Source organism: Micropterus dolomieu, linkage group LG17 (assembly GCF_021292245.1).
Source record: "Micropterus dolomieu isolate WLL.071019.BEF.003 ecotype Adirondacks linkage group LG17, ASM2129224v1, whole genome shotgun sequence".
NCBI lineage: Eukaryota > Metazoa > Chordata > Actinopteri > Centrarchiformes > Centrarchidae > Micropterus > Micropterus dolomieu.
The window spans coordinates 33,812,077-33,873,585 of record NC_060166.1 but is presented as its reverse complement, the minus strand read 5'-3'; the positions used below and the strand labels follow the sequence as shown (position 1 = coordinate 33,873,585).

General features: G+C 39.5%; 1 protein-coding gene and 1 long non-coding RNA gene across 2 annotated transcripts; both read right to left on the bottom strand.

Moving 5' to 3' along the window:
- Positions 1-11,502: 11,502 nt before the first annotated feature.
- Positions 11,503-16,958, bottom strand: LOC123986488. Its single transcript, XR_006828890.1, has 3 exons — positions 16,705-16,958; positions 16,163-16,241; positions 11,503-11,703 (listed from the first exon to the last, which is right to left on the bottom strand). It is a non-coding gene; the product is annotated as an uncharacterized LOC123986488 (long non-coding RNA).
- Positions 16,959-18,080: 1,122 nt separating this feature from the next.
- pld3 (phospholipase D family, member 3) lies at positions 18,081-29,662 on the bottom strand. The gene is made up of 12 exons (XM_046074761.1): positions 29,506-29,662; positions 27,864-27,945; positions 27,242-27,292; positions 26,927-27,084; positions 25,399-25,579; positions 25,049-25,166; positions 24,368-24,495; positions 23,642-23,839; positions 22,199-22,338; positions 20,958-21,123; positions 20,711-20,810; positions 18,081-20,279 (listed from the first exon to the last, which is right to left on the bottom strand). The coding sequence occupies exons 2-12, from the start codon at positions 27,888-27,890 to the stop codon at positions 20,092-20,094; spliced, it is 1,455 nt and encodes a 484-aa protein (XP_045930717.1). The 5' UTR covers positions 27,891-27,945; positions 29,506-29,662; the 3' UTR covers positions 18,081-20,091.
- Between the last annotated feature and the right edge of the window lie 31,847 nt (positions 29,663-61,509).

The following is a 61,509-nucleotide window of genomic DNA, read 5'->3' as shown; positions in this document are numbered from 1 at the left end:
TGAGTTTCCTGGGAAGTGATGAAAGGACAGCATTGTAAGTGGGGGATAAGTGGTGGCGTAGACCCCCTCCCCTGTTCAATGACGGCTTCTCGACCCTGGTGTAGATGCTTCCTTGACACCTCTTTCAAACCATCCATCTTCTCTGTCTAAAATGTGCACCTGGTGGTCCTCAAACGAGTGTCCTCTGTCCTTCAGATGTAAGTAGACTGCAGAGTCTTGACCTGAGGAGTTGGCCCTTCTGTGTTGAGCCATGCGTTTGTGTAGTGGTTGTTTAGTCTCCCCAATATACAGGTCTGTGCATTCCTCACTGCATTGGACCGCATACACTAGATTGTTTTTCTTGTGTTTGGGTGTGCGGTCTTTGGGGTGTACCAGCATCTGTCTTAGCGTGTTCTTGGGTTTAAAAAACACAGGGATGTTGTGTTTGTTGAAAATCCTCCTGAGTTTCTCTGATACTCCAGACACGTATGGAATCACAATGTTGTTGCGTTTGACCTTCTTTTCCTCCTCCCCTGTAGTTTTGGTCCTCTTGGATCTTGTGGCTGTTTTCACAAAGGTCCATTTAGGGTATCCACAGGCTGTAAGTGCCCCCTTCAGGTGTTTCTGTTCCTTCTCTCTGGCTTGGGCGCTTGTTGGTATGTTTTCCGCTCTGTGGTGCAGTGTTCTCATGACCCCAAGCTTGTGCTCCAGTGGGTGGTGTGAATCGAAGAGTAGGTATTGGTCTGTGTGTGTGGGTTTTCTGTAAACACCAATTTGCAGGATCCTGTCCTCTTCAATGTGTACAGCGCAGTCCAAGAAGGCCAAACTGTTGTTGTGAACATCTTCTCGTGTGAACTTGATGTTTCTGTCCACAGAGTTGATGTGTTCTGTGAAGGCTTGCACTTCCTGGCTTTTAATTTTGACCCAGGTGTCATCCACATATCTGTACCAGTGGCTCGGTGCTGTTCCTCTGAGGGAGTTGAGGGCTTTGCTCTCCACTTCTTCCATGTAGATGTTTGCCACAATTGGGGATACCGGTGGTAATTTGCAGATCTGGTCAGGGCTGATGCTAGTTCTGTTGTCCAGGGTGTGGCCTTGTGTTAGCCGTTTCCTTACGGTTTCTACTGCTTCTGTGGTGAGGATGCAGGTGAACAAAGAGGTCACGTCATAGGATACCATGGTTTCATCTGGGTCCAGTTTCAGTCCTTGAACTTTGTTTACAACTCTTTATATTTGTTTTGCATCTCTTTGTTTTCATTTTCCATCTTTTTGTAGTTGTTTTTTTGCCTCTTTGTTGTCATTTTGCACGTGTTCATAGTTGTTTGCATAATTTAGTGGCTATATTCTCTTCCTCTACTATGAGGTCAGAGTTCACCTAATGGTGTTCAATGTCTTGCACATGGACAGTTCAGCATGGTGGATGCTGGACAACATGAGGGCTTGATATTCAGGTATAAAACCCATATATATCCAGGCTCATATTCAGCACCCAGAGAAAATATTCAAGGTGGCACTAATGCAAACAAAGCAAGACTGACACAACTTCATGCTCACTGAGGTGAAATGAAGTGTAGAGGCGCTCACTCTAGTGGAAGTAATTCAGCTGGATAAAAGTGGCACTGTAAATTAAATCCCAAACACAACTGTATCAAGCATAGTTTCCTGCAGAGTCGACCCCTAAATGACTTTTAAGTGGGAAAAGTGTCTACATTTATCTGACGCTATTATCCAAGGCGGCTTACATATGCTATTTATATCAGGGGTCACATGCCTCTGGAGCAGGTAGGGGTTAAGTGTCTTGCTCAGGGACATGTTGGAGTTGAACCTGAGTCTCCCACACCAAAGGAATGCATCTTATCCACTGCATTACCACCACCCCTTCTATTGCGCATTTATGAAGGCTATTGCTAACTAAAGTTTACTCTTCAAAGAAGCTGTAAGAGATGCTGGAAGTCACAACAAAATACTTTAATATTCAGCATGACACAATAAAAATAATTCTGATGAGGTGATGAAATGACAACAGATCTACTGATTTAGTCAGTAGAAATTAAAATAATTCTCTTCTCATCTCTGCATCTCTGCTTCTGCGTGCAATGGTGCAATCACAGTTTGAAAGACTGGCAGGGATTGACCTCTCATTCAGGAAATACTGGTTGCTTATATTCTTGTTTATGTAACCACATGGATAAATAACACAAGCAGCAGAGAAGGAGGGATACTGCTTGGCTGCAGTGATTTCAAGTACATTAATAGAGTTGTTTGAAGAGTTTGATGAAAGCTTTATAATTTACTACTTGTGGACTGCCCACACCTATTCTGGGCTAACAATCTTCACTATTTCCTGTCCTAGGTTCTGTCCTTGCTGCAGAAAAGGACAAATTAATTGAAAAAAATCATTGATCGATGATGAATTACAGGTCTCAGTGAAAATGGTTGTGACTATATGAATTAAAACAATTACTTATAATTGTTTTGACTTAGCTTTTTAAGTCAACTAATCAAGTTCATGAATGTTCAAATACTGCAGTTCCTGCACACCCATGGTACATCTGCACAGGTGTTTTTACTTACTTGTCCTCTTCTCTAGACCGTGGTTGTTGACAAACTGCACATGATTGACATCTCCCTCCTTTACTTTACTTTACTTTACTTTAGTTTTACCTTCAGTTAGAACTGGACGACTGACAACATTCTTATTAGTAAATGAAGTTTGGTGACCAAATTACAACCTGAAAAGTCTGATTAGCCAAAATATGTAAAAACACCTGCTTAGGTGTGCAGGTCCTTTAAGCCTCTATCTAGGCCTCAGGCAATTATAAACCACATTCAGCTGTGGACTACTGCCCCTGCCACCCAACCCATAACCCACCCATGGATCCAGTAAAGCAAGGTCTGTACACGGCCCACAGCCCTACAGATGACTGATGGACTTGTCTATTGCCAGCAAGCCGTGTAGAGGTGGGGTGGTAAGGGGGGATGCTGTCAGCACAGATCAGGCAGCCAGCGCTATGTCAGCTAACATGGTCATTGTTGCAGTCCAGCTCGCACACAAAGACAGGATTTAGATGTAAGAGAGGCCAGGGACCCTGAAACAAGGGCTGGGCTGGGCAGGGGCATGATGGAGGGTGAGAGAAATGCATATCACTTTTGTGGCAACTCATTTATTTTGGTGATTGTCATATTTTCACATTTTTCAGAGAAACATTTTGGAAGTACAAGGTTCGACAGCTAGTGACATGCTTACAGTACATAATATTATACAGTAGCTAGGCCGGTATCTGTGTTATTTGTGACGGATGAGAGTGAGGATGGTTAGGATATACGGACATGGGTGAACTAAAGCAGGACTCAGGAGGACTGAGGAGGTGATGGAGGGAGGGGTGGGGTGTGTTGACAGGTGAGGAGGAGGAGTGAGGGAGGATGGGCAGCTAAGTTGGCATGGGGCACGAGGCCCCACAGACCATAGCTATACCCCCGTCAGCGCTTAAAAGGGCCGGGAAACTGGAGCAGGCTGTGAGTGTGGGCGAGTATTATTAATGTTGTGGGGACATAAATCTGTTTACACAGTCACACTGTGGGGATTCGTCTTCAAAATTCAAGTGCCCATAACATAATTAATCGTCTTAGGGTGAAAAATTAAGTTTAAGGTTAGGGTTAGGTTTGAGCAGTTTGTGGTTATGGTTAGGTCAAGTTATCCAGGGAATGATTGCAAGTCAATGTACTGAACCCAGAAGTGATGGAAATACGACTTTGTGTGTTATGGTGAAAACATGCCTGGTCTGAGAGTGGGAGCTACCACTTCTTCAGAGGTTATTAACTTCAATTTATGCCCACAGTGGCCCAAAGGAATCCTAATTTCTGACCGGCTAGAAGGTGTTATAAATTATACATCATGATACGTCAATATTTGTTCTACTCGACTGTTTAACCTCCGTTCTAGTGAGTCAAAAGTGTATTGTATGGTGCCTTCAAATGGATCCTGTGAAGTAAAATGTTTAACTAATTCATTTAAAGTTAAGTACATGCTTGCCATTCAAGTTTTTAGGTTCGAGGTTAGGTTAGTAGGAGAGACAATTTTAATCACCTTCTCCCCTTCTCAAAAAAGGGTTTATGATTACAGACTTTTAAAAAGTAACTTGGCTTCATTCATTACTAATCATCACTGACAATAACCAAAACTTCCAAATGCTGATGTTGTACGTGATTTTCATGATTAAACACAACTTGATAGCATCATTATCTATTACGCTAAAGGTAACTGACTCAAAGAGAACGTTTGAAGAATATTGGCAGCAACACACACACACACACACACACACACACAGGAAGGAGATTGCCTCTGCTAAGCTCAAACCCATCAGCTCGAGCAGATAAACTAAACAGTAACTATAAACTTTCCAGTGACACAATGCTCACTTCCTTCGCCTTGACCTGCAACTGAACGACCTTTTCGTGTGCTGAAATGAGGGTATTTATAGAGATGAATATGAGGAGTTTTTTTTCTCCAAATGCCACTGTAAATATATATACCTGTGGTTTATTGTACAGTTTTCATAAAATATTAATGTAGTGGGGATGTATTTATTTGAGATGATGTAGATTTGTCTTGTCTCCAGTGTAAGGCATGGTGTCTAGAAGCTAGTAAATTACTTAAGAACAAAGTATGAACATTTCCAATTAAACAGCAGTAATCGTTGTTGTCATTTTTGCCACTTTAAGCATAGTTTTAAAATTATTAACATATAATTTACCCTTGAAATGCATCATTCTTTTTATCAAAACCTGATCATCAGTGGTGTCGATTTCATGTGTGATGGTGAAGAGTGAATTTACACAGCTGGCCAAATAAAATGCTTTGGGCATGTAGATGTCTGAGAGAAAATACTTCTGTTACTTGATGTCCCTGTGTTAAATCATCCAATTCTGTACAACATGTTCTGGCGCAAAAATAAGCAAAGACTAGTGTGTTGAAGTCAAGAATCAGAATTACATGAAGCAGGACAGATGTCAGCTCATCAAATTTTTTTATCTGATCATATTATCACACATGACAACATATTATTTATCATCACAATGAGTTACAATAAGCTGTGGGGCAGATTCAGGTGACCAACTATTAACCATAATATCAGCAAATACTAAACATACTAGGGCAACAAAAATGACCATCTGGTCTACTTCCTACCAAACAATAAATATTGCAGTCAGTGCATTCAGTGTAGTATCCTGACAAATGAACATAAGATGGGACTGAAACTGTTCCATTTTCATACAATATGTTATTATGAGTCTAGACGTTAAGAGACTGACTTCAGATTGAACTTCAGTCCTTCAATCAATTCAGTCCCTTACATTATCAAAACATGAAATCCCCCAAAAATATAATGAGGGTTTAAGTGGCTTCACAATATTTTGATAACCACACAACAATCGTATCATAAAAGCAACTATTCTTCTATATATTAAATCTTGTACCAAGAGTTGAGCATTGAGCCGCATCTGATGTGTTTTTCTTCAGTCTCAACCTGCTTCCTCATTAGGTCATTCCAGGTACTTGCATCAGCTAAAGACCTGGTAGTAAATGCTGCTTTACACGGTCCATCAATATTGCATGCAGTCAGCATATTTTAAAATATGTAAAAATATGACAACTATGTTGCCCACCGCAAAAGTGTTACACAAAGGAGCCACAGCAGAAAACTACAAAAGCAGTAGTTCGAGGCCGAACTAGTCAAAAGAAAAGGTCTGATCATGGTGTGGAGGATGGGTGTGGACATCTGCCTTCAGTTTTGTCAACTCATGTCAGACTGTGATTTTTACAGAAAGGGTTACTTATTTGTATGGTTACTTATTACGACTTGTGTTTTATTTTGCTGCATTTGTAACATGGATTGTAAAAAGTCCTCTATAAATAAAGATTATTATTATAATTTAATTTGGAAATAATGCATAAATCATTCAAACGTTTGAACTGCATAGCCTTAACCAACGTTTTGCTTGAATTGGAGTCTAATCTTAACCATTGGAGAAAATGGAAATGTTTTTGACATGTAATCTAATTAACAATTGTCCAATTCTTGTACCCACTAAAAATGTGACAGTGGAGTAAGACAGTTATTCAACCAGACCTGCATTGGAGGAAGGCGTCCAGGTGACTCTGAATATTCCACGCAGACACTCACACATGGTCCACAGCAGGAAGCCGAGGGAGGAAACACACCGAATGGGCAGCCCACACACGGACCGTGAGGCTGGGAGAGCTGTGCGGCAGAGCTGGGGTCGGCAGGTAGGTGTCTGAGGCAATCCGGGGGTCGGTTTGACTGTTTGGGCCCACGGGAGACCAAACTGTCCAGTGTGGATAACAGAGAAGAGGGGGAGGGGGGGGGATCAACAGAAAGATAGACAGGAAGAGAGAAAGATAGAAGAAGAGAGGGACTGTCTCATCATTACGTGTACATGTCAACATATGGACCACTGAACTTTCTTTTTCTTCCGCAAACCACCACAGAGCGAGAGATAAACATTGGGTATGTATGTGTGAGTGAGGGAGAGGCGACAGCAGCGAGACAGGACAGAATAGGGGTGTATTAGCACTAGTGGACAGTCAGCAGTTTGCTCCAGCCCTCTGTAAAGCCCTGCTCCATTGTTTGTGGTGCTGGAGGTTTAGCTGTGGCCCAGCAGGGCCTTGTTACTGGGCTTAGAGGGGCTGGACACTGGATACCAGTCAGACACAACCACAGCCAACACACCTCGAATTGGGCAACACAACCTCTGTTGATCAGAAAATGAATTTAAATGTTAAGGCTGGCTTTATTATATATTTTTTCTTATTTTCAATACATCTCAAGAAAAGACCAAAATCTGCTATTCACCAGTCTCTCAGTACTTTCCAACTTCCCTGTCCTGTCTGTGGCTCTCAGTCCCAAGCCCCTTGGCTTATACTAAAGACGTAGATCTTTGAAAACCTCTCATCAAGTTTCAAGGGCTCCGTCATTTCCTAAAACAGCTGGCCACTGTAGCTTTTAGTAAAACTTACCCAAACAAGAGTAAATAGTTCATTGTGAGGGACTATTTTCACCCGTGGATTAATCCACATTTGGTGCCTCAGTGAGTATTTATGGCTGCCGGACGGTGTATGTGAGACTGAGTCAAAGTTTTTGGACAAAAACTGAACTCTATCGCAAAGAAGAAGAAGAATTTTTAGTAGGATCAGTTCATTGTTGCTTTTATAGTGTTTTTATATTGACAATAAGAAAAATTATCTGTTTGTGTAACACTTCATGTCATGATTGCTTACACTCTATCATATATAATACAAAATGTAATTATATATACTCTTTCTAAAGTTGTATTTTATTTTGTAGTTTTTCGTACATTGATGCAATCTACACCTAAAATACTGGAACAGTTGTTAAAACAATTTAAAATTCTTCTTTACATATTACACATAAAGGCATCCTGGATTTTTTTTGTCATTGATGACTTTTCATACATGGAGTTTAAAATATACTTGTCAGTAGCTAGCTTTGGGTGGAAAATGCTCTGTGATTCTTGGAAGCATGCATGATAATGGTAGAGATGTGCGGCCCCAACAGTCATGAAGATGCAAGTTGGGGTTTAGATCCTAGATTCTTTTCAGTGGAGATCATTCATGTGAACCCGATCAGACTGCAAATTCACAAATAATTTTTACACAATCAAAGGTCTTCTGATTGTAAGATCTACTGAAATGTTGATGCTTTGGACTGAACCAGGCAGATTTCTTACACTCAACAAAAAAACCATTAACAAAACAATATAATAACCATACCCAAAATTACACAATATAAAGCAAAATAATTTAACTAAAAAAAAACTAAAACTTACATAAGTACAACAGTTTGTGCAAATTTATACTACATTCACTGATATTTGTAGTTATTTGACTAAAAATAAGATTATGTGATAATATTATGTGAACACATGCTTAATTTGCTTAATGTGTTTGTAATAATCAGTAAGTTGATTTCTCAACATTTAAATATTTATTTTGGATCATTATCATCATATCTGATTATTTTAACATGTCCAAAGACATCAAAGGGTGGAATGTGGGAAATCATTGGTGCCTCAGTAGCCTCAGTGAGTGGCATGTAAGTCACCCACCTCCCTAAAGTTGATGTCATGTTTGCAGTGGAAAATGACAGGACCTTTGTGTGCTTCCATAGCGGCCATCTCTAGCTACAGGAGATGTGATGATTTGACCTGTGAGACTGATGGTGATGATGTAACTCTTGCGAGAAACCGGAAGCTATGGGTATGTCTGTGATGGCTGCCTATCTTAGTCCACCACCGTTTCTAGGACAAGTCATTACCTCTGTCTCCATCCCCTGTCGTGTCTCCTGCTTATGTCACAGTCCTTTCCACTGCCTCTGTCTAATCAGAGGAGACCAGACCAGCACTCATCCTGAGCCCTCTTCATCACTCAAGGTACAGTTCTGTCACACAGCATGTATCATCCTGTTACAGGGTATTTCATGGTGATGCTGCATCATGAGCTCAAGAGTTAAACAATCATTTGTTCCCAGTAAAATCAGACTCATTTCTATATATATATATATATATATGTTGCACAGTTGCTACAAGCTACAGACGCTTGTGCTGCATTTTCAGCCTATTATGATATAACATATGATTCCAATCCTAATCTTAAGTAAGTAATTTTTCGAGCCCCAACTTAACCACACTGCGGATGCCAAGTGATGGATATTTATTTATTTTTTATATTTACTATTTTATTTTGACATTTTGCCCTTTTGTTGGATAGGAGTAGAAGAGACAGACAGGAACATCAATAATGGATGATGCTGCAGAACCCTGGAATATCTTCAGCCCCAACATTTCCAGTGTGTAACAGGACACAAACTCTTGTCTCCTGCCATACTTCATGCCTGACGTCCACCCCGACGTCCACACCGTTATCGTTGCATAAAGGGCACGTTACCTTCTTCATGGCGCTGAAATTTGGCATTGGACATAAATTGAGATTGTGGAATTGTCCACTATATATATGATTCTAAGGAGCACTGAACATAATATGCATGTATATTAGCATGCTAAATTAATTTCAGAATAGAGCTGAAGCTGATGGGAATTCCACCATTAGTGTCGGTGGTATCCTATCATGAGCTACATTGTTGGACAAGGAAAAATTTTGCAACTCGGTTTCCAAATTAAACAACTGAACAATTCACTTTCAGTTATATTTATAAAGCTCCAATTCATTATAAAAGTCATCTCATTGTACTTTTTTATTAAAGAGCAGGTCTAGCAGGTCTAGTCTAAAGACCCAACAATTCCCACCATGGGCAAGCACTTGGTGACAGAGGCAGGGAAAAACTTCCTCTTAAGGCAGAAACCTCGAGCAGAAACATGGCTCAGGGTGAACGGCTAACTGAAACACCTGCAGAAAGTGTTTCAAATTTTGACCTGCTTTGACCTGGTGATTACCAAATTTGTTAGGATTCATACTACAAAATTTTATCCCAATTGCTATCCAGTAGTTGGTGAAATATTAAGACACATTGCCATTTCAAGTGCTGCTAATCTGTCTAAAAAATCATTTGATATCTCCAAAATGTCAAGGCAACTTCTATAACAGTTTTTTTTAAGTGAATAATTAAAATAACAACAAAGTCTGAATTTATTTTGTGCCCTTAATCATAGTAAGAGGAACTTTTTAAAAACTCTAGACCTCTTATTTCACAAACCTGTGATTTCTACTCCACAGAGTGTGTGAGATGCTTCATCGGGTCTCAGGGTAATAAATGTAGTTTCTGTACTTATTAGAAACTATGTTTGTCTGCCACATGCCTCTGTTAATCCCTACAAAGTGCAGAGTAGTTGAGAGCTGAGTCATCGAGGATGGAGCCAGAGTGTGTGCATGTGTGCTCACACACACACACACACACACACACACACACACACACACACACACACACACACACACACACACACACACAGCTAAAACCCTGAGAATCTTGTGGGTTTAACAGAAAGTGACTCACACAGGTTTTTTTTTGCCCACTTACAGCTCATACTGTCAAGATTAAAAATGTTGCAGAGAGCACTCATCTACTTTCCCACTGTTCTGACACATGAATCATTTCTTTTGAGCCATGAATCAAACTTTTTCTGAAGACACATCACAATTACTCTGTCAAAAAGGCCACCAGAGGGGGAGCAGGTACGCAAACAAACCAGAGCACATTTATGAACGTTGTTTACTGGACAATCTCATGGTGGTTTCAGGACTATGACACAGAGTACCTACAGTGAGGAATTTCCCTATGTTGTAAGAACATCCACCTTCCATGTGTCCAAAAGTGCCTACAATAATACATCTAACCAGTTTGCTTTTCTTCCCTTGTTTCATTCTTTCTTCGTTTCCTTCTGTCCTTCCTTTTCTAGGGATGGCAATGTCAGTCTGTTGGTCCATGAGTCTGACATTTATGGTTAAGATTTAAATGTTTAAACAACTATTGGATGGATTGCAATGATATTTGGTACAGACATTCCTGCGCCCAACAGGATAAAATAACTTTGATGATCCACTGACTTTTCCTCTTGCACCATCATTAGGTAAAAATGTGTCCAATACTTTAGTTGATGACTAAAAACCTACAAAACTAACAGCATTCCCGTCAGCCTCAGCTGTCATTGTGAGGATGTTGGCATGATTATGCCTGCAGTAAGATAGCTCAAGTACAGCCTCACAGAGCTGCTAGCATGGCTGTAGACTTTAAGTCTTGCTACCTCCTTTTATGCTTCTTTCTTTTGTTCCATCCTTCTATCCATCCTCCTTTGCTTTACTAAGTGATCGGAAAACAGCAATGTTCCTTGAGATACAAAGTTTTCTGTAACTAAATGATCATCTTCGATTTACTTTTGATACTTAAATGCATTTTTCTGCAATTATTTGTCTTTTACTTATCATCTTAACCCTGTGGTGTTCCCAGCATCACCACGTGGGATTTGTGACAGGTTTTATGAAGAGGCGTTCATAGAGAGGCCTTTTTGGAAAACAACTTTTGGCAACCATCTTTGGTACTTCAGAAAAAATATCTTGTATGAGTTTAAAACCTTGAATGAGTCACACTGGTTGGCGTCGGCCCTTCAGAGTCATTACCGGCCAATCGAATTAATCTAATCACACAGGAGAGAACTGAGAATTGATCTAAATTACTTGTATGCATTCATAGGCACGAGGGGATGAGAGAAGGGGCAGAGAGCTCAGAAACATAGAGTTTTATTTCCTTTATCTGTGAGGTAATGTTTCCAGTCCTGTTGCAGAACCTGATCAGCTGAGGAAAAAACTAAAAGTTTTCCAGCATGTCCACTATTTCTACAATGACCGTTGTGACTACAGTGTTATGCTACAGTACAGTACAGTATAGGTAAATTATATCAATGGCAATAAGACCCAGACAGTACATTCAATTAATTTTCCTTTAATATTTCTCTTGCATTGGTCAAGATTGTGTCTAAAAAATTCTGTAGTATCATCAAGTTTATTTATATAAATGTTTAATGACAATAATGGAAACCCACAATATAAACTCTTCTGTATCTTTATACAGTATAAACAAATCTGCCTCTGTAATATACAGAAAATCCAGTCTGATGTGCACTTGTAATGCTGCAGTTCTTCTCCTGGCTGCTGCCGTGTTTGTCCGACGCTGCCTGGGAAAGAAAGGGAGGGTTGGTTCTTTAATTAATATCAATACTAAAGCATATAGTTTCAGACAAATTAGACTTTCCAACAGACCTAAAGTTACATGTAACTCATAATAAGTATTGAATATAAGAATTTTAACCAAAACCTCCAGACTGCCTCTCTTTTATTTCTCTCTCAGTCTGCAGTTTATTAATTTCTGTCACAGTCTGATCAGATTTTATGTATTTGTTGGCCCACCACCATCGGCGCTCTCTTCATGGGACAACTTCATCTAAATTACTAGTATAATTACTTTGAGTATTAGCAGCAGGATTATAGTTACTTACATTTCTTTGACTTGTTAAAAACACATTTTTCATTAATGTCAATTGATGGATTATTTTAGTGGAAGATTTACAGCTTTGTGTAACTGCAGGCCTGATGATTTATCAAATGAGAAACTTGTTGCCCTTAATTAAAAGGACTTGCTCACTTTCTACTTTACCTGTTATGCTAGTAATCTATTAACAAAGTGTCCTGGATTTCTCATTTTATTATGAGCCTTCAGATTAGACACCGGCTAAAGTGATTTTTCACAACTTATAAAACAACAACAAAGTTTGCCTTATTAAGTAGTGGTATCATCCATCATCCACCCTTCATGACATAACATCAAACCAGTTCTGACTTTGTAGTGGAGCCCCACGACACCAGGCAGGTACGTTCAGAACCCGCCATGTTAAGGGACGGGGCTCCGCTGTTTACTGTTCGCACCCTCGTCACCACATCTGTCTACTGACAAGACACTGTGGTAATTAAAGTGCGGATATCTTTGTTCAGCTAAATCCCGACACCGTCCTGCTCATCATCACATTCACCTCTAGTTCAATTCTCTAACTTCTGGAGTGATTTTAAGAAGTAAGCTGTAGACTGTATAGTGTTAAATGGTATTTTGTGTGTTTTCTCTCTTCTCATCTACACACTGCCATATATTTTGTCATATTTGGTCTTGTATTTGGGTTGTTTTGTGCCACATTTGTACTGGAGCAGTAGTAGTAATTTTTAATTAAATTTTGAAAGCCATTCTCCTTTTAGAAGTAATTTTTTCTCTAATAAAGAAAACAGGAAGAAATATTGACAAAGGCAGCAACAATACTATTTGAAGCTCTAATTTTCTCTGCTTCATTATGTTTTGATTTTTTCATTTCAATTGTCATTTTAATTAATGTCTGGTTGACCTTGTCTCTTAAGTCACGTGAATTGATTATCTATAAAGTTTGTCTTCCTTCATTTTGTTTGTTTGTGGGTGCTTTGTGTGATACTTCAATAAGCTGCTTGTTCACTAATTGCATCTCTACTTATTGTGTTTTTGAAATGATTTCATCACGTCTCTTAATATTCTTTATCCCTGGCAGGTTCTACATTTCTTCTGTGAGACGGCATGCTGACACAAACAGCCCACTTTGTATAAGTATACTTTGTTCCTTCCTGCAGTACCTTGGAGCTGAAACATCTGCATTAGGAGTAACACAAACACAAAATATATAATCTACTACATTGTGAAAGAACGTTTTTAAACCTCCATTAAGGGTTTTATCACACAGGTTTCCACAGGTCACGTTAGGGTCATTTGCTGAGCTAAAGTTAGCCAAAGGTGACTTCCAAAGCATTAGGTCAGACTCTCCTCTCTGTCTGCTGGGTTGACTGACGCAGCTGACTTGATAAGGATGCACTCTGCAATCCATTAGGGTTAGAATTAAGTTAACTTAGGTAAAGTCGTGTTTCAATAAACAATGCTGTGTAAGACATCCTGAGTTCCTGAGATCTTCTTGTCTATACAAGAGTTTACCTGCTCATCAGAATTTCCATAACATGCATAGTAAATTATTTATAGTGTTTTACTGTTTTACTGGGTGGTCCTAAAGGCACACGCACATGCACACACGTACACACATGCACGCAAGCACAGATACTGAAAGTCCCCTGGCAGCAGAGGCTCTTTCCATTACAGCACTATTTGGGTGGTGCAGCTTAGGGCTGCAGTGATAAGTGCAGATGTGAATAAACTGGATGTTTACTGACCCACCAACAGAGATGAAGTGTTCTTTTGGTTTGTTGAACAGTGTGCAGCAAATTCACAGTGATGTATTGTTTTATCTACAGGTTTTACATTTGTAGGTGCCTCTTTTTGCCATTCTGTATTCGTTGTGTTTCACAATTATTAACTTACTTTGTTATTTACTATTATTATGTTATTTATTACTGCGAGATAGCAGGATTTCTTAAAAAAAAACTATTAAGTAGAAATGTTGTGGAAAATTTGACAATGGACCAAAAACAAATCATCAGCTTTGAATGTGGCCATTTAGAAACAACTTAATTTTGTTTCTCATTCAGATTCAATACAGATCTTGTTGTGGGCCACACCCATTTCAGCTTTGATAGATTTCCTGTCATTTTTAATCGCTGGCAAAACATTTTTTAATGTTCTACCCAGCAAATTTTATCCCTGCACCTCATGTGCACCTCATGATGTTTTAGAGAAAATTCCATCAAATGCTGCCAGATCCAGTTAGGCCGGGTCTGGAACTTAATCCTCAACCTGCCTCTCCCACACACACACACACACACACACACACACACACACACACACACTTCGTGGGTCATTTGATGGGTGGGGGCTGGATGGTTTTGAATGTTTAACAGGGAGACAAAAATAACCTCCTGGGTTGGGCCCTGCTGCGTTCCACGACCCCTGACGACACTGAATAGTTTACATTCTGGGAAGGGACGTGTGTGTGACCAGGTTTAGCTATATTTGTGAAGAATAGCACTTGGCAGCCCAATATTCTTGTTAATTTAGGCCGTTCCTCACACTGAAAATAGGGAAGTTATGAGATTCAGAGATGGAAAGAAAGAGAGACGTGTGCTACGTGAATAGGTTGTAACATTGTGAGTCTTATCATAGATTCTATATACTTGGTTTACAACACCATGCGGCTTGATCCGGGTCAGTAGGTGTGTATTAATCAAAACAGCACTGGTCTGCAATCAGCAGAGACTTGGTGTGTTAGATTCTCTGATTTAGACACACCCATAAACACTTGACCACAGCTGCACTCTGAGTTTTGACAAGAGATAAAGTGTTTTCACACACACTTTGGTCTAGGTTTTTAAAGAAACTTAATAAATTACAGGGACAGAATTGAGTCATTTGCAAGTGCCCGTAGAGAGATAAAAATATTGGGCTTATTTAATTCCACTGATAACAAGTAGTGTTAGCTTTTTGTGAGATTTGAGCGACACCTTCTCAGGCTTTTCTGATGAAATTTTGAGGCTTTAATTTATGTAAGCTCACTTGTTCTGCCTGATTCTACTGGACTCTAATTTCTACTTGAATCCTTAAAGAGCATCTGAGTGACACTGTGAAGTGAGACAAGAGGAAAGATTGAACACTGTATGACAGTCAGAGGAGCCTGCCAGTTTAAACCTGCACCAATACTGCACACAAGTGTTAGAAATCTGCTACTGCAACAAACAACTTCCCACTGCAAATGATAAGAAAAAGGTGGAAAATAAAAATAGCAAACATTTGATATTAAAATCTTAAATGTGTGAAAAAAAAATCATTTACATTTAAAAAATTAGCTGTTTTAGGTGAAGGCTTCTCTCTTTCCATTTAGTTGTGTTTTTATATGTCATTTAGAAGAACAGAATCAAAGTTTGTGCAATTGGTTTTATTTCTAGGTCTGGGCTTTTTAGTACTGCCTTCAAGTGCTTGTTGTAAGTTACTCAATTTGTTACTAAACTTTTGTACTTTACGATAAATATGACAAAGAGCTACTTGGCCTACAGGAGTAGACTGAGGAGGAGACATGCAAGGTAGAATGTTGTGATATAGAATATTTCCTGATTTATTGATTGAATGAATACAAGTGCACAACCAAATCAATTGACAGGAAAAAAATTACATACATTCACCTGTTACCATAAACAGTTAGCGAAACCCCAATATTGCAGTAAGTATAAGCTAAAATTCCCTTTTAAAAATGTTTCCCTTACAGGCATAATAATTGTGTGCGTGTACTGCATCGCCACAGTGAAATTGCAATAGCCTATTTCAAAACATTTCTTGAAAGTGTAAAAACAATTCTTTCCTTTAAAAATGAAGAGGTGTAAGTAATTTATTCGGGAACAACATTATGGATTATTATGGCCTACTTTTATGACAGTAAAATGAGTTGAAAATATAAAATTTGTAGCTTACAGCGTTAGTAAATCTGAAACAGACTGTGCTAATCTCTCTTAAACCTTTCAAAGATGTCAAGACATGAATAGGGCCCATGTGTAAATGGACTGAGAACAGAGAGGAAGGTGTGTTTACGAAGATATAGGCTGCGATAGCCTAAAAAGTCTGGTAGGCCTGTATGGTAGGCTATAGGCTATATAAAGCTTTAGCATGTGAGTGAACATGATGTCGCCTACCTAAGCCTGGTGAGAGACAGCAGACCAGCGGGACACTGAGGACATCAGCGGGTGTTCAATCTGGGCGGTGGCGCTGAAACTACAGGGACAGACAGCCGTTTGAGAGATGAGACAATGTGACATAACAGCCGACTTACCTCAAACAGCAGGCCACGGGACGACTGTATCAGACACATGGTGGGTTATTTAATATTAACCAACAAGTAAACTGTAGCCTAAACTTTCATTATCACTTTAATTCTGAAGTAGAATAAGAAACTGACTGACTGCGCGCAGCAGCCACCGTTATGTCTCACTCAGAAACTCATTCTGAACTATGCTGTATGTCTATTAATAGCCCACAAGAGTTGGATTTAGTCGAGGTCAGCTGTCACTTACACGCCCTATATGGTGCAGCACTTGTTGACGCGTTAATCCACGATAAACCGCTGAATGGGGAGTTTGAGACGGCATCTATGCATCTAGGCTACTCGTTTAAAACTAATGTTCCTATTAAAAATAAACATTTGAATTGAAATGGAACTGATCTTGTATCCCCATACCTTCATTCCTCTGAAATAGCCGCTCTGGTTTGGAGCTATGCCTACAAACTTTGCAGCCTCACCCACAGAAAGTCACAGCCTTGCGCACTGAACAGGAGGCATTTCGCGCAGGAAGAAATACAGATGTACAATACAAAATACAAAAAACCCCTCCAGATGTTGCTGGTCTATGATTTCATGTGGCTTCAAACATGATTTCATCAAAACAATATTCTGTATAAACGCTAACAAAACCCCCTCTCCAGTCCAGCAGTGATATACAGTGCTGTGCCGCCATGTTCGCCCTACTGACCGGACGCGGCTCCTCCTCCGCTCTGCTGTGGGCAGATGGAGGCTTATATGAATGTATGGAGACAGAGCCCAGCAAGTCTATTGTGTTTAGTCTGACAGCTCTACAGCAGAAACAATATCACAGCAGGCGGCCAGAGCACAGCCCAGCTGCCCCGGTACTGTCATGATAATAATAAGAATAATAATAATAATAAGAAGAAGACGCATAAGAAGAAGAATATCAGCATATTAAGTAAGACATTTACATTGTTCTTCCAAACTGTACTTGATTGTTTTCAGAGTAGTTTTATAGTTATATGCTGGCCTCAGATTCTTGACAGAAAATGCAGACACCTTTCAAGTTCTGGAGGAGCAGGTGAAGGAGCAGCATGAAATGTCAAGAGTGTCAACACTGAGACAGTCAGTTTCCTAAAGAGGAGGCATGTCTCCAGAATACCTGATTGGACATTTGTGACTTTCCAACAAGAATTGTTAATAACAGTCACGTCAAACAGAGGCTCTGGCACAAGGGCCTGTTCAGTAATACATCCATGCCTCCACACTCGCCCAGGATTAAAGAGAGCCAAAGACTGAGCTGCCTTCTCCCACTTCAAACCAACCCAATTGGTCTTGGTGCAGTAATCATCCTCCCTCTCTCTCTCCAGCAGGTACAAATGCCAACCTCAGTTCCATCTTTCACTTTGAGGCTTCTATGGTTTATTAAAGTAGATTTAATGGATAGAAACAGTCCAGCATCACAGCCTTCATCCTGTTTACATGTTTAACAGAGAGAGAAGGCAGTCCTACTGTAAACGGACCTACTGCACAATAACATTTCTCATTGTTGAGCTTGAGAAGGGTAGTTCTCCACGTATGTGTTCATTATTTGGTGTCCAATCCAAACCACTCTTGGTGTTGTGGTTTCAATGGGGCGGAATTTGGAGTCATGATGATGATATAAGCTAATTTATACAGTGAGTGACAAAGTCCATTGCAAAGTAAAGTAAATTATTTTTATTATCTGTAGCTCTGAACAGGCATTTCATTATAATTGAATATATGTGTATCAGAGGGCACATGAAGAACTTTAAACAGAGAGGAACATGTTCAATTCAAAGACATTTATTTAGAGTCGATTCTTTATAAAGAGGAAGGCAATAATGACATGCTGCTACTAGTAAACACGATTCTTTGTACAGTTGCCATAACAACCATCTCTTCACTAATTGTTATTTTCAATCACTCCACACAGTGGAAATTAAATTAGTTCATCCTCATTTACTGCTGCAGCAAACTGTCAATCTATTGTATGCAGTGCTGACTTTCATATTAAATTAGTTTACTTTAGAAGCAGTCCTGAATACTGAGTGTGGAATTTAAAAAGCCTCATCTTGTTTACAGAGCACACCAGATTGAGCAGCAATTATTTCAGATTCCAGCAAACTAAAATGATCAATTAAGGAATCACACTTTACTTCCTGAGATGAGCTGGGATAAAAATAAATCCCATTGAGGTTGAAGTTGTATAAAGGACATTAATTGTGATTGATCTTTAAAACTAGAAAACTGATCAATGATTAGATCACTTAACATAGGTGGTTATGGGACACAGTAAAAAAAAAAAAAAAAAAAAGGTTCCTCAGCATGATACAAACCTGAGTGGAAAACAGAAACAGCGCCCCCTACTGCTACTAGCTATTAATACTACATGACAGAAAGCACATTTTGCACTGGTCTGATGTTACCGCAGAATAATATAACATTTTACCAGGCTTATGTAGTTTCAATCCCAGGTCAGCTTTGATAGAAATAGCAAAGAGATGCAAATATATTCTTATTTTGTAAGTAAGTTATTATTCTTCCTTCGAAAAAAATCATGCCAGCCCATGACAGTGTAAGACTGGCAGTACTGGGCAGTCTACTGGTTTGATGGTAGTGGAACCGGGTATGGTTGCTTCAGTAACTATAACTCACTGAATTTTTTAGCTAGAGTTCTCAAATTTTTATACAAAATACCCACGTGTTCACTACAAATGGCAATCCTCTACAAGAATATCACAGAGAATGTGTGTATATTCTTATTCAGAGTCACAGTCAGTGCTTAAAGTGGGCCGGTATTCACCGGTACATAAACCTGCACTTCTATATTTTACTCTTTGGCGTACCGGGACTTTTTCTTGCACACAGGCACTTCTCACAAGCTGCCCATACACTTTTCTACCCTCTCCACCAGTGGAGACCGAGAATGGAAAAGGTCGAGTGACGATACACACGCCAATATGTGTACAACATGTGAATGGGGAGTACTGGTCACAGTGCTGACAAATTAATGCTGGTAACCCTGGAGTGCGGGTTTGGTGGGCCCAGACTGCATAAGGCAATCTGGAAAATATTAAAATCAAGAAAGTACCTAGTTTAATGTAAAATGGATGGTTGTAACACTTTTTAAATAAGTGTTACAACCGACCCCACCCCTGTCAGCCATTGTTTAGTTAGCTGTATTACCATAGTGGTTTGAAATTAGAAGGGAAAAAATGCATCACATGTTGCCTAAGAAACTACATTTCAATCTAATATAAGTCAAACAATTCTATCTGCAATAATATAGATATTAAACAAAAAATAGTCTTTGTTAAAAAATTTACTTTCTTACCTCAAAATCAGTTTCTTCCTCTATATAGTCTGAATGCACCTCTTTCCAGACTTGATAACCACCATGCCTGATCAGGGAGGAAGCAGCTAAATACTGAATGAAGTCCTATCTTATCTCTAATTGGTGAAATTGGTGTTGTTACAACTCTCCCCATGTTATAACCATATCCGGTCCCTCTGGTCAAATAGGAGTTTGGCACAAAAGCTGTGATAAGCCAGGTTTTTCCTTTGGTACTCAGCCAACAGGGAAACCCCGCTTCGCTAAGAGGTCGTCTGATTTTTCAGCTCAAGAGTTTCCAAGTACACAATGTGAACAACTGTTTCAGCTGACTAGAGGAAAATCCATGATAATCTGAATACTAAAATAATTACACTAATATGGCATTGCAAAATGTGCTGAACACAAGTGTACACTGGTGGTACATTGATGTAGACCGATATAGTATTTTTAATACTGGCTGTTAACTAACACAGGTCTTTGACGTTTGAGTGCTGGGTGAGAGGAGTGCTGTAGTCAGAGTCCCAGTCCCTCTCAAACACAGCCTTCAGCTGTGATTGGACGGTTGGCTCCAGGGACTGTGATGCAGTCTGGTTGACAACCAATGCTGAGCCAGCTGTGCTCACAAAGTAGTCACCTGACCAGTTAGACGTACCTAAAGACAGAAAAAAATGATGTTATTTTAGCCCAGTTAACCCTTTTTCTGAAAGACAAGGCTGACTAGATAGGTGATACATATTAAGAGTGAACAGATGTGATAATTATTATTTTTCATAATTGATGAATCCTTCAGGCTATAAAATACTTGTTTTTAACAAAACCCCCAAAATATTCAGCTTACAGCAACATTAAGTATTTTGATCTCAGTGTTTTCATGATAAAATTAATCATCTGTTCTCAAAATGACATGTTTTAAAGGGACACAAACACTTTTCTATATTCACAGTCAGGTGCATGAGTGAATAAACTTTGTGTTTCACAACTTGATATGTTAAAACAGCAACTCAAAAGCCAGTTACTTACAACACATGTTGGTATCCAATTGTGTTTTACATAAACAATGTAGTGTGTGCACTGCAGCCTTACCTATGTAGGCTATCTTGTCAGTCACCATGTACTTGTTATGGTTTACTCTAGCAAAGGGAATCTCCTTCTGCTTGGGGCTGGCAGGCACAACAAACAGCCTCTGGATAAGGGAAACAAGAGGTCATCAGGTTATTGTTTTTACTATAGTATAGGTACCCTAATACGTACAACTTCCCTTCTCAGCAGCAGAAGACACGTGACCACGGCCAGGTCTTTTTTTATGAAGAAACATGGAAGATCTACTTACCACCTGGATGTCAAGTTTGCTCTTGAGGTCATAAACTGAGGCCAGGGACTTCAGGAAGGGAAACATGGCCGGTTGGGTGCTGGCCCAGCAGCTGATCAGCAGGCGCACTTTGACCCGCTTCTCGTACCCCACTCGCCTCAGCTGGGTGTCAATGTCTGCCCAGTACCTGCAGAGGGCGCCACATGCAGCGTATGAATCATAAGGTGCGTTTGACTTCATGCGGCGCTGCGCAGCGCTGACTTAACGTGATGCATGCTGGACTTAAAATAAGGCATGCTGGTTAGAAATTGTGTCTGACTTTCACCGGCGCTGCAAAACGTCACCGTGTCACATGACATTAAAACCTTGTGGGAGCAAAGGTGGCTGCAGGCGCCGAGTCCGGCGGCCGCAGTTGCTTTTCCCTGGCTGCACCAAGTTAGAACCAGACTTTTGCCTGGTCATGAGTGATGGTGATCAGTCATTGATCTCAGCTCACAGTTAGCTCGCGCAGGTAGAACGTGTCCGACTTGACGGCGCCGCTTTTATTCCCCGCCCCTGCAGTCACCTACAGCTCACATTAGACTATCAAGTTGGCGAAAGTCAGCCGCCGTCATCTCGAACGCATCTATCGACTGTTTAAAAGAAGTGGAAGTAGCCACTGTGACGTCATATGTGACGGTGCGTACTAAGTTTTGACGATTCTCCATGGCACTACATGCTAACAGCTGTCAGTGGCGTGACACTTTTCACATAGGACACAACTTTAGGTTGCCTTTGGGTTTAAAGGATGCTAACCAAACGGAATGAAACAATTATAAAACAAGACACACTGACAGTCTACAGCCAAGCTAGCGGCTCTGTGAGCAGGTATAATGTTTACCATGTTCATCTTCTTAGTTTAGCGTGTTAGCATGCTAATTCACACTAAACACAAAGCTGAAGCTGATGGGAATGCCAGTAGTTTCACATACAAATTAAATTTTTGACCTGATGATAGCAGTAAATGAAAAGTTAGGGTAAAGCCAAAGTAGTTATAATTTCTCTTGAGATGGGGGGGCATGTGCAATAGTTTTAAAGATATTTCAGTCTGGATCATAGCCGCCAATGACCATACATAGAGCCATGGTGCTAACATGGCTAAATATCTTACCCACATTACCTTCAGCAGTCCCTATGTGCTTTACTAAGTATAAAACCTAATTCTCACTCTTCTCAACATTCCTCCCTGTAGTTATATTTCACAAGTCTCTGATCAAATGTACCTTTTAGGATGTGCAAACTCCATGGTGGGCAGGTAGTTCATGACAGCGATGTAGATGAAGCTCTCGGCGTCCTCCATCACACTGAGGATGGACTGAAGGTCTGGAGTCCTGCCAGCTGCACAGAAGGACGGAGGGGAACTCTGAGAGAGAGTGAGGAGAGATGAGAAAAATGAAAAAGATATGGTAAATTATTTGTTAATTATTAGCAACATACGATACCCTCGACAGAAGATTAACTAAGGAACAATAGTGGTCAACAGAATTCCACTGATGTAAGAATGTGGAGAATGGACAGCACTGGGCTGTGGGGTAGCAGGGAATTCAGGTCACATGAAAACCTTGGGCTCAAAGACTTTTCTTCACACTCATCTATTGTAAAAGGAATGGTCTTGTACAGAGGTCACCAATAAGCGGACCGTGGTCCGCTTCCGGACCGAGGCGGCGTACTGTCCGGACCCAGCCGTACAGCCGATCTATTATTGAGAATTACTACCGCGTGACAGAGCGTTTCTATTTTAACCCGCGCAGCTTTTCTAGCATTTACTGTACTGGTGTAGAAGCCCAGGAAACTCACAGACCAATTGTATGTGTTCCGATCATCTCATGTGATGCTGCTCAGCCAATCAAATCTGTGCATAAGCTTTGCGAGTGAGTCAAGTCCGCGAGTGAGATACACATAGGAAGAGAGGACACGAAAGAGAAAAGAGAGACTTCACATGGCTTTTAACCAAGAATGATGACAAAGATTCTTACATGTACATTCCTCCCACGGGAAGGTCAAAACCAGAATATATCACAAATCTCCAAATCTAGCCAGAGCTCACGTTTCTTACTGAACAAGAAAAAGTAGGGAAGTGGTTTATAAGAGGGAATGAAAGAGAAGAGGAGGCATTAAAGCTGTTCATTTGTTAAGATGTGTTGAGTGTTAATTATAAAATTGGTTGAGACTACACTTATCAAAGCTACACTTTTTTTTTTATTTATTCTGAAAATGAGCAACAAATAAAATTATTTTAAGATGCACATTTACAAAAATGCAGCTTTTAGAATACTTAAATTTAGAATTTATTATTAGAGTAGTGATTATTTATTATCCCTTAAGTTTTATGTGAAAACTGACAGCAAATACTGTTGAAATATTATTTGATTTGACAGTCAGTTGTTGACTTAAAACATATGTTGATAAAACTAGACTATACGTTATGGTAGACTACTGAATGATAACGCAAGTTGATGTTGCAGACCTTTGCTTTGTGAAATTTTCTCTAACTGGACCTCTTTGAATTTTACTTCAAAGTCCTGGTCTTGTTGATATGCTGTCATTTGAAATAAGTTTACAAAAGTTGACATAACCATTAATCGATGTTCTTTATAGTGTGGTATTACAAACTTCTTTAACAGATAGGGTTCTTCCTGTTAAAATACTGAATGTATGTATCTTACCGACAGGTAGACGTTGGACGGCGTGTTGTTAAGTGGCAGCTGGAGGGGTGTGTCCTTGTTGTAGAGGGTGGAGAAGCTGGTGGGCCAGGGTGATGGGATTGATTGACTCTCCCCCAGGAACCAATAGGCTTCAAAGATCTTACCCAGGTCTGCAGCCAAGCAGCTGCAGTTGTAGACGACCGCTCCCAGCTCCTTCACCTAAAGACCAACAAGAAGAGGATTTTAAAATTGGGGGTCTGAATGAGTGAAACTACATATATAAAAACTATTTTACTACATATTTCTATCAGAAAATATTTTCCATACTTTTCTGAACTTAATTTGCATTTCATTGAACTGGTAATTCCTGAGATTTAAAAAAAATTGAGACATTTCAAAAGGAATTTTCCCTTTTTGTGTTTGCAGATATACAGAAACAGAAGTTTGATGGGATTTTGGTGCATTATCAGAAAACAGGATGTTTATGGCAGTGACAACCCAGCAAAATATCTGATAAGGAAAGCTAACACTGAGATGTGGCTTCCGACAAATTTCTTTCAGCCGGGTATGTGACCAAATGTTTGATCCAACACAAGAACTTCTTCCTCTTAAAAGCAGAAGAAAATTGGTTCTGCTTGCAACCTTTCAGTCAGTTTAGCAGATATTGCCTGGAACACATAAACAGTTTGAATCAGGTTACTTATGTGACTTGATTCTGACTCATAACCTGTGAGAAAGTATGTGTACCTGTGTGAGGGACCTCCAGTCCATGTTGGCGCTGCCAATGTAAATGTGTTTCTTGTCCACAACCCAGAACTTTGTGTGGAGGACGCCTGAGGTTAGCTCTCTCATGTTAACTGTCCTGATATCAGCTCCTGAAACACACCCACACACACACACATTTTCACCTGAATAAGAAAAGTTATGCTCAAAAGACTGTCTTTTGTCATGTGTTACTGACAGCAGTAAATTAGCTGTAGACCTGAATAATAATGTTCTGCTACACAGTACAGAGCCAAAAGAAATACAAGACTGATGTTGTAGGCGGAGGCTGCTGAACACTCAATATCTAAAATGTAGCCATTTTAATGCCAATAAATTTTAAAGGATCAGTGTTTACAGTGTGCTGAACACAAACATTTAAAATGAAACTAAAACTGAACCTAGCCTAATGGTTAGGCACATGCCACATAACTGCAACGTCCACAGTTCGACTCTGCCCATTAACCCACTGTTTCCTGTCTGTCTACACTGTCAGCTCTCAAATGAAAGCAAAAAACCCAAACTATAATATTAATTTATCTCCTTAGTAACTAAAAAACATTGCAGGCTCAGGGTTAATGTAAAGTCAATCAAAAATCTGACATTTGTTACATCGGTTTGACCCAAGAAAGAAAAGCTGGCAGAAAGAAAAAGACAGAGTGTCACCTGAGTCTTTTAGCAGCGCGAGGTCGTCTTGCGGTTGGCTGCTCTGTGGTGTGTTGACTGCGATACGAACGGACACCTTCCCTGAAAGCTCAGCTAGTGTCTTCAGGATGGTCTCACCCTGTGCACACAGTAAGAAAATTATTAAACGCTGTAAATGTTATTCACACGACTGTCATCAAAAAGAAAACAATTTTCTTGTTTTATATAGTTTAAATAATAATAATAATAATAATAATAATAATAATAATAATAATAATAAGCTTGGCAATGTTTTCCGTTTTCTATTGAATTAATATTTTGATAAGTAAAACTCTTCCTTTGCATTTGGGTCATTGACAGTTTCAGCTGACCTGATTGGCCGTTGGCTCATGAGTGCCAGTGTCTTTGTTAGTGAGCGTCCAATAGAAGGAGGCGATGTCGATACTGCTGCGAGCCTCGGCCATCAGGTTGAGCCAGGCCTGGAAGATGGAGGGGTGAGTGACGCTGGAATTAAACTCCAGCCCTTCAGGGATGCTCTCCACCAGAACGATCCTGACACGGGGAAAGAGAGGAAATGGTTTGAAGATAATGATTAATATCTGTGACCCTGCTTCTGCCTCTGGAGTACAGCTTGAACAATTAATCAGCCAGCTCAATATATCGGTAGATATTACTTTATCACAGATATATGACACAATATACAGTATATATGTCAGATGATGAGTAACAAGATCTCCATGTATCTAATGCCATAGATATATCTGAGGTAATTCAGAAACAGTGTCATGGTTGCACAGTTTGTAAAGTTTATCAACTGTGCTCAACTTGCTTGCTTGTTATGGAGCTTTTCAACGTATATCATGGAAAGACATGAGTAAGAGTACCTTAAGTGGAGATCATTTTGTCGATTTCTGTTTCCAAGATCCAGAATGAACTGTTGTTGTTATTAATATTACCAATATTAATATTTGCTAATAACCAAACCTGCCCCTACCAGATCCCAACATCCTCCACACACACACACACACACGGTGCAAAGTCAGCGCCCAGCAGAGCAGAGAGGCCGCAAAGAGACAGTGAAGTAAGGACAACTTGAAGATAAGTTGAGTTGACAAAAACTCCGCTCGTTACTGTTTAGTTTAGTTTGCCATGTACTTTAAAATCTAGCATGTTCTTGTAAACTTAGCTGCTGGCCGAGACAAACCATCCCCTCCTCCCTCTACCAGCAGGACAGGAGCAAGGGCTGATACTGACTGAGTTTTTCACTCTTTCTCTTTACTCAGTATAGTTATTTTACTGACATTTTAGATTTGTTTTAAGAGAGATATTATTGAGTGTATATAGTGACTTGCATTGTAAACGTTACTGTTGCTGCTCTAGAAACATTTAGTTATATTTAAATATTCAAGGCTGACATAGAAACTGTATAGCTAATATGCAAACGTCAATGCTTGTTTATATATTGCAAGTCAGATCGCAATATTGGACAATGTTATTGCATATTGCAGATATTCCTCATTTGGTACAGGCCGATCAGACTCACAAATCCAGTACTGGTTTGGGCTAAACTACAGAGCTGATTCTGTGATAACCTACGCTAACAGTAATTAGGGTAGAATTCTCTCACACAAAAACATTATTTTAGTTTCATTAACTGTAACCATGTGACATTAATCAGGAGTTGATTCATTCATGTGTCACTTTTACACACACACACACACACACACACACACTGTAACAACATGTGTCTGCAACCAGATGCAGAATCTTACACAAGCTGTGAACTCTGAACTCACAGATCAGTCTACACACGTCTTTTGAGTTTGCTCTTTGTTTATCAGTATTGAACAGTGATACATTATATAACAGCAGTCCCTGTGCGTGCAGATGTTTGCTTACCTGCAGGGGTCTGTGCAGGACTCGACCTGGGGCTGACAGAGGCTGCTGCTCGGGGCAGGATGGGAGGAGGAAACCCTCGGTAACAGGAGGTTGTAGACGGCCGTGGCTGCCAGCAGCACAGTAGCCACAGTGGCCAAAGCTATCAGACATCTGGAATACTGAAAGGGGGCACAACACTTAAAAGCTGTGGCTGTTGATCAACGTTGAGTAAATAAATATTTTTCTCTGAATGTGTGTATTTCTTTGTGAGCTGTGACAACTGTTTTGTAAAGTACTAAGTAAATACATATAGCTTGTTTTGAGTCTTTAACATACCAGCTGTGCATTCCTGTTGGATTCTTGCCTCCTCCTCTCAACGTCCACCAGCTACCGGCATCAGAAGAACACAATAATGAGCAACAACCAAAATTGCAACATGAGATAATTTTCTTATTGCTCACTCGTCATAAGAAAAATCACGTTTGTGAGCCATGTATGTGCAGGAGCACTCTAGGGCTCACACATTTTCTGTGATTGGGATTACTGGTGCTTTTTATGTTCTCTTAATCAATGACATGATTTGTCATCTTACGAAAGAAAACATGAGGACTCTCCAATGTTCTGACCTGACAAGGTCACTGAATTTTACACAAACAAAAAGCCTTTCTTCAAAGCAGAGTCTTACAATACAGTACAAACCATTAGGGGTATATAATTTTTTTTTGTATATAGATCATGTCATCTTTTATCTCATACTGTCAAAATAAAGCCACAAGATTTATAAAAAGTGAACAATGAATCCTCACATTAAAGAAGCTTTAAACAGTAAATGTTTTGTTACTAATTTGAACAACTAATCAAACCCAATCTAAAGTGGAAAGTATTCATAAATGACAGATTCATTTTAGGTTTTCCAACTACTTGATTCATTTAACTACAGCACATGAAAGCACCTTACCTGGTTATAAGCCATGTCCGTCTTCATTTTCAAAGACAAAATGGCAGAAGCGTCAGCTCAGGTCAGATGATGTTCTGCGGCTCTGAGACCAAACAGAGGAACAAAACACGCAATGTTACGTCATGTCTCCGTGTTTCTGTATGGTACTGTGTGGTATGATGCACACAACACACTGACAGTTACCATCCAGGGTAGAGTTGGGAATTTAACCCAGTTTTTAAGAAACGAATTTGACAACTGAATCATTTAAGAAAAGAGAGTAGGGGGGAAGATATAGTTTCTGTTTGAGTAAAAGATTAATGTGTCTGATTTAACTTAAAGTAGCTCCATAGCTGTCAAACAACATAGCAGTCTCAAACACCATTGTCTTTCCTCTGCAGTAACCTTTACAGACTTGACAAAGAGAAGGTTCTAGATGTTTTCATCGGCACAGACAGAAAATAACCTGCACAGCTCATCTCTAGCACAAAGACACACACATCTATGTAGCAGTCGGCAAAGCACCAAAAACATCCTGGCATCAAAAAACTATTTACTGGAATCTGAGGTCTCGTGATGTTTGATTGCTTAAAAGAGAGAGGAAGTATGGAAGTCTAAAAAGCTAGCTGGGTGACTCATTATTTCTGAGTCATAAAAGTCCGTTTCTCCTCACAGAAACATGTTAATCGTTACAGCTGCTGGAAAAGGAACATACAATATACTGGACTGTTAAATAAAAGCATTTTGGTTTGGGAATCTCTTCACACAGACGTGTTAGGGCACGTTTAAGTCATGCAAAAGGAGGAAACAAGCTCTTCAACATGCAACACTTTTGTTTTTGAGTGACTGGCTCTTCTTGTAATTGATCTCAAAAAAGGCTAAACATTTCCTGCTAGTGCCACTCCTAAGAAAGAAATGTATATTTACATGAAAACTCACATAAGACAGTTCAGATGTAACAATGCAGGGTTTAATCAAAACTGAGTCTGGAATAAGGAAGAGAGATTTTTCATTTCAATTTTTGTATTATTTTCAAATAGCCTTTTACAGTCGTGACTGTTTTTAACCATGCAAAAGCCCTTTTTAAATGATTGTTATTATTATCTCTAGGTTATATAGCATTCAGTCAACAAAGTGACCAGATGTTTTAGGTCTGACTTGAGCATGACGTTACTACTGGTAAATTGGCAGAGGACAAAGAGGGCTTGTTTATCTGCGCAGAGGAACAAATCACATTAGAGAAAACTACTTAGAGAGGAACAAGTGACTCAAGAGTTTTGGCTCCAGCTGCAAAAGTGAGGATGCGTCAGAGAAGATTACTTTAATGCTTAAATTACCCAAACGAATAACAAGAGCTGCACACTTATTTTGTGATCTATAACAGGGATGGATAGCTAATGTTAGTAGAAGGCTAAAAGCATGCCTGTGGTTAAAGTGGGACACTCTGCATTAGGTTAAGAAGTTATTGATCCGCAGTGAAGTAAAGGACATTATGCAAAATTACTATAATGTCATCTTTTGTGTTACAGTATCATAATTCCAGTTAATGAACCGTCCATTTACACCGAACCCTGCTTTTCGTTTCCTGAGCAGAGGAGGAGTCGCTGACAGTGCAAAACAACAAAAACAACTCACTTTCAGAGGAGCAAAACTGTCGACCCACCTGTGATCAGTCGTCCAGGTTGATTAAAATCCAGCATATAGCAACGTCGACGTTTGTTCTTCACACACGATCACATTTAAGATTGTTGTTTCACTGTTAATTACAGGAAAGACAAAGAAAGTGCCCGTTCACAGCTTAGTTAAAGGACCGGGACAGTGAGAGGGGACATCATGTGATCCAGATCGGACAGCCAATTGGAAGGGCGCTTTCCACGTGACGGAGCACAGGCGAGGTACAGTACTGCAGTTCTCCATCTTAACCACAAGAGGGCGCTGTGCATCCATGGCAGCGACACAAAGCAGGCGCTGTCTGCATTCTCACACACTCTTACGGTGTGTGTTAGTCCTATTTGGCCACGTTATGTGCTTTATACCTTGCTTAAAGTTAAATTGGCTTCAGTACGGAAGATGTTTATAAAAATCAAGTCTAGTGCAGTGGGCAGGAACAGGATCTTACCTGACCTCTGACCTGACCAACAGGATGAAGTGCAAGTAGGACAGGTAAGACTACAAAGACAAAGCTTAACTTTTCAGGCAAACCCCTCAAGTAGCAACATTATGAGATACTGGTGTAGATGCACAGACTAAACATAAACCATGAAGAAAGATTAAAGTAAGCACAGCTTGGCAGTTTTGGGACACAGAAGCTAAAAAAACAGCAGTGGGTTAAAGAAATGCAGTCAGTATCTACATGCAGTAAGATCTAACGTTATTATTAATGTTACTAGATTCACTGAGACTGAGACCAAGCCCCTGCAGGTCAGTGGTTATGATTCCTGAAATATGGAAACATAAGGACAAATTAACAACAATAAAAATGAGATTAGTCCAGTGAAAAGGTGATAGGAAAAGGCCTTACAACCTGCTGACTTCTTTGGAACTAGACAGACTGGAGCCCAGTGTACTGAGAGCAGAGAGCAGGGGATGGGACATGGTTTAATGAGATCAGAGAGAAGAAGAAGGGAGTCCATTTACAATTTAATAAGTCATCAGAAACACCATAAAGTCCACTCTGACATGGATAGAGCCAATGAAGTGAAACTAAATTTGATGAAATATGGTCAGAGTTTCTGTTTTAGTTAAGGTTACCTGAAGCGTTCTGAACCATTTGCAGACTAGAAATTGAACTAAGCAGGCTAGTTTCGGTCGATGGTCTTTGAAAAAATGTTGGGTAACAGAGTGCATATACAGTGTCTAACGTACGTTTCTTCCTCTCTTCTATTAAGCCTCATTCAACTTTTAACCAGCTGAGTTGACAAGCAAGAAAGACAAAGGCCTGAAGGTGTTTGCACAGCTACAAGTGGAGAGGTGAGAAATACTAATTCCTATAAAAGAGAACCTGAATTTCAGTATTTGTTTTTTCAGACTTAGTGATATCGATCTAGATGCTGGAAAGTATGGCTGTCAAACTGTTTTATAGTTTTAAAGTAAATATGGGAGTTTGCACGTGTACATTAAACATTCTGGCAAGTTAACATTTACATTTTTCACCAAATATGACAGTTAGGAGCAGCAGTGCATATATATCTCTCCCTACATTTTGTTGTGGGACAAATTGAATGACCTGATGTGCAGGAGAGTTTGAGACCAGTTTTTCAACAGAGTTACAATCTCTTCTCTGATATACTGTGTTTATTTCCTGAGATGTTTTGGACTCCTTTACCTTCATCAGTCATCAATACAGTGAGTCTGTTCAACCCTTCAAGTGTCACATAATTCAACTACAATCTACTTTATAAAGTATGTGTTAAAGCTTCTACTATTGAAGTAAAAGTAGTACTTCAATAAACAAAAAATCTCAGTACAACATTTCTCATGTGATATCTTGATATATACGACCAGCAGGGTCCTTTGGCTTTCCACTCACTTTAACCAAAACATGGACACTTTTATCTGACTGCATATTTTCATGAAACATAATGCAATTTATTGTACTTTTACTTTACATTTCACTTGCAAGGAACACACCATCAACAGGTACGTTTAAATGATCCATTGATGGAACAAAAGATTGTGTGCGATGCTTGGACTTGTTGCACAGCTCTGGTTTCCTACAACACAGTAGCAAACCCCCTCATAAACTTACAGAGAGGAAGAAGGAGGTGAGGAAACAAGACAGAGTATACGAATGCGAAAAAGAGGAGATGGGTTAGAGAGTGGCATCATTGAGGTGTGGTCATGCTCGTAAAATTCTGCGAGATAGCGCCAAATAAAGAAAGAGCAGGGACACGATATTTGATGTAATGTAAATGTAAATGATCACAAATGCTATATGCTGTTCAAATAAATCAATTCTACTGGAAACATCAATTTATCTTGAGTTTGAGTGTGTAGCTCAAACTGTAAGTGAATCCACAGGTGATTTTAACTCAACGGGGGGCGCCATAGTGCAAGGACAGACTTTAGGAGTGCTTAGGACATGAGTGATAGTTGGAATTGGAGACAGCAGAGAGGATAATAGAAGAGACACAGAGTGCAGTTTGTTTCCTCCAAAGATCGGAGTGTGCCTTTAAAAGGTGTGCTCAAATTTCCTTTTGTTAGTGGTGAAACCTGCCATTTGATAAGAGAGTAAGAGCCAGACTGAAAGAATTCCAAGATTATCACACACACACACACACACACACACGCATTTCCCCTCCCCATTTTATATTATTATTTTGGAGCAATATAAAGATTTGCACTACAAAACAGTGTCACTGTTGATTATGATATTTTTAAAGTTTTTTTATTGTCACGTTGAGGTGCGTGTCATATGTGGCTTTGCGTGTGCATGTCACCATGGAGACTCACCCAGAATATCCTAGACAGTTTTAGTTTTTTACAACAACTGAGGCAGAGTTATGGCGAGGTTATAAAAAGCCGACGTGCTTCACTTCCGTAGTACAGATCCATTCTGTCCTCTCCTAGTTAGTGACGCTATTACAGTTAACTATATTTGAGATCAATAAGGCCCATTTGTCTTTCCTGAATTAGTTGTCCAATAAGAATGTTGTTCCTTTTGTAAGCTGCACTATTTTGTAAATTTTATGTTTACACAAATAACGTATAAAAAGTGAAAATCCAGCAGAACCTGGTGAAAAATACTTTGTCAGGTGAGTAATGTGATGTAAAATGAGTAAGTTTGCAACTTGCACCATCACTGCTTTAATTATATACTCCTCAGCTAACAATGCTAAAACTTCTTTTTCAATTTTCAACTTCCTGAAAGTGGGCTTTTAGCAGATTAATGTACTATAAATGCTCCTCTTGGAAGTCCATTTTCCCAGAGTAGGTGTGTTTGTGTCCCTGTGATACTGCATCGGGGCTGAACCCAGTGAGTCACTGGGCAGCTGCTGAACTCAATTGTGCCTCTGCTTCTCACTGGTAACATCACTTCCTGTTTTTTATTCACTAGTTCTGCTTAAATACACTTTTTTACCCCAATGACTTTCCCCTTTTGCATTCATTCTCGCACAACATTCTCACAGTTATCTTCAAGTGCTTGCAGTGTATTCCCAGTCCCTTTGTCACTATTGTGCCATGATGAGCGATCTTAGGAGCACGTAGGATCCTTGAGAGAGATTCAGTGGGGCATCTAATCCAAAACATATTCTAACACCATGGATGTATAACAGTCTTATCAATCATATTTTATTGGGTCCAAATGCTACTGTGCTTCTGTGTTTGTCTAAATCCTACAAAAAAGGAAAGGATTATTTTTCTTTTACTCATTGAAGAATCTCTCTAAGGTTTGAGTCTGCTATTTATGGCTGTTTGAGCCATAAAAAACACTGACATCACCAAATCAGGCTGGTAACAGCCGGTGACCCTATGGTGGCATAACAGTTTTATAGCAGCTTTGTCATTCAGACCTACTTTTTACTAGTCTCTACTTACAGTACATTTGCTCTTCTTCTTCTGTAATAACTCTTTATTTTATTGTTCTGTATACCACAAATCTACTAAAAATGTTTAGTTTCACTAAATTTTAAACAATTTTAAATATCTTCAAACTGCAATTTTGGTGATTTTCATAGTTAAAGTTAAGCGGACTAATTATAAGCTCTTCTATTGGGTGACACTGTTATTTTTCTAAACTAACTCTCTGGTAAAACTCAAAAACAAACAAAACAGTTTTTATTAGTTCCTCCAAAGGTTTCACATTAGTAGTGCTGAAACAATTAGTCATTAATCAGTCAATTGATCAACAGAAAAGTAATTGATGTTGAGAATCAATCCATCCAGATTTATGAAGGCAAAATATCAAATTTTCAGCTTCTCAAATGTTAGTAGCTGCTTTTCTTTCTCTCAATAGCTAATTGAATATCTTTAGATTTGCGTCTGTTGGTCAGAGAAAACAGGACATTTGAACAACTGATTAACTGACCCAATTACAAATGTGCCTGCAAAACAAATAATGAGTCCCTCCTAATTGTTTCTTTAGATCAGATTAGAAAGCTTTATTAATCCCCAATGGGTAAACTCAATGCTACAAGATCAAACAACAAAGAACATAAACAGAAAAGACAACCAGTAGGTTCACCCAGGGCTAGAACTAAAAACAACAATACACCTCTGAAGCCTGATAAGAGCTGACGGGTTGGAGCTTCTCCAACCCAATAAACAACTGCTTATTTCCCAACGGAGCTAAAAGACAGTCACAGGTTCACACCCACAGGTTAGTACCTGAAGTACTACTGACTCACAGCTTCCTGCTTAACACTGTGCCGCATTAGTCATTTACTATTGATCTGTTGTTTTCTTGGATATTCTTTTTCTCCCACTCAGTCTCTCTCTGTCTCATACGCACACACACACACACGCACATCATTGTGCCACTAACTTCATGTGGACCTGACATAATACATTCCCCAGCCTCTCACCATATTCCCAATTGGGGACACATCTTTTGTCCCCAACTGGACAAACTGTCCCCAATCAAATGGTCTTTAGTCTGAAATGTTTCCCTGAAGGTAGCATACGTCAAACCCCCCTCCTCCCCGCCTCCCAAACACACACACATCTTCCAGGATCCTAGGAAAGCCAGTCATTTGTGCGGTTAAAGGATGTAGAGAAGGAAGTGGAACGACTGCTGAGGCTGCTGCAACTTACCCAACCCTGTCACCACCCAACCAGCTGACTGACTGACAGTTTGATTGAGAAGCTACACCACTGACTGGCTAGCTATTTGACTTGTTAACAGGCTTGGTGGAGAGAGAGGTTGTGCCTTCCTAATACCTAACTCTAACCTTACTGATCACAACGACTGTACATGCCTAACCTAACCTTAACTTAAATCTAATTCTAACCATAAACCCTAAAAACAAGTCCTACCCCTCAAACCGCTTTTGGAACAAATGTCCTCACTGTCCAAACTGTCTTCACTCAGGGTCTAAATATTAAAATTGGTTCTCAAAAACAAAAATCGGTACAAGAACACACACACACACACGCACACACACACACATACCTGGGCCACGCCCAGCTCTCCAAGCGCAGTGTACCACAACAAAACATTCCTTTAAGTCAGAGTTGCTCAACTCATGACGTGATAAATTTGTAATGAACTTTTACACAGATTAAAATCTAGACAAATCTCTGCTCAGTCGCCAATATATGTTGGCATGTCAACAAATATTACTTCTTCTATAAAAATAACTTTGCATCCACCTCAGACTAATGCAGGTCCAACCTTGAAATAAATGCAACATTAAAAAAAACTTGAACAAAGAACTCTTTCCTTATTACAAATCTTTGTATATTATTAATTTGTATGTTCACTATGTTTCTGGACAAAACTCTGATGCTGATACGACACCTTAGTGGATAAAGTGTGAGTAAATAAAATAACAAGAAATCAGTTTAAGCCAGTTTGTTCTGTTCACCCTCCTCCTCTGAGCTGGACTCAGTGGACTCAGGTGGGGGAGTGTGGGGGAGGTATGTGGGTGACAATGGTGAGACAAGAGAACAGGCTGTTCAGCCACAGGTGAAGGCTAATAGATAGCCCAGATACTGGTCTAAGGGGTCAAAGACATTTGTGGCGGGTAGTTACACTCTGAACATGATGAGGATGTGTTGTTTTAAACACTTCAGTGTCTAGTTTTACTTTTCATTGGCAAATATTTCCAGAACAACTTGGACTGTTAACTGTCAGCAGGTTGTGGGAGCAGTTAAGTGGCTGGAAGGGCAGTTGTTAGGTTATGGGTGTAGTTAAGAGGTGGTAGCTGTAGTGTAAAGGGATGAGGTTAGGGTTTGGACAAGTTTAGATATATAGTTAGGAGAAGATGAGAGCAGTATACACGTAAAGTGAGGGAAAAGTCTTTTATTCCAGTAAATGTGGATACTTAGGTGTTTTTATAGTTCGTGTAGCCATAAAAGGCCAGAGCAACTATAACTACCTAACAACAGGTAATAACTGTGTGTGTGTGACAGCTCAAACTCAGACCAATTTAAAAAAAACTTGTTAAAACCTCTTTTTTATTTGACTCCCTCCAACCCCCCCTGTTGTCTGTGACTCTTTACATCCACAAAGAAGAGTAAGTGAATCTGTGTCTTTTTGTGTCCACTTTTACGCAATTGTGCAATTTCTAAAATTCACTTTGAGTTCAGTCTAAAGTGCTGGCAGAACCATATAGTACACATAACGGTCAGTAATTATTTTTTTTACATTTCCGGAGTGTTTTTCCAAAAGTCTGAGGTGCAGCTGGGACTCAGGCGCTTAAAACCCCTTTAAACGAAGTGAAAACAGCTTAAAGGTGTCTTTTATCGTCAATAGCACATCCTGTTCCAATGGGTCTTGAGGGAGTGAGACTGTCAGGATGCAGTAGAGGCAGTCAGGCAATGGTGGTAACAATTTAAAGCTGTCTTTGTCGGGACTCTTCCAACATGTAGCAGTGAGTTAGATAGAAGGTGCTGGAGCAGTTAGGAGGTGGTGGGCGACATTAAAGTCAAAAAAGTTATGGTTTAGGTACTTAGGAAATGTGTGTGTGTGTGTGTGTGTGTGTGTGGTGGTGGTGGGGGGGGTTGAGTAATGTTGTAATGTGGAGAGGTAAAACTTACTGTTACTGTTGTATAATTTTAACGTGATCTCACACTATGTGCAGACATTTACAGCTGAAATGTATTGCAGACTGCAATTCAATATGTCAGCCCATGTGAAGTAAAATTAAAAACACACTTAGTATGCAGATTTGCTTGTTTTGTATTTCGTCTGTGTTGCATTGCAGTAATCTGAATAACCAACCACCCTGACCCAAAACAACAAGTAAAATTCAGTGACTTTTACTTTGATTTGCAGTTTGTTCTGAGGTTTAACCACAAATGTCTGCAGCTAGCGTCACGTGTCTGATTGTCAAGATCAATTTTTCAGAGTCTTGACTTGCTGCCACGCTGCGCTCTCCACAGTTGGTCTGTAAACAAGAAACAGCAAAATAGCTGAAACCCGGAAACCAAACTTAAAACACAGGGATGTTCGTGTATTTCTCTCGCTTTAAAATTTCAGCATGGACAGTTTTTATAATACGATCTGAGTGTGGGAGCGATAATTTTGAGGCCTTTTAGCCACCTGGACATGGCCTAAAGTGGACTTTGGGGGCTGTTTGTGTGTGTGTCTGTGCTACCAGGCTACGTGGGTAGTACAGGTCAGATAGCGCAGGTAACTGATTACCCAGTCCGGTCGAACCAGGTCTGTGTGTGGGAAGAGGAGGGGAGAAGAAGAGGGAGGTGGTGGATCCTGAGGTATATCTTTATATCTGCATTAGTTTAACTCTTACAGCTTTCAACCCTAAACTTTACACCCTGACCATGAATGCGCAGGATTTCCTCTGCATTGTTGTGTTTAAAGCGTACTTTTGTTCAGTTAAGACAAAAGAAAAACAGACTGTGGGAGCAAAGCTCTTTAAGAGGGTGAAGATTCAGCGGTTTGGACAAACAAGATTTGGCCACTGACGGTTTCAAATAACAACCTGCAGTTTGGTTTGAAATGACACGAGTAATTTATTTCGTTAAAATCTAGTTATCCCATGTCAGAGATGAAAGTGAGACACTAGTAAATGATGTTGAACCAATGATTCAAATAGCATCACGTTAAAAGCAGGGAAAAGCAGTCTCTGAAATTTAAAAAAGAATAAGATGAGGGAGAAACGTTTAAATTCAAAAATTTGCAGTGCACCATTACATCCAGGATTGCAGTGTGGACAGTGCTTGGCTGTACGTGTTTGTAATGCATCCATGAGTGTTAATAAATAGTTTCACATATATCATAGTGTCAGCTACAACTGATTTCTGGACTCTGTAACTGCTTGATTAAATTCCTGATGTAAATCTCACATCATTGTGTCCTGTCTCGCTGTCTAGAATGAGGAAGTGAAGCTAAAGTGCTGAGGTTAAAGGTGAAATTGATTGTCATGGAAACCTCTTTTAGGTCAGTATCAGGGGGCTTATCAGTGCACTCTAAACTTCTCTGCCTGACAGCACTGAGATCAATAAGAATCACCTTCACATTCCAGCTCGCTCGATTTTAGGAGTACAAATAATCTATACAAATCATCATATTACAATAAATGTTGATGATTTATTATTGACTGAAGGTGTTAGTATTTAGAGGGTTAAAACATGTCCACCTGTACAATTAACTGGAAGTTACATCACTTACCGTATTTCAGCAGGGGAAGGAATTTCCAGATCAATAAAACACAGCTGAACAACTGCAGCTACTACTGCTGTTACTTCTTCTTCTAATGCTAGAATTCATACTGCAGTTTCAAATACTGCTGCATACTACTGACGTTACTCATAGTTAAGAACATCCTATTGCTGATACAGTTAGTATGTAGAAAGGTATACATTCAAATATTCAGTAAAAGAACTGAAGCATCAGCGAAATAAGTATAGTAGTAGTCAATATGAAAAAGGTCCTCTTTCATTAATTATTTATGCGTTGTGAGCAGGATTGTAATGTAGCTTGTTAAACTGATGATGCATATACAAACATGTATGTATATGCATCATATTTGACTTTATAACTTTATTGTATTTTAAGTTTTATCCTTAAAGAATAAATATTTAAGTAAGTACAAAGTTCAGGAACATTTGAAAGTAAAACACAGAAATCAATGCACTCACTATCCGCTTCACTACTATTGCTAATGCTGCGTCTACTGCTGCTGATAGTAATACCAATACCAATGTGTTTACTGTTGCTGTTACTCATGCTCCCAGTACTATCAACCCCTGCTATTACTATGTTGCTACTTCTTCTATCCTAATCGAATAGGTTTACTATTGCAACCACTGCTGCTACTATTACCTTTCCTGCTTCTGCTACTTATATTACTTTGATTACTACCTCCTCTGTACACAAAAACTATTACTACTACTGCCAATGCACATGAGTTTTCTCATTGCCTCTACTACCACTACTACTGTTACTAATTCAGTACAATAACTACTGTCACTACTATCATGGTCATTCCCCTACAACTACTACAAGGCTTTTTGCCTTTACTGAATCTACTGCATGTGTACTACAAATACTGTTTATCATTGTGAGTCTTGAGTAGTTTATCACTATGTAGTGTTGTGTATTGCTTGTTTAGCTTGAACTACTACTACACTGGCATCAGTCTGTGGACTGAACATTGGTGAGTAAAAAAGTTCTGACAGATCTCCAGGCTCCAACAGGTGTTTTTACATCTTCTGTATGTCTTTCGTTTTCCTTCTTCATGCTCATTTCCTTCCTTCCGTTCACTGACATGACTATTGAAAATAAACAATATTACTAATATATTCAAGTGTAGGCAACAAAAATCCAGTCTGTCTCGGCCTTTCTCTGCCCCCACCCCTCAAAAGTCACTCTGCCTTCCCCTCTTATCAGTGTGAATCCTGGCCAACCCCCACTCGCCCCACCTGTAGCGCCAGGCAACTTTGCCACTGTTACTCATTAACCAGGACTTCCTTTTATCCAGCCCAGACAACCCCTAGGTCACTGCCCGACCCAGAGCGCTCAGTTTCAGAGGCCACTCTTACTTACTGCTTACTGCTGATATCTATGCCCAAATTTATAATCAAATACACAAATACAGAATGAGGAAATAGTAAAATCCCATTAGAAATGTGGGGGAATTGTATTTTTAGCTTCCTTTCTTGTTTAGTGAGACTGACCCACAATGAGAGTAGTTCTCGCTTTCTCCACACTGTCACAGTAGCAGTACAGGACTAATGGATCTGACTAATGGCAAAGTGGAGCGTTGATGACTCACTTGTCTCAATTTGGGCTTTGAAATCAGGGAATATTTTTTGTTATAGGACCTTCAAAATGCTGAGATGTGTGAGCCAAAGAGAGAGAGAGAGTGAGAGAGACAGGTAGGGGAGAGAACACACAATAGCATTACAATGTGTGACACTCATTGGCTTCTGAATACCTGTATAGACTCACGCCCCCTAACTTTTACACAACGGTTTGCTTTCCATATTATAGATGATAGGGATTAAACACTTGCTCTTTCAATGTCAACGCTAACTGAAAATTTCTGGGCTGCCATAGCAGATTGATTGTACATTAGATTAGATTGTTGAAATGTATTGAGCTGGTACCTCACTTTATGTAAAGTTTTTCTTTTGCCATTGCTGGAAATAAACATAATTTCAAAAATCATAGAAATGATTACTGTCATAGAAATGATTATTTATTGAATTGAGTAATTAACACATAGCTACGAGTTCTTAGCCACTGTTGCCTGAGAGTTGAGGACCTCCACTGTGGCCCAGCACAGGCACACATACATTATGTCACATGAAAGCCCGCAACTACACGTGCACTTGTAGGTAGTTAGGTGTGCAGTGGTGTGCAACACGCTGTGAAGAGATGCCGCCGTGGATAAAGACCCTCCCTCCATTACCGTCTGTCATTTCGCCTGCCAACTGAACTGTTCGATGTTAATGAGGTTTTGCTTGACTTGGCCAAGTATTGCCGCATGTATAAAGCTCTGTCCAAAGTAAATTCTCCACCACATTATTTCTCTTCATTTGGAGAATAACATATGTAGATGTTTTAAACTTTTTAATAAAATAGGATATGTAATGCCATTTGTTCCTGTAGTGTATTTTCTTGCAGTAGCTAGAAGTTGAGCTATTAGTGGCATACACACTGTGGATCTCATGCTTTCGCTTGATAAGATTTAGTTTCTGCTCAATGCCTAAACGATAAAGAATTATGTTAAAATAAAGAACCTGGGCGAGGGCAGGAGGCAGGGCTGACCAATCATTAATGCAGCAGGTATGCCCCATGTCGTTATCAGCTGGCAGACAGCCAAGCCCCAAGCCGAAAAACAACAAAAAATGGCTTATCAGTCGAAGTCGACCCTGCTCTTGACTGCTCAGGCCTTGAGACCTGAGAGTGAACCAGGGAAACTCTGACATGGGTTTGAACCACTGACATAAAAGGATATGTTGTGAAACAAATGAGGCCTCTGGCACTGCCACATGAAAGAGTGGACAAAATGGACAAATGTATGTACAGTCCTGTCACAGTAATCAGACTAAATCAACAGACAGTATTGTGGTAAGCAAAACTGTTATTTTATCATGAGAATATATTTTATATTAGTTTTTATCTGCACCTGGATCAAGCACCGCATCATAAATGTACATACCTTTACTTTCATTTACGTTGTTCTTTTTGGTTTTGTACTAAATATCCTGTTAACTTTGTCTTTCTCCTCTGTGCCATAGAGCTCGATTGTCAAAAAAACATAAATTATCACACTGTTGCACTGAGCGACATGTTCCTTTATTACCATGAACACACACTGTAATTTATTTTGACCCAATCTCAGACACAATTTTTTATTTGAGTAAAGTTTCCAGCTGGGTTAGGAAATGACTGTGCCCTTTTAAAAAATGCAACTGTATATTTGTGAGCTGTTTAAAAAATGTATGTCTTCAGTAGAAACCAGTGGGCTTGGTGTTGAGTGCCACATGATGCAATGAGACAATGTTCCATTAAGTTGGCTATCTGGAGTTACAACAACTCTGCACAACAGTAGCGATGTGTTGTACCTGTTGCTTATGAATTACACCATATGTTGTAAGTGTTTGTCTTTGGTTTTGTGTATGTGTACATATGAAGTCATGTGGATATGTGAAATGTTGAAATCTTCTGATGTGTTTCTGTGCAAAACTTTGTTAGAATCATCATGATTTTTGTCTTCGATTAGACACAACCATCCCCACCCATGCACACACTCACACATCCACTGTCTTGCCCTTCTTCTCTCACTCTTGTCGATCAAACAAGGGTGGGGTTGGGGCAGGGTCACTGTGAGGCTTCCAACTGATCCCATCAAAACCCATCGGCTGTGGTTGGTGTTTGTGTGTGTTTGCACTGTGGTAAAATCCTGAAAGACCCCCCCCCCCCCTCCTCCTTCTCCTCCTCTTTCTCCTCTATAAACCCTCCCCTTTACCCAGAATCTCCCAGGACACCCAGGTGTGACTGGACACAGACACACAGACACACAGACACACACACACACGCGCACACACACACACACACACACACACACACACACACACACACACACACACACACACACACACAAACAATTTAGGATAAAAAAAATACCCCATGCATCACTTTCTCATTAAGCCTTATGTATGTTCATATCTGTGTTCATTTCATGCAGGTGAATATGAAACTGTATCCCGCTCTATGTGCCTCATAGTATATGAGACGTGTGCATGAGTGTGTGCGTGTATGTTGTCTGCGTCTGTGTGTGTGTGTGGGCTGAGACCCCTGTCCCCTGCACTGACAGATAGAGCCGGCGCTATTAGCTCAGTGCCAGGTGAGTCTGTGAGTAAACAGAACACACAATAGATCCAGCCCATCTCCTCCTGACAGCCCGGCTCTGTCAAAGCCAGCCATTGTTCTGCACAACCTGTGTATGTGTGTGTATGTGAAAGAGTGATCTAACTAGGAATATACACCACTGTATACAGATACAGACACACACATACACACACACACACCTTGACATGGACAATACATGCATTAACTCACATGGCGTGAAGTGTACTGTATGTGTGTGTTAAGGTGCAGCTAGTTTCAAGCATCAGTTCCTATTCAGGCTTTGGTAGACACAAGATGCAGGTATAGTATAAATGTTCGTGTTTTGAAATTTAAAAGAACGAACAATTTTCACTTTTGGACAAAAATTTATACACACTTTTTATTTAAAAGGATACTTACTTAACTTAAGTCAGTGTTTGGCAGAACGTTTGCACCTTGAAGGAGTGCATTTATTTTATACATTCTACAACAGATGATACAATATGAGGATAAAACCGTTGAGATGTACCTTATTGTTTTTGAGTGGGGTCCATAACACATGCACACAAATCTAAGAGTGGATTTAAAAGCATCATGCAGGTGTTTTAATGCCACTGTAAAATGATATGCTTAATGTGTTAAAGGTTACCAGTTGAATTTCCTCAAATGTTTCTGTTTACTTTCAGTGTTTCCTACCTAAACGCATTGTGTGTATCTTTGAGGTCTAACAATTATATACATTTGTTAAGCAAATTTTTCTTAAAACTTTGAAACCTGCATTCTTTGCATCCATGTTTACTTGCTAAACTGGCATTAGAACCATAACTGCCCCACGTTAAAACAACGCGGGGTGCTGCGTTCGGGAAAGCGTGTGGTTTAAGGTACCCGTGACAATGAAATATGATCCAGGAAGTCTAGTTGGAGTAACAGGCTCCATAATGCTACTAGTGGTCAAAAACTCAATACCTTTAAGGGAGTTGGATTTACTTGGTAACCAATACCCAATTCAACGTGATCATATCACCATTAAATTTAATATATGCATTTCAATCATATTGTCAGTTCATGTGACATCAACAAAAAACACATTTTTACATCATATCCTAGTGAATTACTTGTTGATGTTGTACATTTATTTATGAAAATTAAAACTAGGTACACAAGTTTTTGGCTTAATGTACACTCACTATGTACACTCACTATGAAACTTATCCGAGTTGAGCTAAATTTCATGTACTTTTGAATGAGTTAAAAGGAAATTTAGGGATTTAGAGTGTATCTTTGTTAATTATTGTGAGTTTAAGGAAAGGATAAATTACTTTGGTTAAAGTTTGAGAAAGGACGAAGAAAGTTTTGGTCATAGTTTATTCTACAGTTCATCCTTGACAAAGCCACAGTGTTTCATAACTATCACATCCGGCTCATATGAAATGACTTACCTGTGAAATCAGGCTCCTGTGTTGGGCTCCACTTGAACTTGTCATTCACTGGTAGGTGTTCATTTCATCAAGTAGGATATACCAGGAATAATATCAGCAAAATAATAACAAAACATCATGATGCTGACTTTTATTGCATGACAAATACAGAAGGGTCTTTATGTATCAACAATCATTGCCTCATGAGGGGTTTTGTGACTCAGAGGTTCTCTCAGGAGTACTGTAACAATCCCTAAACAATAAAAGTACAGCAGCTGATGAGGTTATCTGTGGCAGTTTGGACAGAGGAGAGAACATCCGTGACTGAGGTTAACATCCCTGCCCCTCCTTAGCTGTTCTCCTCCTCCCAACCACCATATTGTGCAAACACACCATGTAAACAGCTGGGAAGAGCATGTGTGTTTATGAGTGTGTGTGGGCCCTATATATACTGTATACGTGTGTTAGGGAGAGAGAGAAAGAACGACTGTGAGAAAGAATATTAAAAACTTAAAGACACAAAAGAAGAAAACAAGAAAGAGAAGATCACAAGGATTAAAAGTCAGAGATAGTGAGGCAGAAACACAGAGGCCTTTGTCTCTCTTATCCTCTCCTCATAGGTGTCTCACACTTTAACCCCATGACTTCTTCACCTCTCAAACCCCCAAACCCCCACCTCCCTCCTCTTCTCCCTCCACACCCTACCCTATTCATCCCTCCATCTCAGCATCCCTCCGCCCTGCACTCCATCCCAGTGCAAACACTCCGCGGCGCAGTGGGAACAAAGCATGGATGAATAATGGCAGTCAAATGTCACCGTTTCTTCATGGCTGCCGCCTCCTCCCCTCGCTCTCCGCCAGAGCCGATCCCGAGGTTAATCATTAACCAGCCGGCACAGCACCTGAACCTGGAACAATGAACAGAAAGAGGAAGGAGGGGAGGGAGCGTAGAGAAGGTGCAGGCTGTACATAGAGAGAATAAAACTATAAACCAGGAAAAATTGTTATATAGAAGTACTATAAGTCTGATAGTGACAAACATTTATTACTGCTGCCAGGTGCAGCAGGAAAATTCAGAGTAATACTATTTAAGCCACTATTTTCTGATGTGATCTGACATTTTTGCTAAGAAGTTGCTGTTTAACATCATTGCTACTTTCCACTTATTGATTTGGTGGTGTTCTTGCACTCCACATGTGTCACCTGAGATCACCTTTTAGTCAAACAGTTTTGTTTCTTTTCTTTATTGTAGTCAGGTCTCAGGTTGTCTTCTTCTTTTGCTTTTGTTTATGCACATACAGATGGAGTTTGTTTCAGGCAGTTCTTGTCCCAGATTTATTTTAATGTTAGTTTGACATAAAAAAAATCAAAAGGTGTAAAAAAGCATTGCTTTATTAGTTGGTAAATGTGAAAAAAATGTGATATTGTAGTGAATTATCACCAGAATCTTCTGCAGCTCTCCTTGGCTTTATGGTACTTTCGAGTTTCAGCATGTTGTTTTGTCGGCCGGCCCACAGCTTTACAGTTTTGGTACACACTCACCGCTCTCATAGCATCATTTTTGGTTGCAACAGGCAGCTCTAAAAACCCACTATTTTTCGTTTAAACACTTTTACGATGAGACTAGATCCACACTAATACGAGTTTAAAAAAAAACACGTCCATCTCCGTCCACAGCAGCGTTTTAGTTGTGGTAGCAGAGTTCATCTCAGGAGGGGACTTTAAATGTATTGTCCTACAGGAAGATGTGGTGGCTTGGAATATCTTTTTGCTTTTTCAGTAAATTTTATCTGTCTTTTAATCTGTCTTTTGTTTTTTCAACGTTAAAATGTTTTCTGTTATTTCATCATGTTGTAAACAAGATGTAGATATACTAAATACTGGTTTTAAAATATGCATATGTGAATATTACTTTTTTTGTCTGAAGACTGAAGAATCTTTCTTCATCTTTCCCCTCTTTCTCCACCCTGTGAACCAGTATCAACACATACAGTTTTAACAGTAGGGTTCCTCTCATTGTACTGCTGTAAGAATAATGAATATTACGCTCATTTCTCCCTTAACTTCACCTTTTTGTCACTCTTATTTGTCCGCCAGATGCAGGCTCCTTCCTCCATCTCTACTCTCTACTTTCTTCACTATAAATACCTCCGTGTGTTCTCTCTCACTCTCTCTCTGGCCTCTAGTTAACACTGGTACCTTTGTATGGCTAACATGCCAGATGAGACTAAAATTAAATGCAACCCTTTAATTGCAGCTTGTGCCCTGCTATGTGAGGGGTGAGGAGGATTTACCGAGAGGAAATGATATTTTTAGGCCACGACTTAGGACGACGACTTGTTACTGTTTAATGAGAGAAAAATAATCAAGACGTTTCAAATAATCAAAACCCCAGAGGGCTTTAGGAAGGAGCCACGATTGGCCTGTGTTCAGAATATGAAATCAGTTAAGTATACTGTGTAACAATTTTCCAGAAACCGATCAATTACTTTTATGCTTTTAGAACATGCTGCTTTTAAATAATCATTCAGTGTTTGATTAAAACCTCGTTTGCTTTCTGTCATAATGGGATTTCTTAATCCTGTCCACAGCTAATTCATATATTGTAGGTAATTATATGCTCCGTGATGAGATTTTCACTCCTTATTCATGCTCTTTACATACAAGGTGAAGGCTTCAGCAGTTTGTGTTCAACGAAGTATGCTGTTGTTACAAGTCATTCATCAATTTATCTTCTTGTCCCATAAAGTAAAGATTTTCCCTTAAACTTTAAAGTTATAATCTATAAATATTTTCTTGTAGTTAAAACCGTTTTAATAGTAGTTTTTATTTTTAGTGGTGGAGCCATTTCCTCGCTGGATTATATTTGCCATCACACGCACAAAGGTCTATTTGGTTGCACTCTTAACAGATGGACCAACTTGCTTTTACTTTGCTTTTGCTCAAAGTTTGCTGTAGTGTTAAGCTAGGACTGAAATCTAAAAAAAAGTAACTAACTTTTAATAATTTTAATTATATACAATTATATGCAATTATAAAACCAAATGTAAACAAAAGTCATTTTTACATTTATTGTTACTCACCAAAACACATTGTGTGTATCCCTAAGATGTAACAGGCATGTTGTTGAATGCATTTCGTGTCTCATGAAACATTTGCTAAGCCGTTCTGTTAAAAGTATTTTACAAACTTGCATTGTTTCCTAGCTACAAATCGTCTTGTCTGTTGGTGAATTGTGGTGTTTTATGGCACCTCACACCACCTAATGATTAGTGGAATAATGCAAAACTATCGCAGGAATGTTTTACAGCGCTAATAGTGGTTAAAACTTTAGTGAGGCATTATTAGCATATAGATGTAATGGTGTTTGTTATCTTTATGTAAACAAATAATTCATAAATATTATGTCGAAATCAATTTTTTTATTTCACAGTCAATATAGTATGAATGTGTTAGGTGTTTATTTATGTTAAAGTGATACATGTAAGTCATTTAAGAACAAGTGAAATGGTCTGAGTTAGTGGACTAAAAATAACTTTTATTCTGATTTGTAGGTTTTTTTCTTTAAAGAAGTCAGAGGGCTCTTTGAGTCGTAGCGGTTTTATAGAGAACCACCATGGTAACCAAAGACCTTTAAAGAACCTTCCTCTTTGTGGGCGTATGAGAAGAGACAGGGGAGGAGATGTGGAGGAGCGGGGAGAGATGAGTGGGGTGATGGTGTTCGGCCAGTAGATGAGGGGAGGAGTAGAGTGAATGGGATGGAGGTACAGGCGGAGGAGGGGGCCACTCTGTAAATAAGATGTCTGATTCATGGAGCGGATGTTTTGAAGGAAACAGACTGAGGATGTAGCTGCATTAACTGTACCCTCTGGGTCTCTCTCCCTCTCTGTTTTTACTGTGGAAATGAACTGAACTGGACCTGTTCTGTTTAGCTTTGACTGGAACCTCACCTGTACCTGGAGCAGGACACATTCTCCATTGATACAGTTCATTTCCCTCTGTCCCCATTCAAACCTCACTGGCAGAGTAACAGGTAGTTGACTTTCAAAATGTCCCACTCATTACTCTTGCTTTACGCTTTCAGCCTCAGAGCTGCAGCCAGCTCTCGTCTCTGTAAAACAGAAATATCATTAAAAGGTGAAAGACGAGGAATGGATTTAAATGTCAGTCACCGCTTAGGGTGTGTTTGCTTGTCAACAGTTTGTTAATCTATGGCAGAGGCCCCAAAACAAGCTGTGAGCCAATTTCATCTGAAGACTCATGAAGTCCAGTATTTCTAATGAGTTTAGTGTGACTCAATCTGTTCAATTTGTAACCCAAACTGAAAACAAACCTTAGGACCCCTAGCCATGCAATATAAGAAGATGTTAGTTTAAATGTAGAAGAAAAACTGATTTTCTGCAAAATGGATACAAAAATTTGATTAATGTAATAGATCTGATTCAGCCAAATACATAAAAACGCTTCCTTGAATTTAATGGAATCAACTGATCTTTTTTAGCCTTTAAAACAAAAAGTAGATACCCCTGCTTTTGTATAGGTCTGGTTTGAGGTACAAGTACTGCAGTAACAGTATTTATTATAAATATCTTTAAAATATTTGAGCAGCAAAGGTGCCGGTAATATTGAGGTGACTTATTATGCTCATTTCAAGATCTTTATTTTTCTTCATGGAGCCCGCCAGCTTCTGTCTTTTTAAGGTACCCCTCCCTAAAAGCCCACTTACTTCTGATTGGCCAACTTCCAGAAGCCTCCTGAGGGGCAGCACGCAGTGCTTCTGAGCACCGCAATGATAGATACCGAGTGTTTCTGGGGACCCGGGGCTCACTGATTACAGTTTTGATGGAACTGGTTCACGTTTGTGGAGAACATATTTTCTCTTTACGCAGTTTCCTGATAGACATATAGTTTTACTTATTGTTAGCAGCTGCTGTTAAGTGTATCTGTTATTAGTTAGGTCATTTAGCCGTGAAGCTGTCATATTCGCTGACTCTGCTTGGAGAACCAGGGGAGCAACTTCATCACCCAAACTTGAGGCAGAGCAGCCAAAGGACATCAGAGGGAGAACCAGAAAATGTGGGATGGGTGTGCAATGATTAGATTGGTTTCCTGACATCCAATGGTTGTGCAGCATTTCTTCGACATTCTGTCTTATTTGTAGTTTTCAGTCCCGTGGCATGCACCTGGAGGGCAACAGCAGACCAAGATAGCAGCTCACACCGGACTCCCTCATACGCCGCAAAAGCCATTAAATTTTATCTGGATCACCTCTCAACTCAAGAAAAATATAGATATGGACATAAACTGCAAGTGTTGGGCACTTGCGATCCACATACAGCACCCGCTGCCGTATTTCCACCGTTAAAAACTGCCAGGTACCTGCCAGCGCTCAACTGTGGTAATGTTTACGTTTACCTTGAAGGGAATCCCTCACCTAACACAGCCCCGGCTTGTCTCCTCGTTGATTAGTGCATCCGAAAGCACAACAACCATCCGGTATTTTGGCAACACAAAAGTAACAAACTCAAAGTAACAGTTGTAATGTGACGTCACATGAAAACTATGAATATCTTCCTAGCTCAGTGATGGAATGACTGCTTGGTGTTGTGTTGTTAATAAAGTCTGTGTCATGGGGGCCATGCTGGGGCCGTGGCTGAGGGTGGTGAGTGTATAGTTGTGACAATAGAAGTCCCAATGGCTTGTTTAAAGGCACAGTTGCTGAATACAGGCTGTGTGCATTTCTCCATGGATTAAGTGTTTTGATACTACAGAATTTATATGACGCCTAGACCAGCTTTATAATCAAAAAAGACATGGAAATATCACTTTGTACAATATGGACCCTTTAAAACATTTCACACCATAAATAGAAGAAGCAGCCGGTTCACATACTATATATTTACTCCATTTCCTGTTTTTCTGTTTACTGTAATATTTATTTAAACTATTAATAGAGAGAACAAGGAAAAAATCATCTGTCTCCCCAGTGGTGAAATGATCTTTCCTTTCCACTCAGACCAGATTCACTCAGTCTCCCGTCTCGCTACTGAATTACATCCATTCACCAGCATCAAGTTGACATTAGCTTTAATTTCCAACTTTTTCAAATATAACTGAGGATATATCTGGATGTTTCAGTGAATACCACATGCTTATCATGGCAAATATACTGTCCATTATTTTCATTTTGGGATAGTTTGTGCTTTAAGCGTCCATTTTTATTTTCACTGTGTTTGCCTTGCCTTTGAAAAGCTTTACTTCTAATCAAAAATATAGGAGATGCCTTAACTCAATAACAGCTAATATAATTAACCTGCCAGCTATTATGTAGTATTCATGTACAGGGAGAGGAGGGCTGTGCATTGGGAGACCTTCCAGGGTGCTATAGAGTATTTTGACAGCTGACATATCCAGAGCAAACTAATTATGAAATGGATCATGCTTTATATAGCTGATTTGGATCCACCCAAAAAATACATTGATTGATCTGCAAATTGGCTCAATTCAGTAAAGCAATGGCATGAACACACACAGAATGCGGGACATTATGATGTAGTGTGTAAATATTTTTTTTTTAAGTTATAAAGAATAACATAAGGGGATTCTGGAGGTCCAAACTGTTAATAATATTAGGCAACTTTAGGAAAAAGGCTTGAACGTACAACCTATTATTTAAAACTAGTTTTGCATTCTTGGTCATTTGTTGTCTATTATTTTGCCGATCCTGAAACATAAGTTTATGAAACCTGTTCCTGTGAATTACATCAAAATGTTAGCAACAGTATTATGACAGTAGAATATATCCAGTCTAATTTGGGTCAGTTGAGGTGTGTGTTTCTTCTGAGCTGTCTGAGAACTGGTCTGACCTCTTTCACTTCAACTAGGTCCTTTTAAAACGGACTCTCGCCTTTCTATTTATCCTGCTATTTATGTCCAAATGTGGGGAGAGTGTGTGTCACTGTATATATGTTTGTACATTTGTATGTTTTAGTGCATGTGTGCATATCTCAGTCAGCATGTTCAGTCTGTGTGTGTCTACACATGTACATATATGTTTCTGACATGTACTTGCACTTGTGCCTCTGTGATGTCACTGTATTCCTGTTTGAGGGGGTCTACATCTTCACTTATTTGTATGTGTGTATGTGTGTTTGTGTTTTCTCAGTGTAAACCAGTAGAAGGGAAGGGAAACCGGTGGTGGAGGGAAAAGTCAATGAATGGTGGTGTTATTTATTTGGTTTGGCGGACTGCACCTTTAGCAGTGAAAAATCACCCGCCGTATCACTAATTCCGTCCTGTGCGCCGCTGCCTGAAACAGTATGAGTCTGTGTGTGTGTGAGAGAGAAAAAGAGGGTAAGTGAGTGTGTGTGTGTGTATATGTATTATCTATTTATGGTATGTATGTGAGAGAGGTTGTGTGCATGTGTGTGTGTATGTGTGAAGCAGAATTTCAGCAGCCACGTGTAAAATCTCCAGTCTCAGACCGGAGCTGCTGAACTGGACAGCTCAGAAATTGTAAATGTTTTCATTTGTCACATACCGAAGCTCACATATCTCTCTTTTGATTGACAGAAGTCAGATCCATCAGGGTCAGTTCTTACTTTCCCAACCTTTTGATTGGCTCAAAGGTTAGCGGAGCTCCATTAAGGCTGTAGGTGTTAGAATATTTATATAAGGCAATATACCTGTTATTTATACAGTATATTACCTAAAATGCACAGTGACAATGACTCACAGCTACGGTTACTTGTAGCAGTGACATAGATTTAGATTGCTACATTAACAGATAAATGCATTACACATTGATTTAAGAGATCCTGTAGAACCTGCAGTTGCCTGTGGTCAAGAGAAAACAACAGTTAGGAAGGTCGTGAGAATTAAGGAAATTTCCTCTATAAAGCCATGTAGCATTTTACAGTGCTACTTCCCTGTAAGCAAGTCAGGCAAGTTAGATTTAAAAAAGCAAATCAGTTTTAGTTTTTTTTTTTTTTTAACCACAACAGCTGAACATCTGTTTGATCATTTTAAGTGAATTTGCATACATGAGAGTTATATAGCGATCACATTACCATTAGTGACTCTAGAACAGGCTCTAAGTAAAAGCTGCAAAATATTAGAACCACTTTTATGTTTTAATCATCTTTGTGTCTTTTGAATATAATGTGTTGATATGACAGTATACATTTGGGGGAACCCTGCTAGCAGAAGTGGTGGGTGCTAACCACATCTCATTATCAATGCAGCTGCTAGATGACAACAACAGATGACTGTTTAAACAGTTACTTAACAAGCGTAAATTTCATAATCATGCAATAATTTCTTTTGGCATTTGCAGTCTTTATGCTGTGGGAAATCGAAAAAGCATGGCTGTAAGACTCATGGTAGACATGTGACAAATAAATCAACCTATTTCATGGGTGCATCTGGCCAAAATCTGGCCCAATCAGACAGATCCTCAATGTAGATCACCTGTGTCACTTTGAGGCCTGAATGGGGTACTATGTTAACCAAAAGGCTCATCTCACAATAATTTGACATGTTGTTTGCATAGCTGTTATTTTCTATAATATCCAGTGTCATATCCAACGGCCATCTCCTCCTTACCCCTGCCAATTTAACAATCTACTGCCATGCCTGAGTGTTTATTCAATCTGTCTTGCCACCTTCTCTACCAAGTCATGTAATTCTTTTAAATAGACGATACGTTTTAATTAACTGTCTTTACGACAAACAAGCCCCAGGGTGTTGTATTTGGCTTCTGTGAGCCTCATTCAACTTCAAACAAAGCCCAGATGGAGGAAAAGGAGGGCAGGTGCTTGTCAGGTGATAAATGGTTCATTTCAAAAGATAATTTAGAAACTGCTGTTCATCTTTTTTTATTGTCTTTTCATGTGATGTGGCAGAGAATGATGATTATATAGTTCACCTTTCAGTGCCTCTAACACAGGCCAAGTCTGTAAATGTGTTGAAGACTGACTAATGGCCCTTTGAAATATTGTACACCATTTATTTGAATGTTTAAAATAATTTCTTAACATATTTTGCTTTCAAGAGCAGGTGTTACACTTTGTCCACTGAGTATGAAACTTGAGTACATCTTCCCTATTTCTCATAGCATTTCTTAAGTTTTAGCAAAAAACAAAAACACAACCACTATGTAAGATTACATGAGCATAAATATATCTGTTTTAATTAAAAAAAAATTCCTGCCTCCACCTCCATCATTTATGGATGATACCAGTGGAGAAAAACATTGGATGAAAACATTTTTAACGATGGGAAGGGCTCCAAGATATCCCTTAACCTTCTATCATTAGAGTCTATAAAAAAGCAGTCTGACCAGTTCTATCCCAATGCTGGTCTGTTTGCTCTTAACCAGCACTTTACTCGCTGCTCTGCATGACCAAGAAAACGGTTTTATTGAACCTTTGAACATTCACTACCTCTCATGTGTTCTCATGGGTTTGAATAAGTTTATCTTTGATTTATGATATTCTAAATATAAAGTGGTACGACAGTTTGATGGGATATGAGAGTTTTTCAATTTTTGTTTAAGCTGATATAGGCAAAAAATCAGCTGTTCACACTGACTGATGAAGTCTATAATACAAACGTCACTTCTACAATTCTAAAAATTACATTTCTATAAACTTTTAACCAGCTTAAATTACATTTTTATTTTATCAAAGTAATAAGGCAAGATTTTTAATGAACAAATCAGTAAAGGTGGAAAACGTTCACATCTAGCTGCAAAAACTTGCAGTGTATTTTATTTGTTTTCATTACAGTATCTGCTTTTGGCAGTAATGAAAGTATGATTAATGTTTTAATGCCAACTCTAGTACTTAGTAAAGACAAGGGAAAAATTGGTGTCATGGTCAGATGAAGAAAAAGTCAACAGTGACACGAGACAGCACAGTGTTTACTTTTTCAAAATCTAACCAATCCAAAACCTTTCTCTAACATTTACTAAAGTGAATTTGTAGGCTAAATCTAACAACACAGAACGTGAACACCAGTGTCCAGTGCCTGACTTCCTTGCTACGAGGTCTGTATGTGGCAACAACATAGCATTTATATGAGACAAAGTTGTATTGTTCTACAAAACTCTTTCAATTCAAGCAGAACTGAAATGGGACAGCCGTCTCAAACACAGCTCTTTACAAAAACAAAACATTAAAATGATTCTTATCTTAATGTATACCTTTTTGTAAAAAAACATTTAGCTTTCTCTTTGTTTATCTGGAAGTGGCATTCTTAAAGTGCGGTTTGATTGAAAAGCATCTGCGTCATATTGTATCATTTCCTGTTAGTTTAAAGTAAATGCTTCGTCAAGTCAATTTTCTTGAGACAGCACAATATCGCAAGTCACAAATTTGCCCCAGGGGGCTTTACAATCTGTACAACGTATTTTACATTGTTATAGACATAGACATATAGATACTAGAGTATATATTACTTAAAATTAGCATGTAGTATGGAGTCAGTTAAAAAGTAGTTGTCCTCTAGAGAGTGGAAATACTTGTGAACCCTCTCAAAACCTTCAAATGTGGTTTTAAAAAATACATCTTTATCCAAATGTAGAACAGCATTCTTTTCTTCATTCCAGAAAAGCTCGCATTTTCTGCAGATGCCTGGTTTTAGCGACAGCGATACACTCAGTGACTGCATGCCCTGTCCTGAATGAGTCTATAGATACAGGGGCTTCTGGCTAAACTGAGGTTGAGGAGAAATTACGATGAGGCGAAATGCAGCCTTTATGAAAGAAACATTGACTGCACTTGATTGCCTGAGATGATGGAGTTTGGACAGAGAGCGGAGTCACTGCAGCTCCATTTGGATGTGTGTTAGGAGACGACAGGAGGGGGAAGTGAAAAGCATCAGACCATGTTAAATAGATGTGGGTGTAAGAGCAAAACTATTGCGCATAGGTACTCGTGCAAGCATGCAAATACACACAATCACAAGCACACACGCAGGTCTCTGAAATTAAGAAAGGGAAACGAGAGGTGGAGACAGAAAGGGGAAAAAGCAGAGAAGCAGAATGCGGGAGAAAGAGTGATGTGCTGCGAGTGTGTGTGTGAGTCATGCATGAGTACACATTGTTAGCACGGTGAAAATCCTCACAGGTTCCTGGAAGGAATTAAAAAGGCTGACGTGACACCAGGATGCAAGACTGCTCTGCAAGACTGGTCCCACCCCTCTGCTGATCCATGTCAGGGTGTGTGTGTTTTCATCCCTTGGCTCAACACTTTTTTTAATGGTTAGCTCCACCTGAAACAAAGTCTGCACATTAGTGGAAGAAGTACTCAGATCATTTAAGTACCATGTAAATGTATATATCTTCCTTTAAAATTTGAAGTCCTGCGTTCAGTAAATAACTACTTCACAGTAAATCATTCTTTTTAAACTAGGTATCAAATAGTTCTCCCCTGTAGTCATGTAAAAAATAAAAAGGCGTATGAAGCATATTGCACTATCAACCTACATGTGTAATTAGTGATAAACAGCAAAGATTATGGCATTAAGTGGATTATGTTGCAGGAATTATTTGAGAAGTGTCAATTTACACTTTGCCCTTTTTATGCTGTGACTGTTGAATGCCTTTGGAATCCATTGTAATGACTGCTGCAATAAGCTGACTGCAGCTTCTCTCTACACGAAGCCTTTCAGAGACACCCTTAAAACCAGCAGGGTTCTTGTGTTTAGTTTTAAAAGATTAAAGAAATAAGTATTAGCAGTGAAAGTATCATGTATCAAGGAAGATATAATGGTGGCGATCTTTCAGTTATATTTTGCAGACTAACTTTCTGTTTCAACTTTGACCGTACTTATTGAATTTTCAGCGATTTTTGGCAATGCCAGCGGTGTAACTGTGCATGGCAATATTGTTCTGGGAGACGGCCGGTCTGTGTACTACTTTGGTCCAAAATTAAATGATTCCTACTGATTTTGGTGACATTTTCTGTTGCGCCATTAGCTAGTCAATATTTCAAGTATTGCCTAATATTTTGATTTATTATCAAAATACCAACAACACATTCCCATCAGCCTCAGCTGTAAGGGAGAGCCGGGATGATTGAAACACTTTTCAGATATACGTCATTTTAAAATATAACGTTACAGACAGAAATCATTTGTTGTTGTCATCAACAACTCACGTGTGCTCTCTATAAATACCAGGTGTTATCTTCTTAAAATGTGGAACGACTTCAGTATAATTTCACTTTGAACAAAAGGTGCGCATTGTTTCATTCGTCCCTACTGTGCGGGACGGACTAAACACAGGGGTGGGATGGAAGAAACACAACCATATACATTTATTCTTGTTTTTATTCATAAAGCTTGACACTGCCCTTCTTAATACGGAATTGCAAACTCATTATGTCCTTTTTCTTAATACATAATAGTATAAAGATAACTTAGCTAGCTAACTAGAATATTCAACAGCTAATGTGCATTTGGATTAGATCTTGGCTGCCCTTTTTATGTACATCTGCAGCCTGTTTTCTGGTTTACTGTGAAGACCCTTTTATTTGGCTGTGAGTATCCTGGTGGTCCTGCCTGCCGCCTAGTGGACTCTGCCCCCCCCCCCCATCTAAATAAGGTAGAATTGCTACGTGTCGGGACAATTGAAATACCTGTTTCAATCGTCCCAACAGTGACTCCTGACGTTTAAACTTCACTAGCTTTTAAACTGTAAAACTTTGCATTTAAAACGTGATCGCTTGAGTGAATTTACTTTACATGATTGAAAACAGCTTCTTTCGTATAACTCCGTGAAAGTGTGACGTATCCACCTGATTTTTCCCTGTTCTGTTAAGTACTGTGGACTGTATGTGCTGACGGAATTTGGCATATCAGACTTGTATGGTTTCCGAGAAAATCGCTGTTTCATTCGTCCCGCGTTTCAGTCGTCCCGGCTCTCCCCTACTTTGTGTTTAGTACTAATTAGCAAATGTTAGCATGCTAAAAAACTAAACTTAGGTGGTGAACATGATAAATACTGTACATATTAAACATCAGCATGTTAGCATTATTATTGTAGAATGTTAACATTTAACATTTAGCTCAAAGCATCACTGTTGCGCCTCAATGCTAACATGGCTGTAGACTCTTAGTCTCAGTAAAACCAGAATTTCAAGTGTTTACTGTTTCACATTAGCCTGCAGATAAGTGCTTTATATAAAACGGCCAATCTGTGATAATCTGACTGTTCGTATTTCTTCCCTTCACACGTACATTTAAATGAATGAGCCATAGTTGTGTTTATGTGATTAGGCTACATTAGATTCATTTAGCATTCATTTGCAAACAGATTTACTCTGTGAGGTGTTACACAGTATAATATTATACAATATATCACTGCATTTATTAATGCACTCATTAATACTGGGAACTTTTCACTACTTTGATTGTGTTTTTTACTGCGTTTTCAATATCCCAGGTAGCCCCCACCACTGCACAGAAACCCTACCCTCCCAGCAGGCTTCCTCCATGTTGATTTGATCTTTATTTGGCCTTTTTACCGCAGCTCTTTGAATAAAGCTACTCAGCGTGTTTACGGGAAGTACACAGCACAACATCACAACCAGCCCCCTCATGCTTCCAAACTGAGACTTTCCAAATTGGTTTTCACAAAACCTGCCAATTTACAGGGACGAGTTTAGAAAATCTCTCTCTCTCTCTCTCTCTCTCTCTCTCTCTCTCTCTTTCTCTCTCTCTCTCTTCAGGATAACCCCCCAGTAGAAGTAGTGGCCCAAAAGAAGGTGATTCTAAATTTAAACCTGCAAAAAGGTAGCTTTGTAAACCCCAAGGTGGCTTCACAGGGGAGAGAGGGAGAGAGAGGTTTAGAGGGGGAGATGGGGGAGGAAAGTTGCAGAGAGTGATTAAGGATGAGAAAGAGTGTGGAGAAAGAGTGTGAGATAGTTCAGCAGACTGGAGAGGACATGACATAGATGAGTATTAGTCATTTAATGATTTTGACAGAACCCTTTTTCACCTCACAATAGCAAAAACAGGTCAAGTACATGTACACTTGTTAAAGCACTTTGTAACTTGTTTTTGAAAAGTGCTTATTATTTATTATTATTATTATTATTATTATAAGTATGATCTTTCATGTAGTTACTTGACCTCTCCTACCATATGTATGATGGATAGGGTGAACAGAATAGATGAGATAAATCAGGGAAGTTTTTGAAGGTAAAAAACGCCTTGAATTTACCTAAATTTTTCACATAAATGAGGATTTGAAAGGATTCAGATTTCATACTGGAATGAGATAAAATAAAATGCTATCTTAAGCCCCATTCAGACTGGATTTTTAAGGGTTCCATGGGAGGTGGGGTGATTTTAGCATCACCTGCCCTGATTTTAATCCTGTCCACAGTGCATACTGGATGTGAGTACCTTTTCACCCTAGCCCAGTAATAATTGCAGCCGCACTAACCTACTTTTTTTACCTACCTTTTGTAATTTAAATCTCGTGAGGGGCAACTTCCTTATATTTTGATCTGAGTGTTTTCCGCAGGAAGAGCTGCTCTACTTTATGTGCAAATGGAGAAAGATAGATAGGTAGATAGATATAGATAGATATATACTCTATTTATCCCGAGGGAAATTCAGATATCCAGTAGCATATGAAACATACATACATTAAACATACATTAAACCTATATTAAAATAGAATTAAAATTAAAATAACTTATAACACAGTAACCACAGTAAACAGTGCAAATGGAGTGCAGATGGAAGTAAAGAGTACAGATTTTGTCTATTGTCCTCCCTGCCATGAAAGAATGTTAGCGTGAGATGGAAACATACTAATGGCAACATTTAGGCTCAGGCCTATTTGGGAACCAATATGAAGATGTAGAAGAAGATTTATGGACTTTTATTCACAATAGACATTGGAGATGTGATATCAATATGTGTTTTATGTCCGCGTGTGAGTATGGACTATGTCTATTACAGGTCATATCCTGTAATTTCTTGATAGTAAAAATGCTGTCCATAATTAAATTAGTGAGGAGCACAATGAATATTTCGTTCCCCACCTCCCCCGTAATGTTAATCACATCCAAATGGGGATGAACACGATCATAATCCTCACAAGATCAATTTATATTATACCGGCCCAGTCTTGAAAGAAGTGATATCCACATTAAGCAAATCTGCAGTGAAAAATTTACATTTAGCATATGAAGAAATATGTTCTTTATGTAGCAGGGTGCTGAGTTATAGTCTGTATATAATGGAAGCGTCTCATGCGCGTTTTTCTTATTTCATCTCATGGAATAGTTATGTCTCAGTTTTAATCAACCGGCGTTCAAACAGGTCACATAATGGCTCACATTTCACTTGCGATTTATACGTACAACTGTGACCTGAATCAGATGTGAAACACTTGAACTATATGTTCCTTCGACCTACATTTGTAACTACAGTGATTTTGGCTGTGAGCTCTGCCAAAATGCAACAGAACCCACAGCAGTGCTGTGGCTGCATGCTTCTTTCTTTTAACAAAAACATTGATTTTTTTCAAATTTTAGTTGCTTAGCCTTAGCCATACCTTAGCAGTACTATAGTTGTGCTGCTTGGATATTGGAATCAATATTTTTTAAACTGTTATCATTGAAGGTAATATGAGGTTATTGCAGAATAATGTAAACGTTATGTCTAGAATTCATTATAAAACACAATATTAAGTATATATAAGTGTTAAGTGTATTTTCATAGTGATGTTTTTCTTCTATTACACTACTGATAAGGAGACTAGTTGTATTTTTGCACAAGATTAAAATGCACAATGTGTACCTGCACTGTCCCTGGTTTGAATCTAGGTGGGGACCTTTCTTTCATGTCATCCCCCTCTATGTTTGCTCTCTTAAAGGCAAAATGCCAAAAAAAAGTAATTTCAAAAGCCTAATTACCTTCAAGGTGAAATTACACTGTTGCAACACCAAAGAGCAACAAGATACAGCAACAAAAACAATGCAGAAGCAAAATGTGTGAAGTGTTGAAACTGTCAGTTTGGACAGCAGAACACGCTAGTGGCAGAAATGAACAACTGGCACAGAACACAAGTTAGAGACAGAAACAGCAAAGGAGAGAGAGAGGGTCCAGGGAGGGAGAGAAATTCCCAGTGCCGTGGCCTAGGAGCTGCTTGACGGGCGGCGTTCTCTCCGGCCCATGAAAGGTGTGATTGTCCCATGGCTTCCCAGAGCCAGGAAAGTTCCCCCAGCAGTGGTCGGCGGCCCCTCTATCTGCCAGGAACGCAGGGCCGCGGAGAGAAACCCAGCGCCGGTTATGTCAGATACCACGCCGGGGCAGGAGGAGGGGGAGGAGAAGGGATGGGGTGTAAAAAAAAAAAAAGCTTCTTTTCAATGTGTGTTATAAATACTTTAGAGAAACACACACACACACACACACATTGAGGGGACACAGGACACACACACACACAGGAGGACAGCGGGGCCCTAAATGAGGCTGTCGGCTAGGAGCGTCTGAATGAAAAAAAGGGCAGCTCTCAATGTGTTTATTTTGACAGGAGGGAGCGAGAGTGGAGAGGGAGGTGGGGAGGAGGGAGGTGGGGAGGAGGGAGGGTCTACAGAAGGAGACAGAAATGGAGAGATGAGAGAAAGAAAGAAAGAGACAGAGAAGAGAAGCTAGAAGTATTTCAGGCTCAGACATTCTTTCACTTTCAATAACAAAGTTTCAGGGAAGTGAGGCAGAGTTTGTAAAGAAAGCCCCAGCCATGTTTTTTAGAGGTGATTTCAATTTCAATTCAATTCAATTCAATTTTATTTATATAGCGCCAAATCACAACAACAGTTATCTCACAGCGCTTTTCATAAAAGAGCAGGTCTAGACCGTACTCTATGATGCTATTTACAGAAGCCCAACAGTTCACACCAAGAGCAGCACTAGGCGACAGAGGCAAGGAAAAACTTCCTTTTAAGAGGCAGAAACCTCGAGCAGAACCATGGCTCAGGGTGGGCGGCCATCTGCCTCGACTGGTTGGGGGTGAAGGAGAGAGAGAGAGAGAGAGAGAGAGAGAGGTTAGGATAGGAACAGGGAGAAAAAGAGAGGGATGGAAGGAGAGAGAGAGGGGATGGAGGCAGCCTACACAATATACACACACAGAGGTACAGACATTAAAGGTGATGTTGCTATAGACTAAATGAAAAATGGTACAGATATTTATAGTAGTGTTAATAGTAACAGTCGTAATGTTAATGATCATAACAACAATAATAACAATTGGACTAGCAACAATAGTCGTTGCAGCAGAGGGTGTCGAGCAGGAACACAGGGGCAGCAGGTGACCCGCAGCCACAGATCCAGACTCCACAGCTCCAGAGCCTGGAAACCTGCAGGAAGTGATAGGAGGAGAGAGGAGAGGGACGAGAAAGCACAAGACTACCAGAAAGGGGAGAAGTTGTGTTAGTAACATGCAATAATGGGATGAGGTTGCATACAGAGGGAGAGGAAGTAGAGGAGAGAGGAGCTCAGTGCATCATAGGAAATCCCCCGGCAGTCTAGGCCTATAGCAGCATAACTAAGGGATGGTTCAGGACTCACCTGAGCCAGCCCTAACTATAAGCTTTATCAAAGAGGAAAGTCTTAAGCCTACTCTTAAATGTGGAGATGGTGTCTGCCTCCTGAACCCAAACTGGAACCTGGTTCCACAGGAGAGGAGCTTGATAGCTGAACGCTCTGGCTCCTAGTCTACTTTTGGAGACTCTAGGAACCACAAGTAACCCTGCATTCTGGGAGCGCAG

Excerpts from the sequence above, each read along its gene's own strand:
- pld3 (XM_046074761.1), bottom strand. The coding sequence starts at position 27,890 with ATGAAGACGGACATGGCTTATAACCAG. Across the intron at positions 23,840-24,367 it reads ACTGGAGGTCCCTCACACAG|GTGAAGGAGCTGGGAGCGGT; the intron begins GTACACATACTT and ends GTTGGTCTTTAG. Across the intron at positions 20,280-20,710 it reads TGACAAGATAGCCTACATAG|GTACGTCTAACTGGTCAGGT; the intron begins GTAAGGCTGCAG and ends TTCTGTCTTTAG.